The sequence below is a fragment of the Vulpes vulpes genome, unplaced genomic scaffold (assembly GCF_048418805.1).
Source record: "Vulpes vulpes isolate BD-2025 unplaced genomic scaffold, VulVul3 Bu000000665, whole genome shotgun sequence".
Lineage (NCBI taxonomy): Eukaryota > Metazoa > Chordata > Mammalia > Carnivora > Canidae > Vulpes > Vulpes vulpes.
Genome location: NW_027325672.1, coordinates 100,237 through 172,325, shown reverse-complemented (window position 1 = coordinate 172,325; position 72,089 = coordinate 100,237). Strand labels below are relative to the sequence as shown.

At 37.5% G+C, this 72,089-nt stretch overlaps 1 long non-coding RNA gene across 3 annotated transcripts; it reads right to left on the bottom strand.

Moving 5' to 3' along the window:
* Nucleotides 1-19,135: 19,135 nt before the first annotated feature.
* Nucleotides 19,136-68,146, bottom strand: LOC140596479 (uncharacterized). Of its 3 annotated transcripts, none has more exons than XR_011998449.1 (5): nt 68,039-68,140; nt 60,812-60,914; nt 40,261-40,472; nt 22,855-24,469; nt 19,136-22,323 (listed from the first exon to the last, which is right to left on the bottom strand). It is a non-coding gene; the product is annotated as an uncharacterized lncRNA (long non-coding RNA). The 3 variants fall into 3 exon arrangements; XR_011998450.1 differs by having other exon boundaries at nt 19,138-22,323; nt 22,855-23,016; XR_011998451.1 differs by lacking the exon at nt 60,812-60,914 and having other exon boundaries at nt 68,039-68,146.
* Nucleotides 68,147-72,089: the final 3,943 nt, after the last annotated feature.

Sequence of the window (72,089 nt, the reverse complement as noted above, 5' to 3'; positions counted from 1 at the left end):
ACGTAGACACATTTTTGTACCAGAAAAATCATCCTTTACTTCAAGCCACTCTGTCATGTTGGTTTGCCTAGTACTTCAAAGATAATTTGACTAGGAAACGTCTAAGCCTAGATACGAGCAGATGATTTTTCTGGATGAAACAAGCTATAGTAGAGCTTTAAAAGGAAAACTTCCATTTCTAAAGAGAATAGGAAACTCATTCATATTCTCCTCAGGAAATGACCTGAGATGAAAATAAATGTGACATGCAAAAGATATCCACTGGTGTTTCTGGTTGCATCTGCAGCTAATGTCTAAGACTTTCCATTTTTCTGTTCAACTTCAAAAATAAATAGAGGGCTCAAGAGTCATCTCCTGAGAATAGAGCAAGAGATCAGTTCAACTGAGAACATTAGGCAACAGCAAGGAGCTGGAAGAAATATATTGATCTTTTTCTTTTGGATGCCTACAATGTAATGCCAGGTTAAAAAAAATAGCTAGAGGCTGAACAAAAAAGATTATCACATCCAAATGTCAAAATATTTGGATGATACCGTCACTATTTTTTAAACTGGTCATTTATAGAAACAGTTTTGCTCACATTCAAACTGTCATCCCAAATTTTTCATCAAAATTTCTAGCATGGAAAGTGTACACCTATGACATGTTTTCAATTGATCTAATATTAACAAAATTATAATTTGAAAAGACTTATGGCTCCCTCCCAATAGAAGATTTATTTTCTTATGTGCAGGGGAATATTTTTAAGAAAGTTTGGTGCATATAAATAGTCTGCCCAATAACCAAAACTTGACATCAACTAAATATTTGCAAACATTCCAGAAATTCAGAGACATCATCATGTTTTGGTTTTTTTTTTTTTTCCTCCTATTTTTCCATCGGTTCCAGCACTTCCTGCCCCAAGTTGTGACAGGAAAAGAAACTATCAAAATACAACAGGAAAAGCAGTTACTATCCTATGATTTAATAATTCATCTAGAATATCAGGAGATATTAGCAACTTCATAGGCTCTCCTAATTGGAAAACATAAATGCTATCAAATGTTACACATGTAATAACCACCTCCCTTGAAGTTGGCTATAAGCAGTATTCAATCAAAAAGAAAAATAAACGTTTTAAAAGGGGTAATGAATTACAAGGACAGATGCTTATAGGGCAAGTTGATTTTGGTCACTATTAATTATAGAACCATGACAGTTATAATAGTTGGTTAGATTCTCCACCTCCATATGTAGATGGCCCACATAAGACATTAATCATGAATTAATAACTATAAATCAGGGTAGATTTTTCATTATTAACTTATAATTCATATTGAAGAATAATCTACTCTTTAAATAAATCTAGAGTACAGTAGTATGATTCATTCTTAAGGCTGAATTTAATCATCTAATTATTTGAACTTACACTATGTCAAAGACATTTCACCAATATGTCAATTTCCCTTAAAACTTTTAGGTATTTACTATTTTGTCTTTCCTTATTCTGCCATAACCTGAAGATATTCAAAAGAAACTCCTTCCAGAAAGACAAGCACATTTCCCAGGACTCACATATCTCTTCCAAGTTTGAATTTCCCCCTCTGATCTAAATGATGAAAACTGTATTAGAAAGGAAGCACTGTAGGCTCACACTTTAGAAATTAGGTTGTGCCATTATTAAGGTGTAAGCAGTAAGCCTTCTGTAAGCCAAATCACATCACCCTTTACTGCCTTTGGTCTCAAAGAAAATTTCAATAGATTTTTCAAAGGATGGAATATTTAAATTCACATGTTCATACTGCTCACAAAAGGAGACCATTTCAATTTTTCAACTAAAAAAAAAAAGCTTCCTATTAAGAAATGTCTGCATTAAACTAGAACTGAAAAAAAAATTACCTAACAGGAGATACATGATCATGTCACAAATGCTTTGAATCAAGCATTTTTTCCTGTTTCCTAAGTGACTCCTGATCATATTATTTTCTGACCTGTTCCCCTGAAATAATACTTCCATACCCATCTTACAGAACAAGCCATTGCTATGAGGGGTGATGGAGGATACATGTCAGAAAAAAAAAAAAAAAACTACTATAACTTCCCCACTCATCTACTAGAGTATCTGAAATACCACCAGTTCAAAACCATTTCTTTCCGTTTCTTCCTTTAATGATCCTTCAGCAATTCCAGCAAATTAAAGTGACTCACACAAGTCCAAATCACATCTATTTTCCTGCCAGGACAGATCCAGAATTCTCTCAGAGATTCAAAGAAACTAATCCTGAATGGAGCTGAAACGGTACAGAGAAAGAAGTAAGAGCTGCTACAGAGAAAATGGTTAATGTTTTAGGGCAGAGCCTCTCTGCAATGATAAATTATGTCTTCTGCTCCTTAAATTCTCTCTACATTTGGGATCCCTGGGTGGCGCAGCGGTTTGGCGCCTGCCTTTGGCCCAGGGCGCGATCCGGGAGACCCTGGATCGAATCCCACATCAGGCTCCCGGTGCATGGAGCCTGCTTCTCCCTCTGCCTGTGTCTCTGCCTCTCTCTCTCTCTCTCTCTGTAACTATCATAAAATAAATAAATAAAAAAAAAATTTCAGAAATAAATAATAAAACAATTAACAAAATTAATTCCAACTTTATCTTTCACTCTTCAATCTACTATAACGTCGTCCCTCACTGTAATCGTTATATTGTCTTATGATTATAGTAGAACTTCGTCTTTAATAATTCTACTGGAAAGAGAACACCTGATAAAGTGATATCTCAGTGAATTACTGTTTCTCTTCCCAGCATTCCTATCCATATTTGGACTCTGTAGTCATGGCAGAGCCATTTTTCTTATATTAAGAACACAGTAAAATCTTTCATGTAATACAATTATTCTATGGTTAAATCATTCCTTTCTTAGAAAAATGTCTGCTTAGAAAATGATATATTCGATATACTACTTTGGAAAATTTAGGGGCTGTGAGAGATGATTAGCAGGCTTTTCCCTAGCTCATCATGAAAGTGAAGGGGGGAGGGGGAGAAAGAAACCCAATGAAAAAAATGTGCTTGGATGAAGAATTTAACATCCCAGTGGAAATTCTGTAAATCTCAAGACATTCTGAATGATGTTTAACAGGCCCCTACCTACCTCTGCTAAGGAAAAGAAAAGAGCGGGGGTGGGGGGGGGGGAAGGAAGCATGCACTTGATCTGTGATGCAATGCTTAAAAGTCTTTAAAAAAAAGGTCTTTCAAACCCTTTCACCTACAGTAGTTGAGCTCAGAGAGACAGCGCCTTTGTATCCTGTTCTTGCCCACTAAGTACATCAGGGACTCCAGGAAGCAGGAACTGGGTTCTGAGTCTAAGAAACTTAAGGAATCCAGTATATTCTGAATTGTACTGATCTCTTCTCTTGGCTAGAGTAGAAATGTTCCATTGCACTTTACACACATGCTCCTTTATTTATGTGATTTTAGGGAGCACTTTGGCTCACCTTAGAATATTATTTATGTTTTGCGTTTGCTCTGAGGGCAAGAACACTTTCACTCCTCCCAAACATGCTGCACTCTTCTTTCTTGTAGTTTTAGCAGGACTGCTGCCCAACAACAACAACAAAAAATCATCAGGTTTCAAACAAACAAACAAAAAATACAAATAGTGGACAAATATTCTCACATTAGCGAAAAGGGGAACCAGGAAAGAGTCCCTGTGGTATGAGATTACACTAGCCCAAGAAAGCACTGGCAATCAGGGAAGATAGCCCCCAAGATCACAGAACACCAGGAGTGATGACATTTACACATGCACATGTGTTAACATGGTGAGAGGTAGGCGTGAAGCAATTTTACCATTTCCTGTTTCACTTGATAAGCATTACATTCATCACTGGAAGCTGCCCAACATCTTTGAAATATAATATCCTTATATGTTGGATATTATGAGTCCACGTTATGAGTCCCTCCATCCCAAGGAAAAAAAGAGAGAAAAAAAAAAGAAACCACCCTCACATCTTTGGGCTTCTTTGCTGCACAGAAACTAAGCCTTCCAGTCAGACTTACCTAAGTGATGCTTGGATTCCTGAGTGAGACAGTACACAGAGATATTGATCTTCCAACAAGCATCTTTGGAGATATCCAGTTCTTCAGGGTCTTTGAGGGCACGGCTTCTCGTATCTGGACCCAACTATCATGAATGTAGCAGTAGTGTTTTCATTTGAGAAGCCTCTACATCCCAGTTGGATGTAATTTTTGAATTATACTCAACCAGGCTCTCTGGTCATCCTGCCAATAACCTCTAATAGACTTTTTTTTTCTGCTTAGATTATTCAGGATGAATTCTGGTGTTTGTAATAAGGACATCAAGTGACACATCACCCAGGATTTTTCCATTCCCCTTTAGCTGATTATTATTTGATTTTGGTTCAGTATATAAGCTTGCCCTGTCTGCCCCACCCCAGTTATGCCTTTCAATGCTTCATATTTATGGTGATAATAGAAGAAATCGCAAACTTCCTCCTTTAATAGAATCAATAAAGTTGTGGTAAGAGCTGTGCAAAGTGAGCCAACAGACCCAATTATTTCTCTATTGAAGATTACACCAAGAGACATAATGACAAAAGAATGATGGCAATTATATAAGCACCACTGGGTATGTGGCGGCTGTAAATTAATTTATAGACAGGGACATTTATGGGAATAGGTCTCAGGATGGAGGGATCTTCTCAAATGGCTCCCAATGACTCTCATCTCTTAGTAGTCACATCCTTCTAGACTTCCCTCCATTTGTGTGTGGGGTGACATCTAAGGAATAGAATACAACAAATGTGATGAACTGTCACTCCTGAGATTAGATTATAAAAGTCTATGACTTCTGTCTTGGTTGCACTTTATCTGTTCTCCTGTCTTTGCTCTGAGGAAGTAAGCTGGAAGTACACTGCTCTGTCAACTGTCCCAAAGAGAAAACCACTTAACAAGGGGCTAAGGGATGCCTAAGGCCAAAACCCAATAGGAACTGGAGATGCTGACTCCAACTGCCCTCAGGTGCCAGTAACCACCTAAGCAGGAATGGAGGTGGATCCTTTCCCAGTCAAACCTTAAGACAATAGCACTTCTACCTACACCTTTACTTTGGCCCTGTGGACACCCTGGTCACAGGGACCAGCTAAGCTATGTCCAGATTCCTGACCCCCAGAAAGTCTGGGCTGCTAAATGTTATTTTGAGGCACTAGCTTTTGGTATAATTTGTTGTGTGAAAACAGATAACTAAACAAAAATGAAAGCTATATCTCTTAAAAATATAAATTTGGGGAATTAAGGCCTTCAATAACATTCTTAAAAATGAGAAGCCTTGTTTGACTTTTCTTTAACTGAGTAGTACAGTTGAGGTCAGAGACTTGAACAACAGCATGATACATTATGGCTGAAATGGTGCAAGAGGCTTGCGAGGAAGAGGAGTCCCTGGGGTGGGTGGGGTCCTCTCACTGGGAGAGAAACTTTGAGTGGAAATGTTTAAAGGTGATTTGGGAGAGGATGGTTTTATAGGCAGCATGAAAGGTAAACCTCCTTTCCTCCCCATGAAATGTTCAGTAAACTCTACATTATTCTTTAAAGCATTTCAAGTTAAACTTTAGGAGAAAGTGAGATAATAAGACCTCTTTAGGAGTTTCTCAGACTTGGAAACTCAGGCTAAAATAAACTGAGAGCCTCCCTTTCATTAGGGAGTGATATTTCCATAAACTCAATGTCTAAGAAGTGAAAATGGGAAAGAATAATTAAGATCATTCTTTGAAAAATAAAATATATGTATATGTCGGTCATTACAATGTAATCAAGAGCATTTTAGTGGCCAAATGAATGAGATACATTAGTTTGTGCTTTCAGAAGGAATTATGAGGAAGGACAGGAATACTTTGGAGGACAGCCTGCTACCAGTTTAAAAGGGTAGGTCATCATATAATTCATATAACTCATCCATTTATTTTCATGGTTGGCAATTACTTCACCTGGCAATGAGGCAGTCTCAATTTTCATGCTAGGAGATCAATGTTCTAAAGAGGTAATAAATCTGGGATTATCTGAGAAAAGTAAAAAAGAGGATAGCAAATACTCTTTGGAAAACACAGCATAATATATGAATTATAAACCCTGTGTTCATATATTTACTCACAATAAGATGCTAATGGACTCAAGAGAACATCTAGTTTATTTCTCACTGTCTTGGATGAGAACATCCAATTAACCTTGATAGTTATCTATTAAAACCTCACATATCTCCATGAAAGGTAATTCGACAATATTTTTATTAGCCCATTTCAGAGGCAAGTATATCTGACAAACGTCGTAAGTATTTTTTATCACATTTCACGTCAGTTATTGGACACCTTACCATCCCAGGCTCAAAACTGATCCTAGAACTGTTAACTTGCCAGAGAAACCTTTCTAAGCCCTTCTCCTACTTAGTAATTCTGTTAATCCTTCTAGAACTTAAACATTTCCTTTCATTCTAACCCTGCTCCTATTAATCTCTAGCTAATCCCATTTTCTGGACTCGTCAGTTGCCTTCATTTTCCCATCAACTACTTACTGACTGCTCACTTTGTTGCAAGGACCCTTGAAACTGTTATGAATTACAGAAGGGAATGAAGTACAAGACTTATATAAGCAGTAAAAGATCCAATGCAATCAAATGCCGAAACGTCTAACTATGTAACAGTTTGGGGAAGGGGAATGGTCAGTGATGATAGAGTCCATCAAGATTACTTATATATACTTATACATACATGTACACATATGCCCCCTCCCCAGCATGTGGCCTGCAACAAATTCCATCAAGAAGCATAAAACCTGATGGTGGAGGGGGGGAGGACATTCCCCAGAGTAACACTGAGATACCATACTCCATCATGAGAAAGAAACAATCAATCTGAAGACCAAAAGTCAATGAATCTTTTCCACTGCCTCTAACAAAAACAGCTCCCCTGCTGAGGCCCATGCTAGTTGGCCATTCTGTTGGCTATTCTTTCCTCTCATATTCTAAGTTTCTCTTTCACAAGGGACTTTGTCCCTGCCTCAAATTAAATTTTACCCCAATGAAAAAACTTCAGCATCCATCCATCACTCACTGAGCCATGCAGCTCTCCTGACTGCAACAACCTCTACTCCTACTTGAGAACACTCTCTGGAAGCTGTGCCTCGGGCATTACCATTATCAGGGGTACTCTGGCACCAAAGGTTTAAATCTTTCTATCTCAGAACAGCCACATGGAACATTCAGCTCAAAAATCACCTCTTCCTGGATGGCCTCCCTCAACCCTTAGACTGCACTGACTTCCCTCCTCTGAGATCCCACATCAACTATAGCCACACATTAATATAACCTGTGTCACCTGATAGTTATGCAGGATCTAGAACCTAGAGATGACTTGAGAAATATTTATTAAACTAAACCCATTTTTCTCTAACACTCCAGTGTTTTCATTACATGTACTCAACCTCCAAAATTTCTCATCAGACCTAAAGCTCTCTCCTAGCAATCTGTCCTTACTTCTCTCTCTTATTGTAAGGCGCATCACCCACTCTCTTTCTGTTCCCTCAATGATACTCCACACGCAGTTTGGTATAGAAATCTCAATTTCTGCTATGGTCCCGACATTAGCCAATGATCATTCCTAGCTATTAGTCATGTGCTCCTCTCTGCAAGAGGTTATTCCAACTCATTCTTACTTTCTTCGGTGCTTCTGTCCAAACTGAGTTCTATTACTTTCAGTGTATGCATAAACTTTTTCCTTCTTCTACAACACAAAGAAAAGAGAAACTCTTTCGATTTCCTGTATTTCAACCCTCCTTCTATAAATATTGCAACATTTAAGCTCATCCTTTACAAATGGTGTAGGTGTCTGTCTTTTCTGAGGCTATAAACCCTTAGTAATGGGGTGATAATAAGGGCAATGACTATGACTTATTCATAATTGTACATGAGTGTAAAACAGTGCTTGGGACATACTATTAATAAAGACTTCTAAAATCTTTTTTTTTTTTTTCATTTAGAGAAGGAAGTAAAGAGGAGAAAAACAACCAGGAAGACAGTTAAATTTGATTTAATATTAATATGAATTAGCTACTGATTTAAATGGTTTTCCTTTATAACATGTGGATACAATTAACTTCTCCTATTAACAAAGGAGACCATACGATTTGGGGGTGTTCTATAATCATTATCCAGCTCCCAAGCAGCAGGGCTGGGATTGATCTCAGGTACCTCGGTGGCAGGGACCTTATCAGCATTTATTGAATGCTTCCCAAGAAAGCATAGGATGCTAGCACTTCACATGTATGATATGAAAAGCTTCAAGCAGGAGTAGGAGGGGAGAACACAGGAACAATGAAACCAGCAGATTTTACTAATTGTAGCAAATCATCTCTGTTGAAGAGGAGAAAAAAGTTAAATGAAAGAGGTGATTTCAAATGGCTATGAAGAATGAAATACATTTCATTGGCAGTGGAGTACCACAGGGAAATATAAATTCAAAAACTCAATCAAACATATTTCATATCTGGAATATTCCAGGATTATGATAAAAATTATGGAAAGAGAGCTGATTGAAATACATAAAACCTTAAGAACTAGGACTCTGTAGGGAAGATATATCTGAATCAGAAGTATCTGTAATACAAGATAGAATATGATTAATGTAAAAACAAATTTATTTATTTATTCATTCGTTCATTCAAATTCATTAATTAATTCATTATACTAGATATTTTTCTTATCTCCATTCTACAGATAGGGAAATTGAGATAGAGAAAGGCAAATGATTTGCCCAAGGTCAGACAACCTAGCAAGTGGCAGAATGGGGATTTGGCCCTTTCTCCACATCTTACCAACACCTGTTGTTTCTTGTGTTGTTGACTTTAGCCATTCTGACAGTGCAAGATAATATCTTTGTTTTTTAAGATGTTATTTATTTATTCATGAGAGACACAGCAAGAGAGAGAGGCAGAGACACAGGCAGAGGGAGAAGCAGGCTCCATGCAGGGAGCCTGATGTGGGACTCGATCCCAGGTCTCCAGGATCACACCCTGGGCTGAAGGTGGCGCTAAGCCACTGAGCCACCCAGGCTGTCCTAGTGCGAGGTAGTATCGTAATATCTCATTGTATTTTTGGTTTGCATTTCCCTGATGATGAGCGACTTTGAGCATGGTCCCATGTATCTATCAGCCATCTATATGTGTTCATTGGAGAAATGTCTGTTTGTGTCTTCTGCCCATTTTTAATCAGATTATTTGTTTTTTTGGTGTTATCTAAGTTCTTTATATATTTTGGATACTAATCCTTTATCAGATATGTCATTTGCAAATATCTTCTCCAATTCCTTAGGTTGCTTTTTAGTTTTGTTTGTTATTCCTTTCACTGTACAGAAGTTTTTTATTTGTATGTAGTCCCAATAGTTAATTTGGGGAAAAAAAAGAAATTTTTAAAGATGATAGAGAGACACTTTATGAAAAGTAATGTTTTATAGACATTAGAAGAAAAAAGAAAAGACCTGGAGCTAGAAGAAAGTTAATTCCAGGTGGAAGACACAGCTCAGCAGAAGGGTTGAGGTGGGAAAGCATTGGCAAAAATAAAGAGTACGCAATCTATAAGGGCAGTAGTGAAGACACTTAAAAAGCTCTGGGCTCTCTCTCCTTTGCAAACGCCCTTTATGCATCAGATAACGGGATGCACTCCATGTTTGTTAGCTGGAAAATCATATTATCATAACTGTGATTGAAAAGACTAATCTGACAGTGCTGTGTGGTGTGAAATAGAAACATGATGACTTGATAGAAGGTGTTCATGAATAAAGTAAAATTGATGGAGCATAACACCTAACTGGATTTATCAGATAAAGGAGAGGAGAAAATAAAAGTCAAAAGATATTTCAACATTCCAGTAGTCTAGTAAAAGATCTTCTGTTTTAGGAAGATTAAATGGGAGGAAGGGTCAAAACAAAATGACCATAAGAGCCTAGCAAGGAAGATAGCAAAATGAATCAATAGAGAGATGCTAATGAATGCATGACTTGATAAAAATTCTGAATAAGTAAGTGGCAATAGGAAGAGAAACGAGGAGCTAGAATATATTGCCAAAGAAGAATTAATAGAAATTAGCATTATGATGAATACAATGAATAGAATTCACAGAATCAGGTCGAATCTAAGATTTTTAAGCTGGGGAAATTTGCAGTCCATTGACCGCAGTGAGGAATTTACTATAAGGAAAAGTTAGTTTGAAAATGGGGAGAGATAAATTTAAATGTGGGCATGTCGAGTTGTATAATGCAGTCACAATTAACCTCAATCAAGCATTCCTAAAGTTATTTACGCTCACTCATACACTTTCTTTTTCAAGACTGTACTATATAAGAAGACACATGGAGCTTTCTATTTCAGATTTTCAGCTTCTGGAAACTCTCCAGACATTTGATACCTCTAAATATGTTGAGTAACCATTAGCTTATGTTTTTAGTCTCATGACATACTACTATAGCAGAAGTAGAGAGAATGGAAAAAACTGTTGGTTTAATTTTTCTATGCTTTAACTCTGATTATGTAGGAACCAGAAAATGTAGTCACAAATGAAATGGATCCTCACATCTGTCCATGATGTCCTACTTATCCATTGGTATGAAGGCCCAGCAATAATGAATCTAAAAACATTTTTATGTATATAAAAGTTACTTACTTCAAGAAAAATTGTCAGATGACTTTCATCTTCCTGTTTGGGGATATGAAGCATACAGTCGTATAAAGGGCTGACCGATTAAGGTTGCTTAATTAATAAACCAAATAAAACTATCAAATCCCATTTTATTAGAAAAATGATCAGAAAGAGTGATAGAGTTAATATAAGTGGGAAAAAAATGTCCTGCACATTTTTAAAGTAGGTTCATTCAATTATTAAGCCATAGTTAAATGGCCCCCAAAATGTTTGAAACTATTATCTACTCTATATCCCACCCCAAAAAGGAAACCGTTTCTCAACACATGAAGACTGATGCTGTTCAACAGAATAACTTGCTCATAGAAATCGTAAAGTAGCAATATCCCGGTGATATGACCTGATGTAATAAAGAACGTGGATAAGCAGTCAGTGTTCAGAAGATCAAGAAATAAACATCCCCCTTACCTAGATATTCCCGCACACTATAGTCACTTGTCGGTGACCCCTGCCAATCATATCTCATGTTGAAAGACGTCTTCATCTAGACAAAATGTCTCACCCATAAATAAGGTTAGCAATGTTTCTTTCCTTAACAGAGACCCTAAAATTAAGATGTTTCAGTATTTTCAATGATATTTATATCCAGCTCACCTATTATAATCTTTATATTCAAAAATTTAAAGACAATTTGTTTTAAATTGGTGGGTTCTGCATTATGTATTTATCAACGATTAAAATGATAAATAACAGAACAGACATAAAGAGATTGGTTAATTTGCGTCAAAAATAGTTCATCAGAAATAATATTTTTTCAATAAATAAGAGTGCTTTGCCTGTGTCAACTCAATAAATCCCTATATTAAGGTTGTGTGTGTGTGTGTGTGTGTGTGTGTGTGTGTGCGTATGTGAATATGAGCCCTGAGCTAACTATTTGAAATCTCTTCACTAGGAGAGAGATTTAGCTTGAGATCGGTATAGCAATTCAAACTGTGGAGAAGAAACCAAGAAACTTAACCAGGGTTTCATTCATTTGAGAGATCTCTTCACAATCTGCCTACAGGGTTGAAACAGACTCTGCTGAATGTGGCAGAGGTCTCTGTCCCCAGACATCCCCTTCTCGAGTTACAGAGCAACTGCTGTAGCCTTCACCACAAAAACAGAGCACACCGAAATGCACTGTGAAGGACAACCTGCTCGCATTCCTTCTTGATTGAACAATATGTTTCTGCATCTGACCAAATGAATATTTCTGATAACATCAGCCCCCAAATTCAAAAACTTTCTGCAGCCAGACATTTAGTTCAAAATCTCCCCTAATTGTTGCCAACACGGCAGCTGCCAGCAGCTCAAACCTGACCAGCAGAGCATTTTCCATTCTCCTACCACTAAGAGGGTGAGGAAAGGAGATCTTCCCTGGCCATGACTATCTGATCTGGCACAGATTGGGGCAAAAGTTGGGGGAAGGGGAAAGGGAAAAGGTGAAAATAGTTGGCTCTGCTAGGATAATGAGAAAGTCCCAAAATAGCCTCTGAGCTCTAAGCGACTTTGCATCTTTGTTGGGGATAACAGAAATACCAGAATATGTGCAATCTTATTTTTAGTCTAATTCTTTGGAAATAGTTGTATTTCACCAACTTCAACAAGTTCAGTGAAAGGATAAAGAATAAATGTACAGCTCATGAGCATGCTGTTCTGCTTATTAGATGAAATGAATTGGATGAAACGGATGATTTATTTCCCACTTTTCTAAAAGGAAAGGGAAAATATGAAACATTGAAATCCATCTAGGCAAACAAACAGATTACATTTAAGCCGTGACTACCCAAATAATCCAGACTGGTGTGTGCCAGTGGGATTCCCCTTTTTATTCTCTTTTGATTTGTTGAATAAAGGAAAGGCAGGGATTATGGTGGTTAGAACATTTTCAGAAATATTCTAGTCAAAATCTCTAGCTCATGGGTGGCTGGATTAACACTGAGCAGTTCTAAAGGTCTGGGCCTCACAAAACTATAATAGCCTCTGTACAGAAGGACTTCGCGGAAATCCAAAAATCCTTCAGCTCTGCAGAGAGATTTTTGCCAGGACACAGGTCATTGCCAATAAGTCCCAGAGGAAAGAGAAATTCCACAGTAGAGACATGAACCTTACTTAGTAGCTGTTTAGCAACGAGGAGCTACCATTTGCTAAACAGTGTGGTAGGCCCTAGATAATCTCCATCTTCTGGGTAATTGTTGCCAAATTGGATCTTTAACGATGGAGTGTCATGTAATAAGCACTATAAGTGACAGATCCACAACATTTTGGGGGAATTGAAATGAAAACCAATTCATTCAGCCTGAAGAAGTCAAGTCTTGAATTATGAAAACAAGATTACATGGAGATTTACCCGGAAAGACTAAGGAGAGATAGTAATTTAGAAGTGAAAATACTCACACCAGTGAGAATGGGGAAAATTAACAAGGCAGGAAACAACAAATGTTGGAGATGATGCGGAGAAAAGGGAACCCTCTTACACTGTTGGTGGGAATGTGAACTGGTGCAGCCACTCTGGAAAACTGTGTGGAGGTTCCTCAAAGAGTTAAAAATAGACCTGCCCTACAACCAATGCAATGAAACGTCGGGACACCTGCACCCCGATGTTTCTATCAGCAATGGCCACAATAGCCAAACTGTGGAAGGAGCCTCGGTGTCCATCGAAAGATGAATGGATAAAGAAGATGTGGTTTATGTATACAATGGAATATTACTCAGCAATTAGAAACAACAAATACCCACCATTTGCTTCAACGTGGATGGAACTGGAGGGTATTATGCTGAGTGAAATAAGTCAATTGGAGAAGGACAAACAGTGTATGTTCTCATTCATTTGGGGAATATGAATAATAGTGAAAGGGAATATAAAGGAAGGGAAAAGAAATGCTGGGAAATATCAGGAAGGGAGACAGAACATAAAGACTCCTAACTCGGGGAAACGACCTAGGGGTGGTGGAAGGGGAGGAGGGCGGGTGTTGGAGGGGAATGGGTGATGGGCACTAAGGTGGACACTTGACGGGATGAGCACTGGGTGTTTTTCTGTATGTTGGTAAATTGAACACCAATCAAAGTTAATTAAAAAAAAAAAAAAAGAAGTGAAAATAGCAGGCTCAAAGGCATAGAAGCGTCAAAGGGAGTTTATTCAAAATTCTGGGAGTCAAATGAAATAAACCAAAAATGTTATAGGCTGGGAAGGGAGATTACAGAACAGGCTGCAACTTCTTCCATCATTGTCTGTGCACCCAACTGCAATGGGACTTGGCAAGAGGTAGATTCTCATTCTTCACTCATTGCATCCGGATTTAGCCGTGTGACTTGTTTTGGCCACCAGACCTCATCAAAGATGACACAGACAGAAGTTTGAAAAGCACTTACACTTTTTACAGGGGAACGAACCAAAAGGCCTACTATAAGCACATGCCTGCACCACACCCATCACTTGCCCACAGCGCTGCCAACCACTGATCATGTGACTAAGGCCCTCAGAAACCAGCAAGGCCGCAGGTGATCAGCCAAGTAACCCCACCCCCATAAATGAGTCCAGGTAAAATTAGAAAAAAATTTCTGACTCTGAGAGGACTGAGCTAAGAAATTATTACTCTCTTAAGACACAAGTTTTTGGTCTGGTGGGTCACATTGCTAAAGCTAACTGATGGTAGAAATGTTATAGAAGAGTATTATTAGGGCTCTTAAAAGTGAAAATGTAAAAAGTGCATAGCTGATTCAATCTAGTTTACCAAAGAAAAATCTCATTAAATAAAGAATTAAACAGTTCATAGACGCTCCAGAAGAACCAGATGATTAGACTGTGGAGCCAAAAGCAAAGTCCAAATTACCCTGCAGCAACTTTCTCCTGGATGCACCACTGCCTCCAATACAGGCTCCAGCCACACAAAATTGCACCTCTCGCTTTGGATGCTGAGCACTTGGTGCTCTTGGTAGCATCCCTCCAACTTTTGGAGACTCCATGATAACTGTCGCCCACCTCATCATGATAAATTTCATATGCCACCTTTTTATTTGCATTGTTCCCTTCCAAAGTAGAGTCTTCAGTAGGTCGCCATGATTCGCACAGTCAGGAAATATGCCCACCTCCAGTAATAGAGCAGAGTACTGGGAGAGTGGATCTGTGGTGTTGACTTTGTGGAAAAATTGGTTTATAAATTAAGAAATGCCCTAAAGGGCAGCCCAGGTGGCTCAGTGGTTTAGCCCTGCCTTTAGCCCAGGGCATGATCCTGGAGACCCGGGATCGAGTCCCATGTCGGGCTCCCTGCATGGAGCCGGCTTCTCCCTCTGCCTGTGTCTCTGCCTCTGTGTGTGTGTGTCTGTCATGAATAAATAAATAAAATCTTAAAAAAAAAAGAAATAAATGCCCTAAAATACAGTGTTCAAAGGTGCTAAGCAGCCAAAGATAACTTCTAAATGTCATTAGAGTCTACTTCTTCATCTATACACCTCTATTACTTAAACATACAAAAACAATAGGAACAGATATATTCCTCCTAATATAAGTCAACCATCACTCCACAAATAAAAATTTCCTCCTACTCCCCAAAGGGAGATGTCCCAAAGTTTCATCAATACAGCAAGTATTGCCAAATCTAGGATCTCCAAATGACATCATTATTCTCCTAGGGCTATCATGATCCTCTCTTGGTGCTCAATATTTTGGCCAGAATGTAATGTAATGTATACATAAAAGAGGAAAAGAACAAGAGGGGATATTTTTATTAGAATATTCAAATGTATACATGAGACATGACAGAAAAAAAAGATATTCGAAATGGTCAGGAAACTTCATTAGATAAAGCACTGCTCCCCCTTTATCTAGACCATATTCCCTTTGCCCTCAACCAGGTACTCAGTAGGTGAGGGTTCTCTACCTAATGAGATAACCCAAACCCCTATTCCTAAGAGATCTGAGTTCAGAGGTCCTATCTTTTGGTTCTAATCTTTAATTAATTTTTTACACTGGTCCTAACAATCCCATGGTACACCCTGTCCCCACTGTATACGAGCCACACTAACAGCAGGTGAAAAAAAGGTCCTTTTGCGAGACAAATTTAGCAGAAAGTAATTGGTAATATAGGACAAAGCCAGTCCACTATTCCTATCTCCATGAATTTGGAATTCCTTCCTTTAGAGCCTAGATGAAGGACCAGCAACCTTTCCCTTAAAGGGCAAGATGGTAAATATTTTAGACGAGTCGACACAATCAAGAGCATAATGTGGGTACTTGTATACTAATTTAAATTGATACTATTTAAAAATATAAAAACCAATCTAACTTGCCAGCCATTAAAAAATAAAAATAAAACACAAAAACAGGCCATGGACTAGATTTCACCACCCCCCCCCCCCCGGGCTATAATTTGCTGACCTTTAGTCTAGATTATACAGGTGTTTTGGGCATGTCAATTTATTTTGGCTTTAGTAACCAAGTCCAGATTCCAATCAATGAACAATGTAAGCAATCAGGACCACTCCCAGCTACTGGTGTGTGAACCTATATCAGGGAATTCAATCTAGTATAAGATTATCCACCGCTTTTCTTGATCTACTACCCACAGAATCTATTCTTGCACGTCGACTCCCAGTTCTTCTTATATAAAGTAGCAAAATTGTGCCATCCTTAACTGTAAACCTTATCCTTTTAGGTTTTATTTTACAACTACCTCTACCCTCACCCAAGGACACTGATTCTAGTTATAGATCTGGAGATGCTAGGGTGCTTTTAGGGAAAATGATGTTATTGGGAGAATTGCCTCTCCCCTTTCAAGTTTATTGCTTTAGGCAAAATCATTCTAGATTCATCAAGCAAGGCAGAAATAGTCTCATTAGACAAGAAAGAAATCTCAGCTTCTTGCAAAACCACAAGAAAATTAGCTATTTTAGGGAAATAAACCTATTTAGGGCTGTTAGTTAGCTTATCACTGTTCCAGGAATGCTTGAAATCTATACAGCAAACCATAAGACTCAAGGCTCAAAAGTCACTGGCAACACTGCTTCTCTTGAGACAACCCTATTGCCATGGGGCACACATATCACAAACGCCCAAGCTCTTATCCAAGTCAAACTATGGATGCTATTGCTAGAACCTCTGCCACAACATCTGGAACCTGGATGCTCCCAACTGCACCAGAACCAGATGCTCCTGCTTCTTTCTGTCACTAGCTTCCAAATCATAGGCCCAAATCAGTAGTCAGATTGGCAAACTCTGGGGTATATCTTGTACCCTCAGTTATAAAAAATATATGAATATTAGAAAAGCTATATTCCTGGCTTCTACCATGAGGAGGTACAGACCTAAGCTGCTTAGTTCCTGGGAAGGTAAATAAAATAACGAAGTTTCAAAGATGTAAGGTGACTTGCTCATGAGCATTTAGCTAAGAAAAGAAGCTGTCTATTCCCTGAGCTCCAGCTCCTCACCGCCACACAACGGCCACTCTGTATAAATGGTAATCACATATAAGGGTATACATAAAATTACTAAGACATTGTGTGAAAGTAAGACAAGAAGACGACTGACAATGAATCATTAGCAACTCCATATTATCACATGTGGAAGAAGAGACTCATCTGAAGGGGACTGAGAAGGGTCAGGGAGTTAAAAAAAAAATAGGACAGTATGGGTGTCAAGGATGTCGAATTTTCTTTTTGAAGAAGAAGATGAAGTGGCAGGGATGGAGTGGCTGGGGATGTTGAGAAATGACTGGAACATCGGCCACAGACACTCTAGGAAAAACCAAAAGGGCATTAGAGAGAGCCATGCCCAGGCTTTTTCTGCTTTCAGATTCCAGCTAAGGCTTACATCCATGAGTCTGAAGATGCTTTCAGAAGTCCTTCTATAAACCCAAAGGCAATGGCCATAACAATAAGGCAGTTGGGGTTACAATAGAATGTAGCATAAAAAAAAGGAAGCGAAGAACGTTAGAGGGGTCTTCTAAGTAACAGATCAAGAACCTATGCTGGATTTGTTAGAAAGTGATCTGAGAGAGTTGCTAAATAATATGGGGGTTTCAAGAGCCTGGAAGTTTCTATGCAAAAATGGTTTGTGTGTAAATGAAAGTTTTTCATCAAAATAGCAACTGAAGAAGACAGAGTGAAAAGCATGTGGGGAAAAGAAGAAAATGAGGGGGTAGAGAAGATGGAAAAAGGAGCCAATCAGACTGAAGCTGAGATTTGAAACGAGCTTATTTGAAACAGATGCTGGAAGCAAATAGCCCCATGATCCTTTCCCTAAGCAATGACATTTATTCCAGACTCTAAAATTACGCAAACACTTTCTTCAAGATCAATGACTTGATAAAGAAGAAAGAAATATTTTCTAACTTCTCAGAAAACAGAGCTAATTTTTTATTTATTTTTTTTATTTTTTGAAGACAGAGTTCAGAGAAACATCTACCCAGGTACTATGACTCTTGTAGAGAGCAAAATCGATTTGATGATGCCACATCCTAACACCCACATAGAAGAGGGACCATGTTATTATCATGTATCACAAAACATCTTTTATTATCTCTAAAGATATGTAAAATATTAAACTATGAAAGTAAAACATTCAAACTCTTTCATTCGGTCACTCAATTAGTATTTATTATTTTTCCTAAATACCAGGAACTATGCTAGGCATTTGGAATACAATTATGAACAAAAAATCTTTTGCCATTCCTGTGGAGCTTACAGACTAGTAGGGAGACCTTAGTGACTTAACAATGGCATAAATATGATTATAGAGTTTAGTAAGCATCACGATGTGCAAATAGAAAATGCTATAGGAGCGCATGCTAAAGGAGACTCTAAAGTAGTCTGGAGGGTCAGCTAAGTCTATAGTGGCAGTAATGCTTTATGAGTGCAAGGGAATGAAAATTTAGAGGTGTCAGGAAAAGAAGGTGTGGTCCAGGTTGAAAATCTGAGTGGGCACCTGGGTGGCTCAGGGGTTGAGCATCTGCCTTTGGCTCAGGTCATGATCCTGGGGTCCTGGGATCGAACCCTGTGTTGGGCTCCCCGCAAGAAGCCTACTTGTTCCTCTGCCTATGTCTCTGCTTCTTTCTGTGTGTCTCTCATGAACAAATAAAAATTAAAAATAAATAAAGAAAATCTGAGACAGAAAGGACTCTGGTGAATTCTAGGAACTGAAAGATGGCTAGAGGGTAAATTATTAAATGAAAAGCAGTCCGTGATAAACTAGTCAGAGGAAGGAAGCCCAGATCACATAGTTAGTAAATAGATATTATGGCCACAAAATCGTAAAAATGAATAAATAAATAAATAAATAAATAAATAAATAAATAAATAAATTTAATTAAATCTCCCTCAAAAGCTAGCTATCCATGAATAGTTTTGAGAAGGAAAGAGACATAATCAGATTTTTTGTATATTTTTATTGGAATTCGATTTATTAACATATAGTATAATACCCAGTGCTCATCCTGTCAAGTGCCCCCCTCAGTGCCCATCACCCATTCACCCCATCACCCCGCCCACCTCCCCTTCCACTACCCCTTGTTCATTTCCCAGAGTTAGGAGTCTCTCACGGTTTGTCTCTCTCTCTAATTTTTCCCACTCATTTTCCCTCCTTTCCTCTATAATCCCTTTCACTATTTCTTATATTCCCCGTATGCATGAAACCATATGATGATTGTCCTTCTCCGATTGACTTACTTCACTCAGCATACTACCCTCCAGTTCCATCCACGTCAAAGCAAATGGTGGGTATTCATTCTTTCTGATGACTGAGTAATATATTCCACTGTATACATAGACCACATCTTCTTTATCCATCATCTGTCGATGGACACCAAGGCTCCTTCCCCAGTTAGGCTATTGTGGACATTGCTGATCTAAACATCAGGGTGCAGGTGTCCTGCGTTTCACTGCATCTGTATCTTTGGGGTAAATCCCCAGCAGTGCTATTGCTGGGTCATAGGGCAGGTCTATTTTTAACTCTTTGAGGAACCTCCACACAGTTTTCCAGAGTGGCTGCACCAGTTCACATTCTCACCAACAGTGCAGGAGGGTTCCCCTTTCTCCACATCCTCTCCAATATTTGTGGTTTCCTGTCTTGTCAATGTTCCCCATTCTCAGTGGTGTGAGGTGGCATCTCATTGTGATTTTGATTTGTATTTCCCTGACGGCAAGTGATGTGGAGCATTTCCTCATGTGCTTGTTCGCCATGTGTATGTCTTCTTTGGCGAAATTTCTGTTCATGTCTTTTGCCCATTTCATGATTGGATTGCAAATGACATATCAGATAAAGAGCTAGTATCCAAGATATATAAAGAACTGGTTAAACTCAACAGCAAAGAAACATAATCAGATTTTTTTTTATTAATGAACCAGTATCTATTGAATGCATAGAAAAGGAAAAGAGTAGAGGTGGTTTCAAGAGTCGATTTTGTTGCTTTAACCAAAATGACAATATTGTAGTGGAGAGAAGTGGATGCTTTAAAGGATGTGTAAGCACATGGATTAGAAATTCCAGGGAAAGAGGGAGGAAATTACAATGGTAGTTTTTCCCCTATTTCTAGCTTGCACAAGTGGATAAATGTTAATAACAGCACTGAGACATGAAATCTTAAAGGACAACCAGCTTTTAGGTGAAAAAAATAATGAATTTTAGGTATATTGAGTTTGAGTGAAAAATGAGATACTTAGAAAGCAATTGACTTCAGTAGCCCACAGGAAGATTGACTGGAGGTACACATTTGGGACTCATTAGTTGTGCAAACTATACATGAAGCCATGAGCACGGATGTGATTTAAATCTGTGAAGAGAATGGAGAGAATATCTACAGAGTGACAAAAAGGAAATAGCTAGGAGGAAGTCTTAAAAACATCATATCTAAAGTCAGAGGACGAAGGAAGACACCTTTCTGAAAGAAACTGAAAGAGGTCACCCAGGGAGATAAGAGAAAGCAGAATTGCAGAATTATGTGTCCATGACAACAAGGAAAGAGGATTTCAAAGAGGAAGAGATGTTTGAGATTTTCAAATGCTACTTAGAGGTCAAGTAAGATACACTGAAAAATGTTCATTGTGTTTAGTGACATGGATCCTGAGGGTTCTTACAGACATTCTTTTCATGGGGTGATAGAGTAGAAGTCAGAATTGGAGTGTATGGTGTGAGGATGAGTACAGAGAAAAAAGAAGGATTGGAAGCAGACAATTTATTTCGAGAAGCTGAGCAGGGAGGGCCAGAGGGAAAAAGATGGACTTCGCTGGGCCTGTCCTAAAGAAGAACTCATCCAATTTGTTTTTAATCTATACAATTAAAAAAATAAAATTTAATAGAGCATTTAAAATTGGATGATTTCACATAAAAATCCAGCTGTCCTTGAAATGTCCACTAATCTGACTACACAGATTTATATTACTGCCTCTCATCTGCCAAAAGAGAAACAGTTTGGAGAATTTAAATAACTTGCCCAATATCCCAGCTAGGAGGGGTTGAGGCTCGGCTGAAACCATGTCTGAGGATTTCAAGTCCTGTGTCCTTTGTATAATTCCACCCCTGATTCCCATGAAGCTTTCAAGATCACAAAGTGTGCATTCCAGGGCAATTCTGGAGTGATCAGAGGCACCCATTTCAGACTTTTCTTTATTTGACCCTGACCTGGAACCAATCTGCACTCTTACATGTGCAGGGTGAAATCAGAGCCCTACTGTCTGGGGTTCTCTGCCCTGGCTTCTGCAATTTCTGGGACTGAAAGAAAGTTCCTGTTTGATATGGTCAAAAGAAAGCCGTGGAGATCCCTGGAGACATTTCTCTAAGGATCAATGACTGCAGATGTGCGTACACACTGTCAGTCATGACTCACTAAATGATGAGAGTCAGAAAGAGTCAAGAATCCAATAAGAAATAAAGTACTTGGCCAGCTTCACGTTTTATACTCACAATGGCTGCCTTCCAAATGTCTGGTCTCTGGGATGGAAAGATCTTTCCTTAATTCTGGTATGGCCCTCAGTTCAGGGGGAGCTACTGTTCCAGAGATCAATAAAACCCAACGTGAAGACTATACTTTCTGCATTTACTAGGGAAACTCTTAGCTACTCTTTTTTTTTTTTTTTTTTTTTTTTTGTGGGAGGGGTAGCTGTTGTTTTATTCAAAGAACCTACATTTTACTTTAATTCTGTGATTCTTACCTGCTACAGAGAAGACATAATTAATGTAATTGGTTATAAAATTAAATGTTTCCTTTCATAAGCATCAGAACTTATTTGTTTTTTAAGATTTTATTTATTTATTCATGAGAGACACAGAGAGAGAAAGAGAGAGAGAGGCAGAGACACAGGCAAAGGGACAAGCAGGCTCCATGGAGGGAGCCCGATGTGGGACTCGACACCGAGACTCCAGGATCATGCCCTTGGACCAAAGGCAGGCACTAAACTGCTGAGCCATCCAGGGATCCCAGAACTTATTTTTTAAAAACTTTGTTTTTCTATATTGTAAACTCTGGACACAAATGGAAGAATTATTAAATGCCTTTTGTTTTCAGGATTAGTTGGGTGTTTATTTTCCTTCTTCTTTCCCACCATCCCTTCACCTTTCTGCCACAAGCCTGGACAATGCAAGAGAAAAATTACTCAGCCTTCCATTTGCAGACCCTCAGGAAATGTCCTGAAAATGGCAAACATTTATTAAAAAGGCAATCAGTTTGAAATTTTCTGTCATCTTAATGAGAACTTAAATCAATAGTTTAGAATACTAGAAATATATTTAACAATAAATAAATAAATAAATAAATAAATAAATAAATCTACAAGATATAGAGAGAAATACATTATTTTATTTTGAAAGCAAGAGAGGATGTATTTTAGTTTTGTATCCTTCTGAGAAGATAGCGAAGCATTATCACCACAAGAAAATGTATCCTCCAAAATGAAAAACTGTATTTCAGAAATTTAAATTAGCACAAATTCATTGCTGATGAACTAATAAACTATAAGCAATTAAGTGTTTTCATTAGATTTATGTATTAGTATCTCAGGCAGTGAAAGTAAAAATGATTTTATTTCACATGACCCACTATTAAATTTTCTCTGAAATACTTCCACATAAATAATTTAGGCTAATGCAATAAGATGTATTTCTTCCATGAACCTAAAGGAATTGTATTTGAACACACTTAAGAAAATAAATGTGAGGTACCTGGGTAGTGCAGTTGGTTAAGTGCTCAATCCTTGGTTTCAGATCAGGTCATGATCTCAGGTTCCTAGGATCAAGGTCTGCATCAGGCTCCATGCTCAGTTGGGAGTCTGCTTGTCTCCCTCTGCCTCTGCTCCTCCTCCTGCATGTGCTCGCTCTCTCTCTCTCCAAAATAAATAAATCAATCTTTAAAAAATTAAAATAAATCTCATCCTTAAAAATTAGCCATCCCAAATTTTTATCTGACACATCAAAGAGTCAAATAACAGTACATACTTCTTGCTTATTTGTGAACTTCTTGAGCATAATGCAAAAACCATGAAGGTTACTATAATAGCCTGGCTTCCTGGAGACCCACTCTGAGGTGGAGGTCAGAGGTTAGCATGCAGAAAGTTTATCAGTGAGTGTCCTAAGAGTCAACACCTGAGAAAGGCAAGAGAAGGAAGGAAGAGTGGACAGAGGGAGGTGATGGTTGCCCTACAGTCTCAACAAAGGCCTCAGTCAGCCTAACACTGAATTCTAAAGCTGAGATGACCCTTCAGAGCTCTCCTGATTGACACAAGGGACCTAGATTTTTAGAGCCCATGTAAATCAATACTGGACATAGACCTCTCGGGGATGAGAATATGACCTTGCACCGTGATGATTCTGTTAGTAATCTTCAACCATCATTCCACAATGAGGCCATAAGAGTCCCATTTTAACAAACTGATCTATAACATTTGGTATTTAAAAAATAGATAAGGAAACCATACATATCAATCATCCAGGCTTTTACGAGACACGAATTATACATGTTCTAGCACTTATACAAGACTCTAAAAAGACCCTGACTTAAATCTCTCGTAGGTCATGTTCAGCTGGTATCTTTAGTGATACAGTCAAACCTCACTTGACAAATTTAGGTGACTGAAGTAACTTACAGAGCTTGCTTGTCAAATCAGAGTCAGAGAAATCAGAGATTTTATCTGGTATCCAATTTTACTAAACGATTATAAGGATGCAACAAGCACAAGGCTCAGTCAAAACAGCCATCTGAGACATCCATGGCAGCTCCCCAGATTCTGGCTCAGAATAAATTAATCCTCTAAGTGAGTTTTATGGGGTACCTCATACAGCTGGAACATTTAAATATGAAACAACTCCAAGGAGTGGTATTGCCTGCATTATCCAGGAATCCATGTCTTTTGGATCCTTGGTTCTATTTTTCCAGGAAATCCTTAGCTAGAGGCATCCTGCTAAAGGCATGTTCAAAGTTAAGGGCTTTTTTTCATAACAAAGAACATTAGCCAAAGGTCAAGTTGACAAGGAGATGAGATTGGGTCACTTACTTTCTTTTCTTTCTGCCAGGAACATTCCCACCATCCATAAAAGGGGGTGAGAGGATCTCTGAGCATCTGCTTTAACTCCTTCTCACAGTCACTTAATGTTAAAATGCACAAATGGGACAAAAAGAGAGTTCATTTACCTCTAGGATATAATTTATAAACCAGAGTGGTACAAGTAAAACAGAGATTCATGGGGTTATGCAAATGTAAATAATGGCATAAATATAAGGGAGAGTACATCACCTTGGGTAAAAATGGTGAGAGGCCATCATCCAAGATGAAATGGGGCACTATGGCAACAAAGAGATGGAAAGAGGGGTTGAGATCTCAAGACAGTAGATGCTCACCACATCCTCAGAAAAGAATTGGAAGGTCAAAGTAGGTCAAGGTTAAGACTAACAGGTTTTTAAATTATACTGTGGGTTGTCTATCCACCGCAGAGCCTACCACTTACTGAGTTTCTGAGAAGAGAAAAAAAATGCTGATGAGTCAAAAAAACAAAAACAAACAAACAAACAAAAAACCTTGAAAAAGTCTCTTGGGCAATTTGGAATGAAAGGTAAAAGGAATAAAAAGAAACAACCTGGAAACCGCATAATTCTGAGGCTATACCTCAAACTTCCTTTAACATGCTTCCAAAATACTACTTCTACTTCCTTTTTCTATCTCTTTCTACTCCTCCATCTACTCCTCACTATGTCTGAAGACCCTATCCACAACCAAGAAATGACCCATAGGCTTTTCAAGAAAATCTTTAAAATAATTATATGAATGTGCATAAAAACATCTGTCAGATCTTAGATCTGTGCACTTTCTCTCACCTATTTCTGAATATTTTTAAAGAGTGTAAGAATCAGTTATGGTCTGCCTTTCATTTTCCCTCTTTTTTTTTTCTTCGATGCAATCACAGACACAGTTCCTAGAAATATTAATAATATTCTCTTAAGGGAATTTTCCAACACAAGGTCAAAGATAGATATTTAAAAGATAAAAAACTGCTTCAGGATAAAATTATACTCCAAGTAAGTTCTGTGAAAATACTTAATGGAAAAGTCAAGTAATTTATTCTCTAAAAGATTTGTTTCCTGCTGTATAATCCATGAAGAAGTTACAAAAAAAGAAAGAAAGAAAGAAGAAAGAAAGAAAGAAAGAAAGAAAGAAAGGAAGGAAGAAAGAGAAAGAAAGAAGAAAGAAAGAAAGAAAAAGGGAAAAAAATGTGAACCAGCAGAAAATTACCAGAGAGGAAAGGTAGCAAATATATTTCAGGAGAAGCAAACTGAACTTAGATCGTTCATACGTCAGATACTTTTCAAACATCAGAAAGCACATGACCTGCTAGGGGGTATCAGCCGAGAAGACCCGCTGATTGGCATTTATTTGGCAAATAACTAAGAACCCAGGGTCGGAGCTTCAGGGGGGCTGACAAAATTGGAAAGCAGATGTGAACTCAGAAAATGGAGCTCACAAAATACTGATGACTGTGGCTCAGGAGCACTATCGCCACAGGCAGCCCGTAACCTAAGCCCATGCCAACCTTGCCACACCCCTCAGCATGACTTCGATTTCGCTTTAAGGATCTCCTTGTATGGAATCCTGCGTTACAGAAGTAGGTGTTAGGGAAGGTTTTGGAGGAGAGAGGGAAGAGGAGGCTTTACTTTGCACACCTACAATAATGTGTGCAAAACCTCTCCAGCAAACATACAATTCCTCTCCAATTTCTCTTTAGCACAACTAGCCGAGGAGCCTTCCCTCCCCTCTCACTCCTCCCTGGTATAAGGCCTAAAATTCAGGCTCAAGATTGTATGTTGCCTTGACAACTATTGAAATCCAGAGCGCATGGACTGGCCTTCCTCTGCTGTGGCAGCCTGGATCCCTGAGCCAAACAGCCCTCCGTGTCAAAGAGACCAGGTGTGGTCTCTGCTCGTCCCTGAATAGCAGGTTGCAGTTCCCTGCCAACCAGCAGAAGAATTCAAATGACCTAATGACACCCTCCCACCAGACCCAAGGGGCACCCATTCTGTAGGTACTCTGAAGCCTGCCTTCCACAGCCCCTGGGCTGTTCTGAATGCAACCCGGAGTAGCCTACATGACGTGCGGTGGCCTCTTCCCTGAGCTGTGAGCCTATGTGACTGATAAACTGCTCTTGTGATTTGTCCAGTAATCCCCATAATCTGGGGGCAGGAATCCCTCCACCACCAATGGGGTAAAGAGGAGGTAAATAAAGCCCTGTGCCTTCACCACATCAGCCTCAAGAATTGGCACTTCCAGTCTCCTTCCTTTCTTTCTTTCTTTCTTTCTTTCTTTCTTTCTTTCTTTCTTTCTTTCTTTCTTTCTTTCTTTCTTTCTTTCTTTCTTTCTTTCTTTCTTTCTTTCTTTCTTCTTTCTTTCAGATTTTATTTATTTATTCATGAGAGACAGAAAGAGAGAGAGGCAGAGACACAGGCCCAGGGAGAAGCAGGCTCCATGCAGGGAGCCTGATGCGAGACTCAATCCCAAGATCCCGGGATCATGACCTGAGCTGAAGGCAGACACTCAAACACTGAGCCACCCAGGTGCTCCTTCTTTGTGGTCTTATCACCTAAATGTGCATACCTCCACACTATAGTTTAGTCTCGGCATCCCCCTCCTCTCATTTTTACATTTTATCCTTTATTTTATTTTTTAAATTCTTAAAAAGATTTTATTTATTTATTTGAGAGAGGGAGAGAGAGAGAGAGAGAGAGATGAGCAGAGTGAGAGGCAAAGGGAGAAGTAGTGCCAGATGCAAGGCTCCATCCCAGGACCCCAGGGTTACCACCCAACCCAAAGGCAGACACTCAACCACTGTGCCACCCAGGTGTCCTTCCAGTCTTTCTTAAGGATGTAAATCTTTAGAAAGAGCTCTGTTCCCTCTAACCTTCAAATGTTCATTGCACCGTGTACCACTTGAAGAACAGGGTAGGCCAGTCGGGAGGCAGACTTCTTGAGCACAAGAGAAAGATCCTCCAGTCACCTGACTCCACCCTGCCTTACACTGCAGTAAAGATGTTAAACGACATTTTGTTGTTATTTTGCTTAAGGACTATAAAACTGAAGTTGGATTTACAATGTGAAATATAACTGCCAAGAGACTAAGCCACTAGTATGCTTTCACTAATGCTTTTTCTTCCTCTGTGCAGATCTAAATGAAAAGTCAAATTATATTTAGGATTCTTCGTGCATTCAGAAAAACGGAGATTATTTGTATGAATCGAATATCCAGTAGAAATAAATATAAACTTCCTAACAGTCTTCGATGTATTTTTTAATGTATTGCCTCACTTAGCCTTCGAAAAAAACAAATGAGCCGTTACACAGAGTTATGATCTCCGTGGCCCAGATGAGAACACTGACGCACAGAGATTGGGTAATTTGCCCAGGGTCACAGGGTGATGAATGATGGAGCAGAATCGGAAACCAAGACAACACTTAGAGGTTATTCTCTGCTTTGCTGTCTCTTCAATCATAGGTGCCAAGAAGCAGGTAAAGCCTGGGAGATCCCATAACACTCATCCTTATTTATTATAAATTCTCTAATTCTGTCTCTCCCAACATATTGTAATTTCTTTGATTCCAATCTCTTTGACTCCCTAATGTCTCACTCAGAATATGTCACGTAGTGTCTACGCATATGCCATAGAACATACAGATGACTAAGTGAACAAATATTTTAAAATGTCCATTCATCTCTACAATCATGCTGCAAACTGTCTGAATTCAGTTTATCAGGCTTGTATATCGGTGTGTTTCCTCAAGACTCTCACTCTATTTTCCTGAGATCTAGGTGTAACCAACGAGATATCAAGATCTCTGGTGTGGGAGGCACGTTAGTGGCTCAATTGGTTAAGCCGCCAACTCTTGACTTCAGCTCAGGTCATGATCTCAGGGTCATGAGATGGAGCCCCAAGACCGGCTCCCTGATTAGCAGAGAGTCTGCTTGAGATTCTTTCTCTCCACCCTTCCCCCCTGCTCATGCTTTCTCTCTCTCAAATAAATTAATGAAAAAAAAAAAAAAAGGGATCTCTGGTGTGGGATTCAGCCAAAATTATCTTTTGTGGGACATGAGTCGACAGCACACCTTTACATGATCTCCTCACTTCTCTACTCCCTTAATATTTTCAAGGATTTTTTCCTAATAAGTAACATGCCTATGAATCCTCATCTCAGGGTATGCTTTGGGAAACCCGCCCTAAAACACCATCTACAGAGTATGTTCTCTTTTTCAACATTGTAAAGTTAACTACTCTTGACCAGCTTTAAACACACTAACTTGGCCAGGCTTGTCTTGCTCTTCTTGTTTCTGGCACTAGAAATATTGCATGTTTATGTCACCTTTTGCACATGCCTAATTTTATCAGTTATGTGTTAGCTTTATAATCCAACTTGGAATTTTGGTGTTATCTTGATCCTGCTCCCATACTGTCTGCAACGGATGCTCATTTTATCCATGTAAAAGTGTAGAAACTCTTAGCATTTTCCAACTGTTATTACACTTTCTAATATTCCCAATAACTTGTATTTAAGCAAGACCATGATTATCCTCTCCATCTTGAAAATGAGAAATATTTGGCTCAAAGCAGAGGCCACTCGGCCACGTCCTTAGAGATAATGGAGCTGAGCCCCAGAATTCAGGTTTTCAGATTCCTAGACCAGTGCTCATTCACATATTTATCAGTCACTTCTTGAAACTATGTTTCGCCTACTGGAAGTCACTAGGATTGTTCTTACATGTTCTTAAAATCTCTTAACTCTGCCACTCTCTATCATCAAGTACCAAGTAAAACAACATGGAACATCAGAGCAGCCTGAGACATTTAATTCTATGCATATGTGTCAAATCATTACATACGCATACTAAATTTCCCAGCTGTCATTTGTATGCGGGATGAAGTCATGGGTAACTTGCCCAACAATGGTTACATCAGTCTGCAACAAAATCCAAAATATCCCATGGCGTGCATGTGAAGGTGTCTGAAAAGGAAAGAATCTTTCTGATCTGAAAACAGAATTTGGATCTTCAAATAAAAGTCTTGTATTGGATTGCACATCCTCTGCATTAAATCAGGTTACTGTGACCTCACACTTCAGAGTTATTTCATTTCTGGATTTTTCTCAGAAATTGCCAATGGCAGAGAAATGAGAAAAAAAATCCATATATTTTGGTAAAAAATTAAAATACAGTTATCTCGGCCCTTATAATATTATTTGATATGTTTATTCCTCTTTCTCATTCATTCTATGGGTGTTTCTTTACAATCTTAAAGTAAGATAATGTATTTGATAAAATAATCATAAACTACCTTATATTAATTAGAAACCAACCCATGAACATGTAGGAATTTATTGAATCTTCTCACTATTTTAAAACATTTTATGTCAATTTTCCACTGAAGATTTTAATTCAATTGCATTATTCTAAAATGTGATATATATATACATCTACATGTACCTATATATTGGTATTCATATATGCATATATGTAGTATTCAGGGGAAGATGGAGGAATTTTTTTAGAGTCATGATGCCTTTTCCTTCTATACAGAAAGTTCTTCTTTGCAAACAAGAAAGGTTGATCAGAATAAGAACACTATTGTCTTTATGGGGGGGGAAAGTCCGCTTGCATTCCACTCCAAAAGAGAAGTTGAAAAAGCTATTTATTTCTTCTTATTCTAATATCAATCTTTTTAATTCTAGCAATCTTTTTAATACATTTAGTTTTCAATGAGACTTTACAAATGACGCCAAATCAATATATTCAATCAAGTCAAAAATCTTTATTGAGTGCCTATCACATGCCATGCACTCTCCTAGCGTCTGAAGTTATATTAGAGAACAAAACAAAACCAGACTCGTGGAACTTTTACTTTGGTGAAAAAGTACAGACTATATAATACCAGATGGTGATAAAAAAAAAAAAAAGATGTCATAAAAAGATTAAATTCAGGTAAGAGGATAGTGTGTGATAGCGGAGATGAGGATAATTTAGGTAGAATGGCCAGAGCAAACCTTGCCTTGTGGAAGCCCAAAGGAATGAGTAAGTCAGTCATGCATACATCTATTCATGACTGGAGTAAAGACTATTCCAGGCAGGAGAGCAAATGAAAAGACTGTAAGGCAGAAATATGCCCAGCATGTTTGAGGAATAGGAAGAAGTCAGTGTGGCAAGAGAAGCTTTAAAAGATGAGTTTTGAGAAGAATAAAGGATGAGGTCATGTAGGAACTAGGAGTTCTCAGTAAGGACATCACTTTTACTCAAGATGAAATAGGAAGTTATTATAAGGTTTAAAGCTGAGGAGTGACACAAGCTGACTCAAGTTTTTTCAAACTTTTCTAACATCTGACTGCTGCGTTGAGACTCTACCTTAGGGGGATAAAAAGAGAAAGCTCATGTGGGAAGCTACTGAAATCATTCTGGGGAGAGAGAATAGTGGTAGGATGCATGAGCTGGGAAATTAGTTGATGCTGAATATACAGTTTGATGGAAAAGCTAACAATGTTCGCTGGTGGACTGAATGGGAGGTATGCAATTAAAAAAGAAATAAAGAGTAACTCACATCATTTTGCCTAAGCAACCAGTAGAATAAAGTTATTTTTTTTCTTTTTTGGGTAAGAAAGACCACAGGAATGGTAGGATAAATGAAGAAATGAACAGTTAGATTAGATACCCAAGGGGGTGAGGACATCTCCTAAGCTATTGGACCAGCGAGTCTGGAGTTGAAAGGAAAATCTGGGCTGGAGATAGGAAAATCTGGGCTGAGTCATCAGTGTATATAGACAGCGTTTAAAGCCATGAAATTGGAGATCACTAAAAGGACAGTGGCGACACAGAGACAACAAGAGGTAACTTTGAACTGCATGGTCTTTATTGATGTGTGTGTTCCCAACCGAAAGTCAACAGTATGACTTTCATGTGGGCTCCAAGACTCTATTCTTGTAGAATTGATACAAAACAAATTAAAACTGGCAGTACCCAGTCATCAAGGTTTCTCACTTTCTTGTGTGAGACTAATGTGCAGGTTGCAAAATACTCTAAGTTCTAGGGATCTCTACTAATAATGATTTGCTCACAAATTACTGATTGATTTTGATGCCAAAGAGTGATAAACGGCGAAAAGAAGAATCATACAGTGCCAAATCACATAACTACCGCCAACAATCTTTCCCTGTTTGATAATTACCCCCAAATATTTTTACATCTTTGCAATTTTCTTCCCCATAACTAATCATTTCCTTTTACTTAAGATGCCTTCTTTGTTTCTAACCATAGTGAACACATACATATACTGACAAACCCTGTGGGTGTGTGTGTGTGTTTAATACATTTCCATTTTAATGTGAAATCCTCCAACATTCTTTTTAGTTTGTTCAAAGCATTGATTTTGTAGAAACAAAACTTTGATGAAACACACAGAACCACAGGAGATTTAACATGCTATGGTGGTACTTTAGGAGAAGTGGCATTTGGTCTAACACAGAGAGAGACAGAGAGAAGGTGGGAGAGAGGAAGAGAGAGATCTTTAATAGAGAGACAGATAATATTAAAGCAATGTTAAACCTATTACATAATACTAAAATTTAACCAATGTACTCAGTTCATTATCTTGTATATTTTAATGTATTACATTATATATAATAAATATATATATATAATAGTTGTATGTGTATATATATATTAAGTTTAGATTGTGATATATTTCAAGTAGGCACTATACACAAAAGCTCTTCTTCCAACAAAACTTTTTTTTTCCTGGCACTGATTTGTCACACCAGCAACATTTCAGCATTCTTAAACACTTGGATAATTAGATGAGAAATAATTTGTTGTTCATATGGTATCCAAATTCTTAGCATCACAATACTAGAAAGAAAACAGAGTATGTTGATAAGAAACAGTGTCAAATCCAATAAACCCTGCTTTATATACTTTGTGCAATGAACATTTATATTCCATTCATCCCCAAGATAGTTGAAATGATCTGCCAACAACAGCTGTTACGAAAAAATGACTGTGTACCACTTGACATCAATATGGCAGATGTGTGTACTCGCTGCAGCTGTCAGGCTACAAAAGAAGGAGCAGCAAAAACCTACCAAACTGTGCCCACAAACAAACAAAAATATTTCACATTATATGCAGATTAGAAAAAAGAAATCCCAAACACAAGGGACAGAAATGAGGTAAGATGGCTGTTTTGCAACATGTGGACTAAACTAATAAATAGTTCATGTGCTCCTCAAGATTGTTTTGGCATCATGAAAAAGAGACATATATCTGCTTCATATGTCTATCCGTTGCTTTTGCGGGATACTAGGTTCCGGGGTTCACAGCACGACAGATCATTTGCTTTTGCAAAGACCATCACCACGGATCCACCATTCACTTGTCCTGAACCTTACACACAAGCACACACCTGTAAGCATACACGCAATAGCACTTTACAGCAAAAGACAGCAAGACACATTTAACCGTATTATTGATAAATCCCCCAGAAAGCTTTCCCTGGAGCACATTGCAGCCAGCAGATCTGACTGTAAATGATAAGTCAACCCCTTAGCAATTACGGTGTCGGTTCTTGCTGTCCATTTAGGATTGCTTGGGTTTACCATTTAGGGTTTTTTTTTTAATCCTTTTATGGGTATCTCTGTTCAAAAGAACAAAATGGAATGCATGCGTGGTTGTTCTAGTGATGGGTTTGGTGATGGATTCCATCAAGGTAAACATTATTCTCTATGGACTCCAAATTCATCTTTCTTGTCTTAATGTGGTTAAGGAAGTGGCCAAAAAATGCAAGGAAAGCAATTGAGACTATTTGGTGACTCCTATTTCACCAGGGAAAGGCAGAAGGCAGTCAGGAAGCACATCATACTTGGGAAGAAGGAACTAAGCGAAAACCCCCGCAAAGCATCTTCCTATAGCAGAAATCAACGCTACACTCTAAGTGACAAAAGCTTTCCAAGCCCAGGACAGTATGATTCCAATAAATGTATACAAATAATAATAAACAAAGATTACTGGTCCGGGAGAAAATACAGAAATTAACATTTTAAGTCTGCACATTAGAGTTGGGAGGTATTTAACGAAAATCCAGTTTTTCCAATAGATTTTAGTCTATACTAATGTAAAAAAGTGAAAAACTTTAGAAGTGTCTCCAGTCATTCCAGACATTTTTCACTGATAAAAAATCAAAAAGGACAACTTCCAAGTTTGTAGAAATTGGCTGGGACTCGGCAACTGGCAATTGGCGGCAGATATTCATTCCCTCCCCCGTACTGAGCCTGGTTTTTGAGCCATAAACCCTTTGAAGTCCATGGGAGTTCTACATGCAGAGGTTGTGTCTGGTGAATCTGGCCTTTGTGTTTTTGCTCCCCACCCCGACACACATTTAATAAATGTTTAGTGCTGAACTAATATATATCCATGTAGCATCTTCTGCTTTTCTTCATAATATATGAAAGTTGTATTTAAATTATATAATCCAGAGAAAATATTAACCTGTATGACTTTCATAAGCAGAAATAATTCAACTAAAATTACAAATACGTACTATGCATTAAGCAAATAGTGCTTAAATATGTACTATAAGTACTACATAGAATGGGAAAGTAAAATTTTAAAATTTTCATTTTAAAATGAGTAAAAAATGTATGTATAAAAACATTTATATATGTGTATATATGTATATATATGAATGATCCAGAAAAGTATTCCAATTAATTTATAAATTAGCTTTCGCTCTCTCTGTCTCACTCCTCCTCCTTCCTTCTCTCTTACCCTCTAACTCAATCTCTCTGCTCCGTGTCTCTGTCTCTCTCTGTCTCTCTCTGTCTCTCTCTCTTTCTGTCACTCTTTCTCCTAGTTAGAAGACTTTAAAAGTTGAATCATTTGGCCTCAAATTTTCCACATTAGTGTCTAGGCTAAAATGGAATTTCTTTTGAAGGCTTAAGCAAAATCCACCTAGTTATTTGTGAGTTATGTGAAAAATAGAAGAAATATGTTTCTCCAGTTATAAAAAAAAATATTAAGATTTTTCTTTTTGCTCATGTAAGTCAATTGGAGCCAGAGGTACAAACTTCAACTTGGAAAGATTTGAATCCTATTAAGGAAAGGAAACATCTGAATTCAGTGAAAATCTTCTAAGTATTTTTATTCTTTATTTATGGAATTTAAAAGAAAGCTGGTTTGAGTAAACCAAGTAAAACATGTCTATCTAAAAAGTCACAGAATCATTTCTTAGGGTAGTCATGGTGCATATCTGCATGCATGAGCTTGTGAACTCTCTCTCTCTCTCTTTCTCTCTCTCACTCTCTGCTTCTCTGTCTCTATCTCTGTCTCTCTCTCTACCTTCTAAAGCTGAGAGAAATTAAGTGAAAAAAAAACATATTGCAAAATTAGAGGTAAAAATATTAAGAACTTCAAGCCAGGAAATGACTAAATGAATTATTCGTGAATAATGGTAGACATAAGTGAGGGTTGTATATATGTGTAAAACATTATTAACAAAACACTAGGATTATGTTGGGATTGCACTTCGAGTTTTTCACTTCTTAATTCATAGGTATCACATGCAATCCTGTGCCCTGCTCTCATTCCAGATTAATCCAGCCCTGCTCCACCCTCTCCCTCAGCCCTGTTTCCATTTCCAGATGCTTTTAGGTGGCCTCTCCGGCCGCTCCAATCCTATGGTTTCAAGAAACCCTGTGTACTACAGTTTATAAGCATCTTCTACTTTATTTCTTTACATGGTTCAAGAAAGACCAGTTTTCCCAGATTTTTTACATGGAAACCCCATCTTCTCTCACTGTCTTCTCTCTGAGACATAAGTGAAAGGGTCAACACTTAGTCTCCATTTCCTCTTTCTAGCTCAAGGCACTGGCTTTGACTCCTCACCATCCTCCTCCATCCTTTGCATTCTTTGGACTGTAGATCACTCCTTTATATTAGTAACATGTTTGCAATGAGACTGAAAGTCTCTTACAGACTTTCCCCATCCCTTCCCCCCTCTATTTCCCTCACATCAGAACTGCATCATCATTTCTATGGATGACCGTCTCCATGTCCTGGTTTTCCAGCTCCCATACTTTAGTAAAATGTTGGCCTCGGCCTTTTGATTCCCATGACACTACCACAGACCAAGCTCTCTTCATTTGCAACCTATAGTATTGCCATGGCCCCCAAACTAACTTCTGGGCTCGGGATTCCTCTGCCTTTCTTCAATTCATTCACCATCTTGATTTCTAGATGCAACTTTAACTATCTACAAGCACTTTAATGCATGGTTTCTCAGGGCATGACTTCCAAATAACCACATAATCAGATTTCACCACTCGAGCTTAGTCTGTAAACTGCGAAGTTTATCTGACTTACTGCTATGGAAGGTAAAAATCAAGGAGCACCTGGGTGGCTCAGTGGTTGAGTGTCTGCCTTTGGCTCAGGTCATGATCCCGGGGTCCTGGGATCAAGTGCCGCAGCAGACTCCCCACAGGGAGCCTGCTTCTCCCTCTGCCTGTGTCTCTGCCTCTGTGTCTCTCATGAGTAAATGGATAAAATCTTTAAAAAAGAAAAAATAAAGGTAAAAATCAGACACTTTTCTCCCCCCACTCTTCTTTATTATTCATGTTATTATTTTTTCTTACTTTTTAACTTCATATACAGTACTTATATACAGGAGCTTTACAGAGTATTTCTTAAACAGTTATTCCAGAAGAAGAGAGATGTGAAATTATTACTTCTGGAGAGTGGAACAGCTTATAAGGCTTTTGCTCTTTATTCTGTACCTCCCAGTCTAGTTACATGTCCTTGAATTGCTTGCGAAATAAAAATAAATAAAACGGATGTTCGATCATGACATTCACTTTCAATGACTGTTGATTTTCTCAAAAAGATTAGCCTTTCTATAACTCATCCTGTTGAAATTCAAGTGTACCTCTCCCGTGTAACCCCCAGACCTCAGGACCTAATCTGTTTTTCTGCTTTACAATGTTATTCCCTACTTGTCTTAACAGTTTGTCCCCAAACTGTGCAACTTGCCCAGAACTATGCCCTCACACTGAGGGCGGGCTTTATTCACCAACAGGCCACACACATCCAGCATGTCATGATGCTGTGCCCCCTATACAATTCTTGATTATTCATCATAGCAAATCTGTCCAGAGGAAGATCAGGTGTGTCGCATCCTCTAGCTAAGGCACAGTGAACAAAAGCCCTCCATACGGCCAGAATTGTTTCTTGCACCCTAGCCTTGTCCCTGCCAACCATACCCTCTTCCAAAGAATTCCCTCCTACCAGCAGCAGCAGCCACATAGGTAAAGCACAGACTTACACAGGGACAAACTCACACAGATAAGGACTTGATGTTCAATTTCTCTGTTCCCTCCAGCTCTTCTTGGCAAGATTGTAAGTAGCTGCAAGACAAGAATTTTTTTTTCTTCATGAAGAAATGATTTAAGCTGAAGGAGTCAAGAAGAATTTTGACAACTAACAATATGATGGACTCAAAAACCTGCAACATACCTCATTTTAGCACCACTCCCTACTTTCGTAAGTAAATGTATACATTTGTTTTTTTTTCCCCCTAATTCAGCAGAGTTCTCATTTGAGGGAATATCTTTTCTTGCATGCTTTATTCTCATGTTTAAATAAAAAGAATGTTTTCTTTCACCGTGTGTGTTTTTCAAAAGTGAACTTTCCATTTCATGTTATGGATAACAGTGGCCAGCCCAAGTTCCACGATTCCCTAGCAAGGGTCCGGTCCCCAAATCAGATGAGATGTACTCATCACTCAGTCTAGGCAGCCATCCGCCAGGTGGAAAGTCCTCAGGCTGCATGAGAGAAACAGCCAGAGAAAGAACCTCACAGCCAAGGAAAGAGAATATAATATTTTGAAATATTTCAAAAATGTCTTATGGAGAAAGGACAGTCTCTAAATTTGGACAGAAGAAAAAAGATGAAGAAAGCCACATTTTCCATTTTAGCAGCCTAAAATATGTGTCCCTAAGGGTGTTCTCCATCAAATAAGAATATCAAATTATTCCAGGAAAGTTTGTCAAATCTGCAACTTCAACACAGAATTTCTTTACAAGCACAATATTCTTTTTTGTAGCTGTCAGTCATTTGATAATCCTGATGCACCTTCTGTTCTCATCAAAGAGTCTGAAATAGCCATGAATCCTGTCTTTGATGATTGTGGTAGAACCAGAAAGGAAAACAAAACATCACCTAGTTCTGCTTTCCTCTGCTTTCTGTACTCCATCCACATCAAATCTTTTATTCCTTTCAGTTCACCCTACCTCTTCTATCTCTGAGCCAATGAACTTGCTGGTCCCTCTTCCTGGAACAAGCAACCATCCTCACTTATCTAAAGCCAACTTACCAAGTACATCTTATGTATTATCCGTTCACTCTGCAAATATTTAGGGCAGGCCGACTAAATACCCAGCACTATTGGAGACACAGGTATTACATCAGTGAGCTCCTGGGCTCCACATTCCAGGAAGGGGACAGAGGCAATAAATAAACAAATAATATGAAGCATCTCAGATGGCAATCAGTGCTACACCGGCAGCAATAAATCAGGATGAGAAGAAATGGGGTTCTGAAATAGTGGTGGTGGCTCATGGAGTGTGGCCAAAGTATAGCTCTTCAATGACATTTAAGAAAACATCTGAAGAAGATGAAGAATGAATCCGATGTGTATCTGGGGCAAGACTATTCCAGACAGAATGATCAGAAAGATTCTGAGGGGCACCTGTGTGGCTCTGTTGGTTAAGCAGCTGACTTGATTTTGGCTCAGGTCATGATCTCAGGGTTGTGAGAGCAAGTCCCAGGTCAACTCTGTGCTCAGTGGGGAGTCTGCTTAAGACTCTTTCTCTCTCTGTCCTTCTGCCCACCTCTCAAATAAATAAGTAAATCTAAGAAAGAAAAAGAGAAGGAAAGAAAGAAAGAAGAAAGAAAAAGAAAGAAAGAAAGAAAGAAAGAAAGAAAGAAAAAGAAAGAAAGAAAGAAAAAGAAAAAGAAAGAAGGAAAGAAAGAAAGAGAAGAAAGAAAGAAAGAAAGAAAGAAGAAAGAAAGAAAGAAAGAAAGAAGAAAGAAAGAGAAGAAAGAAAGAAAGAAGAAAGAAAGAAAGAAAAAGAAGAAGAAGAAGAAGAAGAAAGAAAGAAAGAAAGAAAGAAAGAAAGAAAGAAAGAAAGAAAGAAATACACACACGATGTTGGGTATGTTTGAGGAGTAGCACAGACACCAGAATGGCTGGAGCAAGGGGTCAAGGAGATAGGAGTCATCAGAGGATTTTGAGCTAAGCAATGGCAAACTGAGTCCACATTGGAGTTGTGGAGCTGTGTTGGGAACAGGTAGTGGGTGGAAGGGGACAAACAAGGACAGTCAGGAGACTTGCAATGATCCATGCAAGAGATGATGGACACCTGCAGCAGGTGGTGATAGTGCTGGTAGTGAGACATCGCAAGATTCGGGATATTTTGAAAGTACAGCCTGACAAGATTGACTGAGGAACCGGATGTGAGCCTCATGTTAAATGTGACGTCCTCAAGGAAACCTGATGTCAGGCCAGGTTAGGACGTCCTGCTATGCACTTTTAGGCAACTTGATATCTGTCCTTGTGAACACAGTGCGCCCTCTCAGTGTTTATCTTTATACTGGTTGTTGTTTTTTCCCTGTAATCCCAGCTGCTTTCATGTACTAGATGCCAAATAAATACCCTATGAAATTATTCAGGGAATGAAAAATTATAGCATTTGTACATTCCTTTACCACCACTTTTAATGATTTCTTGAAACTTGGTGACCAAGAAACTCCCATTCGCCCATCAAAACCCAATTCACATATCACCTGAATCCTTCCACTTCTCCTTTCCCAAAACAGAATTAATCACTTCCTCCTCTCTGGTTTTGTATCTTATAAGATCGCACTTATTGCCATGGATCACAATTTACTTTGGCAGTGTGGTGAAAAAAATTTTTCAGTAGATATGCTCTTAGCAAACTAGGCTGTCTAATGGACAAGGATTTCTATTTCTGCAATGTAATAAACTCTCCTAATGTACTCTGGCTTCCAGAGTAAGTGCTATGCACACAAATGCTAGTGTAAGTGACTGTTAAAGACGACAGCAAACAATATATTGAGCATTTATGACGTCACACTCTATGATCATTATCTGCCTAAATGATCACATGTGCTTTTCACAAAACACTATGAATTAAAACAATCATTACTTCATCTTACAAATGGGAAAACTGAGTCTGAGGTGCTTGGCTGATCTCCATAGGCAATAACTATTATAGCCAGACTTCAAGATTGTTACCGAACAACCTCTGTGCTCTGCTGTCTCTACAAGGAAAAGGCTTGAGTTCCATGTCCACCCCAGACACAGTAGATTAAAATTAAGGTAAATCAAGTGTTCAAAAAAAAAAAAAAATCAAGTGTTCAATAGGAATAGGAACTCGGACCCCAAAGCTGAAGCCAAAACTGGCCATGTTGATATATCTCCCAGAAATTTCCAGAAATATGAGAGGCAATCAATTTCCCTTGAGTTATGTAGTGAAAGCACTGACTCTACCAAATTTCAGTTCCAAAAGATACACTATTCCTCAAGAGGCACTCGTGCTACATTTATTTCTTATGCTTACCTCTTTTAGAGCCTCCAGTTTCCCTGAAGGAAGGGCTCCCCCTATCCATTTTGATGATCTGCTACTCAGCAAGGTCTTATTTAGCTTAGTAGGAAAGATTCATTTGAATCTTCCTTCTTTTGTGGGGGGAGTCAACTCAAAGCTAAAGCACCTGAATGACTGGACCACAATCATGCAGGTCATTTTGTTTTTCCGTAATAAAACTTTACTCTTACACAAATCTACACCTTTTAAACAATAAAAAGGAAGGCCCACTGATGCCTAGGAAGAGGGCATGCAGGTCATTTTTATCAGGTCCCTTGATTCCTGGTCTAGTGCCTGATATCAATCACCACGTTGAGAATCATAAAACAGAGTCATGAACAAGAGAATTCAGACACAGGAAAGAAGAAAGTGAGGGAGCATTTGTTTTCTTAAAACTTACAACAAACTCGAGATGCAGGTTCGGTTACATTTCCCATTTAGCAGAGAAGCACCTTCTTACGGATACTGCAACGTATATAGCTCCTGGGTGGACATTATCTTCATTTAGTAATACTTTTTAATATGATTTCTGCTCCATCCGTAAATTCTCCCATTCAAGTCCGGTGGCATTGGGACAGTATGGTCATTTGTATTCCACTGAATGTCTATTTCCTAGAGTGTGACAGAAATAATCTTCAATATAAATGACTCGATAACTCATTATCAGATACTTTGCCAGCACCCTACCTGAGGCTGACACCTTAAAAAAGCAGAACGGAAACATTTTATAGCCAAGAATGAAATCGAGAACCAGTAAAGTATGTACATATTATTAAAAAATAATAATAATAAAGTAAAGCAATAAGCAGATAAACTGCAATGGATTTTCAAACATGATTTTTTTAAAATGCAGAGCTTCGAGGGATGCTTGGGTGGCTCAGTGGTTGAGTGTCTGCCTTCAGCTCCCCACGGGGAGCCTCCTTCTCCCTCTGCCTGTGTCCCTGCCTCACTGTGTGTCTCTCATGAATAAATAAATAAAAATCTTTATAAATAAATAAATAAATAAATAAATAAATAAATAAATAGCTTCAAGTTCTGGCAAATTCTTGTAATAGAATGTATCTTACAATTTATGGACACTTTCTTTCAACATCTACTCCTGCCACAAGCGCAAAGCTCTCTTGATATCTTTCTTATGCCCCTTCCCTTCCCACATGTCCACACATATTTGGTAAAATTCCTTCACATGTGTTTTTTAATTAATAAACTTGCAGTTATATTTTCCTTAACACCAAGTCTTTGCCTGAAACAGGCTAGACATTCCCTACAAATGGTTATAAGTTGAATTAAATTTAAGCATTAAATTAGTTCAATGCACTAACACTTCCATGAGGACTTCTTGTTTTATATGTCTGGTCTGGAGGTACAGCATTGAATAATGAATTTCTTTATGTCCTCAGCTAACCTCTGAGATTGCTTTTTGGCTGCAACCCCGGCTGTTAATCTCAATCATATATTCTTTAGTTGGATATAGCACTTTTGTGTCTTCTGGTAGACTATTTAGGGAACAATCCTGAACATCTATCATCTTAAACTCTGTTTCTATGTTGTCTGGGGCTTCCTAATTATGTAGATCAGCCTGTGCTATACTTGCCACCAATTTATCCCTGAGAGAAAAAAAGCTCTAAAGCACTTCTGAGAAATGACTATGGGCATAGTCACTGGTGTCCTTTTTGGGCTAGTGCCTCATAGGTTCGCCCTGCTACCCCAGAAGAAAGCCAGAGCTATACCATTCAAGAACATGTCTGAACAAGTGACTGAACCATGGCTCTTTTAGGCCAGCTGCACTCTAAATGACTCCTTCCTCATCTCAAAGAGGTGGAAATTCTAGAAGAGGTGGGGGGAAATAGGTGATGGGGATGAAGGAGAGCACTTGTGATGAGCACCGAGTAAGTGTATGTGAGTGTACATAAGCAAGTGAATCTAAGCTTACGGAACTGTTGAATCACTATAATGTACACCTGAAACTAATAGTACACTGTATTTTAACTAACTGGAATTTAAATAAAAACTTTAAAAAAAAGACGTGGTAATTCCAACCAAACTTGATAACTTTATTCGCCAAACACACCGGTAGCTCTTAAACCTTAAGAGCAATCAGAATCACATGGGGAAACCCTATTAAATACAGATTCCTGGCACCAACCACTAGAGGCATCAAATCAAATGGTTCAAAATGATGACAAGAAATCTAAATTTTTAACAAGTACCCCATATTTTATTGAGACAGGTGGTCTTTGGGTTATAATGTGGTGAAAACTACTGGCCTTCCATCTGTGTTGCATGCCATCATGTTTCTATTATCTCAAGTTTATTATTTCTGTGAATTAAGGAGATGAACAGAGACTCCACCAGCAGAGACTCAGTAAAGCTTTTGGTCTCCACTCGCTAGAAAAGAACACTGTGGAGAATTCATTTCTGAGGGTACCTTTCTCTGCTGTGAGCCACATCAGCATATATACTGGCAATAACTTGTTTACTGGTATTTACTTTCTAAATTCTATAGCTATTGTGATTTTATGATATCTAATCATGCCCATAATTAAGTCATATCCCAGCAGGTAAATTTTTTCAAGAGCACTAATTTGCATAGTAAAGTCCAACGTAATCACAATATAGGATAAGCCACAAATACAGAAGAGAAATAATATTTGGTAGGAAAAAAATATGACTAAAATCATAAGACATTGAGGAAAAATGATATAACAATTTGGCTTTTCCCTTAGATGTTAACCTGATCTCAGTCTTACTCTGTTTCACTAAAAGTAAGTGGCTTCTCAAAAGCTTATTTTCTGCTTTCATATTATATCCAAGTTACTAGGTCAAGAGATACACAGTGAGTTAGAGAGGAAGGGCCCCAATACTGAGACACACACAACGGCAAATCTTCCAAGAACCTCCAGAATTTACCGAGTCTGCAGGATAGCTTTTGTGATCTTTTTGTGTGAAATCCAGTACTGTGTCAGCCTCCTAGGGTCTCAAGTGCGCCTTTCTTAAAAGACCTCAAGATTTATTCACCCTAGCTTTGAATGAGTGAAAATGTGTTTTGTTGAAACTTCCCAAGAAATAACTGCATTTACTATGGAATCTTGTATTGTTTATGGGCCTGATGAAAGCATTTGGCATTTAATGATTCCCAGACTATTTCAACTTAAAAAAAAAAAAAAAAGGAGAAAGAGAAAGAAAAAGAAAGAAAGAAAGAAAGAAAGAAAGAAAGAAAGAAAGAGAAAAGAAGAAAGAAAGGAAGAAAGAAAGAAAAGGAGAAAAGGAAGAAAAAGAAAACAGAAGAAAAGAAAAGGATGGTGGAAGCCAAATGTTTTCAATGCTAAAAGCAAAATATGTGGTTTCTGAACACCTTACAAATGAATTAATGCAATGATTTGCCTCAGATGTTGTGAAAAATTTTAATGACGGTTGACTTGTTCAAATGAGGAAAATGAAACATGAGAAGAAGTGACTGAGAACAAGCTATCCAGGTGGCCCTCTGAAATTCAAGTCTGTTGCTATTAGCTCTGGTTTAATTATCTTCCACTCCCTCACAGTTTTCCCACAAATGCTAATACTCCCTTTGAAATCTCAGCCCCTGCTTCAATCTGCCCATTTATCGACACCCTAAGAAGTGATGTACTGTGCTTATTGTCCAGCCAATTAGAGGCACCACACGTAGTGTAGAGTAACAAAAACTAGATATTGAATGGCTACACATACTTTTTGGAATTTCTTATAATTAAAGAAAAAAAATTACCTTTCTGGTTTTCACCAGCTTATATACGGGGAAAGAAACCAATGTGAGTTTGGCTTCAGAATATTGATAAGATAAAGGTAACAACTTACATGAGAGAAACACCTAAATCTCATTACTGAAATTAAGTTATCTCAGAACTGTGGAGACACAAGACCTTCCACCGAAGGACTTTCTCATCTAAATATGTCTTCAGATGTAAGAAATCTGTCAGTATTGATTGCAATACCAAAGGTTTCGTTTTATTGAGTGGGAAAGCCAACAGAATTTATGCACTTGCTTTGCCAAAATTGCTTAAGTTTCGAGGAAGTTAAAACAACAAAAAAAATTCTGGAGCACAGCGTCACAGTGGACATTCTTTTCATTCCTGATTTTACTATTTTCAAGTCAGAGAAATATTGAACTCTAAATGCACAAGCTATGAAGGCTCATTTATGGCTTGAAAGTATCTAAAATGCAGTGATAGCAAAACATAAAATTTCCCTGGAGCTCTTTCTAGCAACATGTTGGTTATAGCAAAGTTAGATTTTCACACCTCTCACCCCTCGTTGCTGCATGTCTTCTCTTCCTCCTGGCACCCCAAATCCAAGGAGTGTCTCCATATCCTAGCCTAATGTCTTCAGGGTTCCCAATGCAATGGCCTCTCCAGAAACGCCCTCCCTGACAATAATGTATGCTCCAATTAACCTCTCCCTCCAACTCTTCCAGTCTTTCCAATCATGGAAACTCTTTGGATCTGAGCCAGCATTTAGCTAACTTTTGGGGATTAAATACCTATAGTAGTAAGAACTCTTTTCTTTTCAAATAGTGAATTCCCTGATCAACTAGTTTAAGCAAAAAGATAATTTATTGGCTGCTTTCACTTAGAAAACTAAGTGGTTATAAACTAGTCTTTAGACACAACTGGATGTAGGATTTCAAATGACGTCATTAGGAATCTCACACCTATTTTTCATATGTATCATTTATTTTTAGGTGGGTTTTGTCCATGAAGAGCAAAAATGGATCCGGAAAGCTATAACTGTATATACTTCATACCTACAATCACAGGAAGATAAGGACCCTTTTTCTTAAAGCATGCATATCTTTCCCCTCAAAGGGGGCCTTGATTGAGTCGGCTTGGATTATCTCACCAGACTAAACAGTCCCCAGGTTCAGTAGAATGGGCCTATGATGAATCGGTAAAGACCAAGTCCCCACTCTGTGGCATGGAAGAGGTGTCCCGATTGATAGCCCACCCTCCGAGTGAGCGAGGTTCACAAAAGGAAAAGAAAGGCCATTCTTTTTCATGCCACTGAGGATTGAATTCATCGCTAGAGGTGTTTTTATTCTTAAAAGATTCTTAATACTAAAACTATTTTCTAATTGGTGGGATTGCTGGTAGGGTGATCAGGATGTTGGAAGCATTATTTTACTAAAGAAGCCTTCCAGGGTCCCCTTGAGGATGTCCTATCTTAATTTGCTTTTTATTTCGCGATCAGGATGACCTAATTCCCCAGGTGTACTGGTCCTTGAAAATATATGGGCATTTATCCCTTTCTAAAAGACATTTGAGGAGTGAATCAGGGGTCAAGGTACAAAGATACACACGTACTTCTAATCTACTCTGTAATCCACACAAACAAATTTACTGAGGACTTTGTCTCCAGTTCCATTCTGAAGCATTGTTATAAACAAAATCATCCTCAGTAAATGGAGAATCATATTATTGTTGAAGCAATCAAGTAAAAAGGAAAGGAACTGTGGAGGATAGATTTTTCTTCTCAAAATATAATTCTTCAACTTCAACCTTGATAGCTCTGATGAAAGATCATCTTTACTTACTTTGTTATAAATTAGACAGAATCTTGGAATTACCTCTTAACAAAACTATCCTCGAGGCCTCTTTGAACCTGATATAATTTAGATTGTATTTATTTATTTGGATACCTATCCCGTCATTAAAGATAATGAATTCTTGACAAAGAATCATAGCTCGCAGGCATAGATCATTAGGTAAAATCCTGTCCAATTTTTTTTTTCCTAAAAGACTATGAAATCTGGCATGGAACACCTATGGAGGTGCTATGTTTACAGCTTACAGCTGCAGCATTACAGAGAAAGGCTGGAAATGATGCGCTGCCATTACACGATAAAAAGTAGTAAGAATTTATTGTAAGATAATAGAGTTAAAACATTTCAATAAATAGATTATGATATTTATAACTTGAATTAATATGGAATGCTAAAACTCAGTACTCTGCAGATTCTATGAAATCACAAATTGTCCATTAGTTATTTCAAAAACTAATCTTTTTAAAATGCCCGGGTAGTGTTGAAATATGCCCAATTCATCTAGAGACTCTCATTCATTTCTCACTCTCTCTTTTTCTTTTTTTTGTCTCTCAATCTCCATGTATGTGTACACACACATACACAGATGGATTTCCATTGTATTTAATGGAAATTGTCTTCATCACAAAGGGACTTGAGACAATCCCTTGCACAACTGAATGAGACCTGGGCCTTGATGTCGCATGGGTCTAAAACTCAGTGTGAAGCTTCCCAAAGTATTGTTGCTCTTTAATAATCCATTCTCCACATAGTTGTCAAAGAGCCCAGGTAAAAGAATGCTGTGGCAGTGCTTGGCCTTGGATTGTCCATAAAATATTTGACCATATGCATAACATAGATGAAAGCAAGAAGCCCTGGCAGCTATTGTAAAGCAAGTTGAAATGAGGCAGATCATAACTTTTAAAGAGTCACTGCTAGATAGCCTCAAACAATGAGGCATAAAAGTGGGTGGTTGGAAACCACAGCAACTGCCAGATCTTCACATAGCTTTAAAAGAACTAGTTTGGGGGGGTGGGAGGTGGGGGGCTGAGCAGACTTCAGGCTGTCTGGAAATCCTAAAAAGAAAAAAAGTAAAACTTCAGGTGATAGGGGAAAATACTAAGTAAAGAGCATATTATATGTGCTCTCATTTCATTATTGGGCAGTGGTGTTATGTTTTTATCTCTATGTATAAGATCTTAATTACCAGTCATAGTTCCTCCAAAACTAAAATGTGACAACAAATAGTCAAAGGCAAGTACGTATACATGCATGTATATGCACAGAAAATGCATGATAATATCTAATGTAATGAAAAATATTGAGGAACTGGTTATTCTACTCGAGTGAATAGACAATAAAATTGAGTCTCTTCAAGTATCAATAATTTTTTAAATAAGTTTTCCTTTTTATAACCAAAATATTATGTACATCACATAACCAAATTTGAAACAATTTTTAATGTAATTTAATATATTCTTAATGGCAGATTGATTTTAAAATCCTTATTGAAGTCTAAAAATATTTTTCAATGTACTTTTGTGTTCCCACTGTTATTCATAATTATCTTGCCATAGTGTCAAAACTTTCACGTGTCTGTTTCTGGCAACAGTCCCCACTTGCTTCTACTTAGCCCTTCTACCTGTATGGGATGATAAACAAGCTCATCAAGCTGTTTTAAAGTGTCATTTGAGAAGAGTTTCAAATAAAAAACAAATACAGGCTGGTCACCCTGAAGGCAGCTTCTCCCAACTTCCCAAAACACTGCCTATGAAGACTTAGAAAAATGCAAAACCCCAAATGAAAATTAGGACAGTCAATCCACAATCCAGAATAGTTTCTATACAACATGAACCAGATGGATTAAACTTCAAGGAAGGTGGGAAGAACATTTAGCTACCTTGTAACTCTGCCCTCTGAATCAGGCTACACAAGATACATATCGACAAGGAAACAGCACTTGCCCCACTACTAAATAGATGTCACATTTTGATTACTCTAGAGTGCCATCCTCACTCAGCCTCAATCCAACCCTTTTACCACAATAACCTAACCCATGCGTACACACACACACACAACACACACACACACACACACACACACACACGCTACTTTCTTCATCCTTTTAGAAATTAAAGCTTAAAGGAATGAGAGGCATGTAGGGATGAGAGTGCTTGATCCCATTTTGGAAAATGGAACCCCTGAGTAAAATATTGTAGAGGGCAGGAAAAGCATTAATAAATCCAAAAACATAGTGATTATAATATATTCCATTGATTTTTTAAAATTTTTTATTTATGATAGTCACACACAGAGAGAGGCGCAGAGACACAAGCAGAGGGAGAAGCAGGCTCCATGCACCGGGAGCCCGACGCCCTGGGCCAAAGGCAGGCGCCAAACCGCTGAGCCACCCAGGGATCCCTCCATTGCTTTTCAATGTAATGGTTATAGCCAGATAAGATATTAAGAGTCTGAAGAGAGGGCTGGGGACTGTGCACAATAACGCAATGATGGTGTTGGAATAAATGCCTAGGACATACGTGAAGAACAGGAGCAGTCAATACAGCCTGTCTGTGGAAAACACTAGTTCTGGAGAGATCTCCACTCATTCAGGTAACAGTGAGAAAAAGAAAACCATATGGGTCTTGGAAAATATTGCAAGAACAAGAAAAAAAGTACCTCTTTCTAAAGAGTAACTAGCTGAGCAACCAGGGAAACAGAAAATAAGGCATTCTCAAAAAACACAAAAACATGAAGATGAGGCCCATGGAAAACAGGGGCAAAAAAACCTCAAAATGCTGTTTTTAAAAATATGACATTTTAGGGTGCATGGGTGGCTCAGTGGTAGAGTGTCTGTCTTTGGCTCAGGTTGTGATCATGGGATCTCGGGATCAATTCCCACATGGGCCTCCTCGCAGTGAGCCTGCTTCTCCCTCTGCCTGTGTCTCTGCCTCTTTCTCTCTCTCTCTGTCTCTCATAAATAAATACATAAAATATTTTTTAAAAAATTTTAAAAATCTGACATTTTAAAAGATCTGCAATCTATTAAAGAAAGTAAAATAAGATTATAAAGGTAGTAATAAAGTACATATTGAAGGTAACAAAAAAACAAAATTGACAAAAAATATAAATAAAACCCTAACATGTAGAGCAAGCTAGATACACTTCTCAATAAGCCAAAGGAAAAATAACACAAGGAAAGTAAGCAATAAGTAAAAATTCATAATTATGAAAGACAGAAAAATGACAATGCAACCAGAAATTAATAAAGTTACTGTGAATGAATGCACAATGTCTAAAGCAGAAGCAATAATGAAAGATTTAATGAAATACAATTTCCTATGCTAAATAAATGACCGACATAAAGATCAGAAAGTCTCAGTAACCTTTGAACCCAGAAAAAATCCTATAGACTCATGTTGTGGTATATCCAGAAAAAATGGAGTTTGGATGGTAAAGAAAAAATAACAAAAGCATCTGAATATTTCTTAATTTCATAAAAATCAGTTTAGTCCTTCTTTAAAAAGATGAGTGGCAGAAAAATAACAGATCAATTTCTAGAGCTTTAAGACAATAAAAAAATTATCCCCAAATGGCATTCTTCACTAAAGTTGTCTTTTATAAGTGCAAGCCGCAAGAAAGCAGATATTTACAATATAGATATCACAAGATATTTACAAGTAAGCAAGAACTCAGAAGACATAACGCTAACATGCATGTAGCTTGAAAAAAAAAACAGTATTTTAACAGCTGCAGATTAACCAAACATAACTTTAAAATAGGTCATAAAAATGCTGATAGTGAATATTAAATATGGTTTACTGGCATATGTGTAAATTTGAAATATTTAAACTTTTTTTAAAAACACCTTATGTAAAATAAATATTTTAATAATAATCCAGGTGGAAATCTCTAGATTAGTGATCATAATTTTAAGTGACCACAGGGCTTGGGGACCAAGGCCGATAAACAGAGGTCCAACCTTCGCGAATAGGTGTGGTGTGGACCACGCTATCCCAAAACAGCAGAAGCTCCTCTTCATTATCAGGCAATATGAGCCAGATCAACAAATTTCAAGAGAAGCCAGAAATCTATACATAACGTTGCAATTTCTTTTAATACACCCGGAATCCAACTATCAAAAAAAGCACTGAAGAGTGCCAAACGAAACATGTGTTTGAGATTTGAGCCATCGCTAACCAAGTTTTAACCTAGACACTGAAAAAAAAAAATTGGAAAGTTTTAGAAATACAAAGATAAATAAAAGACCAGGGATCATATGTGGGAAGTTTGGGGGATAGAAATGTCTTGCCTTTCTGGGGATAAAAGAAGTTTAAAAGAAAGATTGGATTGGAAAATTAGAAATACATAGGGTATCAGTGTTTAGGAAAAAGTATACTAGCAATATTTTATACTTGATCAAAGAAGATAAAGCAAACAAAGCATTGCAGCATAGTGATGTCCTGCTGTGCAAATGACTGTGCATTGCAAAACCAAAGGACCCTTAAGTGTCAAAAATAAAATGGTGCTCAATGATTTACTATACAAATACTAAAAAGGAAACAGAGGGAACAAACTTATTATGAGACCTACTGAAACTGCAGGTAAAATGCAGTAAATAAATCAAAGTAGGTTACTCTCTTTTGAAATATGATTTAATGAACCGTAAATACAGAAAAATGTACTGTTACAAAATAGAAAGTAAATTTAAAAAAAAAAGAATAAATTAGGGGCACCTGGGTGGCTCAGTGGTTGAGGGTCTGCCTTCAGCTCATGTCCTGATCCCGGGGTCCTGGGATCAAGTCCCACATCGGCTCCCTGCAGAGAGCCTGCTTCTCCCTCTGCCTGTGACTCTGCCTCTCTCTCTCTCTCTTTGTCTCTCATGAATAAATAAATAAAATCTTTTTTTTAAAAGGATAAATTAATAAAGGTACAAATTTTGTAAGTAATTTTAGCTTACTTTTATTTATTTTTCATTTTTATTTTTTAGTAATCTTAACTTATTTTTAAAACATCATATATTTAAATAAATATAATAATAATATAAATACAAGTGTCTGACACATGTTTAAACATATGCAATGTAACCAAAGTTGTAACCAGGGGCAAACGTATACCCTTAAATGCTTCTTAATATTAACAGAAGAATAAGAATAAATGAAATAAACATTCAAAGAAGGGGGAAAAAACTAAAGTAGACAAAATGATGAAGACAGAAGAGGGAAGAAATATGGCAAGGATGTTAAACTAGATTTTTAGAGCTGATTATAAAAAACAGACTTAAAACCTAGGGCCAATCAAATCATAAGACATGATGAGTAGTATATTCCAAATTTAAAATGAGATAATTAACAATGAGCTCATTATATTTAAAAGATGAAAATATGTGCATTTCTATGCTAATTAACTTGAAATTCTTAATGAAATGGATGCTTCTCTAAGAAAACCTAGATTATCTAATGGTTGAGTTTCCCAGAAGTTGAGCCTCAGAATAAACAATGATAGGTAAAAATTTTGCAGACAGAACACAAGAGTCCACACACCCGCACTCCAGCTCTGCCACTGTCTGCTGGGTGACCTTAGACAAATCAACTCACTTCCTTGACCATCCCTTCTCTATCACTAAGAACTTTGAAACGGGTGATCATTGGAGTCTCAAATGTCTCAGCATCAAAATTCCTTTATTTTCCTACACAATAGTTACACACAGGCATGCGTGAGGAGAAGGATAGTAAAACATAAGAGAAAGTAAAACCACAAAGAATAATCATATTTTAGATCTACTCTCCTTGCTTCTTCCCTCATTTGTGTATCTGCCCATATCCATTTATATTAATTCAAATGGCATAGCTAAGGAAATAGTAGCCAAAAAAAGTTTATTCGATATTCTATTCATTCATTGGCTTGCCCTGAAATTCTTTCTTTTCTTCCCGTGTCTTAGGAATATGTATTTTTTTTCTTCCAAGTATCAAGAAGTCATATGTGGTCTTTTGTCCTTGAACTCCTGGGGGTGGCTTCCAACACCTAAGTCTCCCTCCAAATCACACTTCAGTTTTGCGGCCTCTTTTTATATCGTGTCATGGAAAATAGCCAAAGTGAGCATCTGCGTTCCTATTCTTCCAAAACCTCCACATCTCACCCTTTCTGTGTGATTTCTCTTTGGAGTTTCATATCATTTGGCATCTCTCTTTTTTAGTGAGGGTGACACTCTAAATCTTTTGTGATAGCTCCAGGATTCAGATATATTGACTCCACTCCCGCTGCCAATGCATCAAGTTGATCAGATTTTGAAATTCCATCTGGTTATGATTTGAGTGTAATAGGCCCTATAAGTAAATCTGTTCATCGGATTTATTTCAAAATTATCTTCCTAACTAATTGCAGGTTATTAGAATAGCCATGAAGTGAACCAGAACAAATAGATTTCCTTGTCTCTGGAGCCTGAGGAGGATGGGGAAGGAAGAGAGGGAACAGAGGAGGGTTAACTCAAATATATCAAAAGCTTACATGGAACTACTCCACAGTTCTCACTCATCATTTCCCCCCGTTTCTGATGGTTAATCGTATTACCAATCCTGAGCTGCTAGGGCTCTCCTTTGTATCTTTTGAGATTAAATTTTCCTTTATCTTTTACATTTGTTTGTATTCTCAGAGAAGCAATTATATGACAACATTGTGCTGTTAGATGTGCATGCAGTTATCTATGTGTGTGAAGGCCTAAGGTACTTACCATGGGTAATATTTACTAGACACTTACGATATACTATTTTCTCTGATAGGTAATTTCATGCACTCTGCTTGAAGCTCAGAGAAGAGAGGGTCCAACACTACACCCATGAGCCAGGAAGGGCATCCACCAACACAAGGTGGGCTCTCAATAAATAATATTGCGTGAATAAATGAAGGCATCATTCATTTACTCTTTACAACACAAAACGGTAAGTGCTGTAATCCTCCTTCTTACACATAAAGAAACTAAGGCTTGGTGAGGAGGGTTACTTGCTCACAGTCACATTGCTCGTAAGTAGCTGAATTAAAATGTAAACCCAGTTTGGACTGAGTCCCGAGCCTTTGCCATGTTACTACCCTAAATCGATCACAGGTATACTAAAAGTCTGCATTTGCTTCTGTTAAGGTGGGGTAGATTGTACTTGAGAAGTATCTCATTGTATATTCAGAGCATGTCCCAAAATTTCTGGAACAATCTTAGATGTGTTTGAGCCAGAGAGCTTTTTGGGTCTAAGAAATCCTAGAAGAGAGTCACAAAGGCTTTGCATAGTTTAGACAATGGCTTCTGATCGTTATTTAACATTCATGAGTAGTGACAAATTCCCTGGACATTCTAAGGAATGTAGGCCATCCCCTATGCCCTAGCTAGAAAACTTTTATCTTTTTGACTAAGAAAACAAAACAAAACAAAAAAGCCAATCTAAACACAGATGAGGTTGATATTGTTATGGAAAATCTTTACCTATTAATAATTATAAGCAAAAATTCAAATGGATTGAAAAATAGTTTTAAATGATTTAAAAATCAATCAGAGGCTTGTATGTTTCAGAGCACACACACATGCGTAGAAAGGACAGAAAGGAAAAACCAGAAGCGAAAGGTAAAATATGACTCAGCTGATAGTATTACGTCCTGGGAGATCACACTACAGCAAATAAAGTCTTTGTAAATATTCTTCCCTCTTAAAAGTTACTAGATGCTATGTAATAAAATAATTAAAATGTATTCTAATGCTAAGTATTGCCTTTCTTCAAGGTAGATATTATGCATTTTTTCCATAGGCAGAAGCCAATTATGTCTTAATTACTCTCCATGTTATTAAGGATTTTTAAAAATCCCCCTTGGGAAATGAACAAGGGGTGGTGGAAAGTGAGGTGGGCGGGCAGTGGGGGTGACTGGGTGACGGGCACTGAGGGGGACACTTGATGGGATGAGCACTGGGTGTTATGCTATATGTTGGCAAATTGAACTCCATTTAAAAAAATATGTAAATAAAAAAAGAAAAAGAAAAAGAAAAAAAATCCCCTTTGGTCTGATATAAGAGTTATTGGTCATTCATCGTGACTTCATAGTATATCCGAGAATAGTTCTGTGAAGAAGAGTTGTTATGTTGTTATTGACATTACAAATGTATGGATATCTTTTCTTCTAGAAAGATCAGAACAACAACAAAAAAAAAGATCAGAATATGCTACGTTCACATATGATTTCACAGTTTATGGTACTGAATCATCCCAATAGTTTTGCCATCACGCATTAGTCAGTTTTTTTTTAGTATGACAGTGGAATAGACATTTTGTCTTCCATTAAGTAAATTGGATTGCTGCAATAAAAATCTAAGTACACATTAGAAATGAAAGTAAAGATCTCTAAGTTACAATCAAGGTCTAAAACCAGGCAATTCACAATCCTACTTGGATTTGCTGTTTTATAATTAATTTCACTGCTTCAGTTTCTTGGTTTATAACCTTGATAATGACCAAATTAATGAGTTATTAACAAATTTGCTCCTCACTTGTCCAGGTAAAGATTGATAAAGTCTAGGAGTAACTGCATTTGATGGACAAATCAAAATTGAAATTAAGAATTATTTTCTCTAATTTTGCTTGCCCTAAAAGCTATGCTACCCATAACATAAACTGACCAAAGATTAGCACTCAGCGCTTCCCTAGATCACATATAAATCTGAGCCTTTCATTTTTGGCTCTCTTTACTAACCATTCAACATAACTGTGAAAGTTAAAAAAAAAAAAAAAAAGAATCATTCTTAGCCTATTACTGGAGAGAATTTGATGTCAGTCCACACAAGCAGAACTCTGAGAAAAGGACTCTGGAGTGACTCTAGTACCAGTCACCAGCCTGTATTTCTCTTGATCTTGGTCTTTGAAAGAGTAGATCCTGGCCAAGCCAAGACAATTGATGACAACCTCCCAGCTCTGTGGGTGTTCCCCAAGTAGAATTTCCAACATTCCATACTCAGACCTAGCAAACAAAAGCCAAAAGTATAAATCTATTGTCATGGAATGCCCATTTTCCACTGAGAAATTTGTTAAATTGCTAAAATTGCTCATTAGAATTTGGAAGTCCTCTAAGACCAGTTAGAATTGTCATTTATCTGTTTAAATTCAAGCACCGGAGAGAATGAAATATTACCTAAAGGAGGGTACTTCATGGTGAAAAAGAGAAACTCTGGCATTAGACAAACTTCTAATTCTGATTCTGCTTCTCACTGGCCATTCAATCCTCACTTCAACTCATTGAACCTCAGTCTTCTCATCTCTAAAAGGAGGGCAATCGCGGTCTCTCAATGTCTACATGAGGTTATCTGTGAGAGTTAAATGAGAGAATAGACCTAGAGCAAGGACTCAGTATAGTACCTGGCACATAGGAATGACTCAATAAATACTATTTATCTCTCTCAACACAAATATAAAAATCACTTTGATTTCAACAGTATTAATTGAGCATCGCTATGTACTAAACATCAATCTAAGCACGAGCTACATCAGTGAACACAAGAAAGATCACTACCCCATCGAGTAGGGGGAGATGGGAAATAAACAATGAACATTATAAATTAACTACTATAGAGTTTTAGAAGGGGGATAAACAATGAAGAAGAAAAAAAAAGTAAAAAGAGCAAGGATGACTCAGAGTTGAGTGCTAAGAGCGATAATAGGGTGGTTGTGGTGAACCTGTAAGGTAAGATTTGGTTTACTGAGTTCCTCAGAGTTTAATAATTGTTAAAATTTTATTATTTTTTCCTTTGTAAACAGCACGCAATAAAATAAAAATTCCTTTGTCAGTGTTATTTGGCAGTATGCATTTTTCAAAATCAGAAGTTTCACCCTATGTCATCATCCTTCCTCCTTAAAAATTGCTAGGTTGACAATTGCAGAATCAATTGTTGACAACAGATTATATAATCATCTCTAAAGTTCTGTATAAATCAGCGCTGTCACAGAAAGCCCCTCTCTGTGATTTCATCATAACCTCTCACACGGACTGCTCCCATCCAAATCTAAAGCTGTTTTCTATCAGCGCTGTGAGAGCTCTGAAATATTCACCTGGCAAACAAAACCCTCCTGCTTTCAAAAAAAAAAAAAATGTGCCCTCACTGTGTTCCAAAAAGTCTATGGAAATCTACATGTTAAACCAATAAAAACCAGGCGGTAGCATATGGAACATTTTTCCAATTATTTCCTCCCTAAGAAAACTACTTTCTGCAGGTTGAATCTCAGGTGTTTTGGATATTGCAGATTCAATAGCTCTTTAAACTTTTAATTGGTTCATGGGCCAGTTCTGGAATAAATAACAAACCTGAGGAAGACTTACTGACAGTTTTTAAAATAAGTTTTCTGTGGGGAGAAAGAGGATTCCTTAGGTAATAGGACTTACTCCTTTGGATTCTGAAATCAAAAAAATCACAAAGGGTCTAAGAGGATGGTATTTTGAAAATGGATATCTGTTCCAGCTGAGTGTGGAGAAATGCTGGTAAAAATATCTTTTTAGAAAAATAAAATGCATGTATCTACTGTATTTTTCTTCTTCTTCTTTTTATTTTGTTTAATCATTCACTTCTTACTATACCTTCTACTGAAAGGGTTCATGATTCTGAGAAATAAAACGCAGACAAGTTTCCACTAGAAACATTAGCTTCTCTTATCAAAGCAAATATTTTGGAAGTCCAATCCTAACATTTACTTTCAAAGAATACCTTCTAGAAATTACTTCACTTTTTAACTGTTTTTAATTAAATGTCTCATTCATAATTTTTATTTTGTTTATTTATAATATGAATACAAATATTTTCTGTGGAATTACAGAAGAGTAAATGAAAATATGGCTACCTCAACACTCAATGATTTTCCAATGAAGTGCTTCCCTCCGAATATGATGTTTGATCCAGAAATAATAAAGGTTTTATTTGCATAAGCTCTGACACTTGGAATTTTCACAACTTGTATTTACTAAGAATGACTATTCTGGAAAAATGGTTCTTCAAAATTTATATCAGCAACTTTTCCAATTACTCTAATCCATTTCCTGCTTGCATTCTCCTCTTGCCCTCAACCAAACACAAAGCACTACTTAGAAGCAATATAAACACATATGTGTACACGCACACATACGCACACACATGCACACAAGCCGCTTGGTTTCCTGACTGACAACCTTTGGAAAATGATGTGTTTTTGGCCTGAAAATATGCATTAGCAATAAGGTTGGTTACATGTTAGCCAAAAGGGGGGAAAAAAGCGCAAATGTAATGGTAGGAGGTTTTGCTAATGGATCTGAGTGCCACCAAAGAGTTCTTGAAGTTTCCATAGCTTTGGTTTCTGTAATCTTTTTGGAATTTGCTCAGATTCTCTAGAGACCTACAAATACCAATTTAAGAATCATTGTTCCTAAACATTCCATGTAGTCAATAGGGTCAGAAACGTCAGCTTAAGTTTCTAGAAACTAAGTTCCCAATCCAAATTCCACTAATCTCAAAAGAGATCATTGGTTAAATTTTAGCCCTGGGGCTTATGAATAGATTATATTTCTTTTTGAAAATGTACACTTCTGCAGTAATCTATAGTCTGCCATCATGAATGACTCTTTTCAAAACGATGCATTATTTAGAAAAGTCAGATGGATGGCTAGAAGTTTCATCGGAAAGCAGCTGATCACGCGCAACAATTTCTGTTAATCTGACACACATATAAATGCAAGTCCTTCAAGTGTGCGGAGGGTTCAAATCATTAGAGTAGAGAGTAGGAGTGAAAGAATATGTTCGCTTTCCTTGTCTCATACAGGCAGATATGCTGTTATTCATCCTTCAAAACCAGTATTATTCCCTTAAATAAGGATTCCCAAGGAATTTATTAGTGAATTCCTCCAATGAGAAGCCAACATATCTCTATTTTTTACCACAAATCCCTAGCCTATACAAAAATCCTCATGAAGTTATATGGGATAAAACCATAGCATTTCTTATGAGTATGTTCTCACATTCACACATAAAGCTGTCCAAAAGCCTAATATGGTTTAGTTTCCACAGTGCAGGATCTGCTAATTGGATCTGCCTATGTTTTCCAACTCACAGCATCCTGCAGTGCTAAGTATCTAATATAAACACTCCCCACTGAGACTCCTCATAAACCCAGAATTTTTTTTCCCTCCTTGAAGTAAGCTAGTGAATTTAGATGGCCTAAATACTAAAAATAAACTTGTGTTTTAATTCCTTACCCACATAATCCAATCCTGCACGTAGAGTTTAATAACGATTATCCATTTTTTAATCTTCCCCAAAAGACTAATGCAATGTTGCTGCAAAAAGTACAAAGAGAGAAGGGCAGGACAATGTTTTGGCAATCTCAGACATTACCTTCAAGAAATGAGGCCATTTTCTCTTCACAATTTCTTGTGGCTGTTGGTTTACCTTTAATGCTTATTGAAATAAGAATACATACAGGAGAGAATGCAAATTTTTTTAAGATTTTATTTACTTATTTATTTATTGGGGAGAGAGAGAACAAGAGAAAGAAGGCATGAGCTGGGGGAGGGGCAGAGGGAGAGAGAATCTGAAGCAGACTTTGCGCTGAGTACAGAGTCGCATGGTGGTGGGGCAGGGGGCTCACTCCCATGACCCTGGGATCATGACCTGAGCTAAGAACAAGAGTCAGATACTTAACTGACTGAACCACCCAGGTGCCCCAAGAATACAAATCTTAAATGTGTACTGTGATGAAATTTTATAAGGTTATCACACACATTAACCACCTAGATAAAGGTAAAGAACATTACCACCTCCCGGAAACCTTCCTTATGGCCCCCCCCCATCTAATCTTCCTCCATACACAAAAGTAACCACCACATTTACTTCTATCACCATAGATTAGTTTTGTCAGGTTTTTAACTTTATAGGGTGTCATACATTTCGTATGGCTAGGCATTTATCTTTTTTTCCTTGTCATTATGTAATTATGAAATTTACCCATGTTGGGATACCTGGGGGGGCTCGGTGGGTTAAGCATTCAGCTCAGATCATGATCCCAGGGTCCTGGGATTGAGCCAGATCATCAGGCTTCCTGTTCAGCAGGGAGCCTGCTTCTCCCTCTCCCTCTGCTCCTCACCCTCCCGTGCCCCAATCATGCTCTCTCCGTCTCAAATAAATAAAATATTTAAAATATAAAAGAAATGTATCCATGTTATATACAGCATTTCACTCTTTCATTCTTGTATAGCATTGCATTATATGAGTAGCTTCAATTATGAACTCAATTTCTTTAATAAACAGGAGCTTTGAGATTTTATGTTTCATCTTATGTCAATGTTTTTAAGTTTGTATTTCAAGATTTGTCCATTTTAACTTAAATGGCATTTGCTTATCTTTTCATATCTGTGAATCTATAGTAATATCATCTATATATTCTTTATAGTAGTAAAGGATGTTTGTTTTCTGCTCTCCTTTTCATAATTTGTATTTCTAAAGTGTTCATCAATTCTATAAATCTTTTCAAATAATGACATTTTAATTTGCTGTTTGTTTCTATTTGTTTGATTTCAGGATTTTATTGATTTATGTTCCTAATTACTTATTTTTTCTCTTAGGATTTTTAGCTTTAATTTGCTACGGCTTCTGTTGGACCTTGAGAGGGATGCCTAAATAATTATTTTCTTAGAATTTCTTTGTAGTTAATTTATGCTGTGGTTTTCCTCTCAGCTCTTGTTTAGTTGTATTCCACAAGTTTTAATATTTTTAGCTAAATGAAAATAACATTTTCTAACTGCTGTTATGATTCATCTTTGACTTACATACAATTTAGAAGAGCACACTTTAATTTTCAAACATTTGGAAGATTATCTATTTTTACTCTTGTTATTGATTTCTAGATTAATTCCTTTGTGACCAGACAATAGCCTATGAATATTTTCAAACTTTTGAATTTTGTTATGATTTACTTGATAGCACAGCATATGGTCTAAGTTAGCTAATATCGTTGGGAGATGATTTTCTATGGGTCTCTTGTGTTTCTGTACATCTTTAGAGCAGAGGCCCTGACTCCCCTTATCCTGAATTATATTTTGAAGGATGTTTGTATAACAATCATCTTTGGAAGACAGAGATAGTGTCTCCCCCAGAACAAAAGGCAAGTTTTCTTACAGACTTTGAAGACTGTGTCCCTCTGGACCAGCCAGCAGGCCTGCTTTCTATTCAGTGTGAGAGATAAAGTTTCTAAGCTCATTTGTCTTCTTCTGCAACACAACTCAGTGCATGTACAGATATTACATGACCTTCTTCAAGTCATCCTGTATGAACTGCAGCTTGGAGAACTAACACCAAATATGTCGTTGCTTGTGCAGCTTACTATAAGGTGGGTAATAAAAACTAGTGTCTCTGATTCAGGACCCTCATTTCTTCTGCCAGCCTCCATGAAATCATAGCACACTGACATTTTAGATTAAAAATAAGGTGAAATTGGGATGAAGTCAGCAAGGTGGCAGATCAAGAAGCCCTAGAAATTCCTCTCCGCCCCGCCCCCCCCCGCCTTGAAGACACTGACTCAAAATTATTACATGAACCAATTTCCCTTGTAGGAGATCCAGAAACCAGTTAAGAGGCTCCTAGACCCCAGGTAAGTGCAAAACCAGTCACATCAAAGCTGGTAAGAAAATTCATAGTATTCATTCACCATAGTCCTGCCCGCCAGCTCAGTGTGGCATTGTGGGAGGAAACAAACAAAAAAAAAAAATCCCAGCTTCCAGATTCTCCCTAGGGAGAGGAAAAAAAGATAGAAACATAGATCTAACATTCCAACTTTCTGGTGGGCAGGAGCTGTGCAGTACACTGGTTTGTGTCTTCCCTGTCTCAAAGTGTTGAGCTCTGGACGCTTGGAAAAGTAAGAACCCAGGAGAGTTGAGTGGCATGCCCTTGGTCCAGAGGACCTGCAGTATAGCAGATAGAGGCCAGTGCCATTAGGGAGCCTCTCCCTCAGGCAAACATAAGTCCTTCACTATCAAAAACTATTTTAAGTGTAAATTGATTAAACCCCAATCAGAAGACATAAAGTGACTGAATACATTTTAAAACAAGATGGAAAGAACTATGTGTTGTCTACAAAAGATCCACTTTAGATCGAGGGAGAAACACAGCCTGAAAGTGAAAGGATGGAAAAAGATGTTCCATGCAAATGCTACATGGTAACAACCAAAAAAGAGCATAAATGGCTGTAATTATGTCAGATGAAGTAGATTTTGAGCCAAAATATTACAAGAGAAAATTTATATAATAGACATTATATAATTATAAAAGTATCAGTTGATCATGAAGCTGTATCATTTATAAATATATATTCACCCAACATAAGAGTATCAATATATGAAGCAAACATTGACAGACCTGAAAAGATCATCTGTCTGGATTTTCTGTCTGCTATTGAAAGTGAAGTATTGAAATACTGTTCTCTTATTATTTTATTGTCTGTACACCAAGAGCAACCAACCTAAAAAAGAATATCAAGAAAAAATAACATTTACAAGAGCATCAAAAAGAATAAAATATTTAAAATTAAAATTAAAGAGAAAGATCTATACACTGAAAACTACAAAATATTGCAGAAAGAAATGAAAGAAGACACACTTAAATGAAAGCTATCTTGTGTTTGCTGATTGGAAGACTTATTGTTAAAATGTCTACATATATTCAAAGTGATCTTCAAATTAATGTAATCTGTATCAAAATCCTAATGCATTTTTTGCAGAAATAGAAAAACTACATGGAACTTCAAAACCAAACAATCTTCTGAAATACGAGCAAAGCTGGAAGCCCCATCAAGTACTTCCTGATTTTGCAACATACCCCATAGCTACATTAGTTAAAACGGTATGGTACTTGCATAAAAACAGACTTATCAAACAATAGAACAGAACAGAGAGCCCCCAAATAAATGCATGCATACATAATCAAGTAATCTTCAACAGGGTATCAAACTACGAAATAAAGAAAGGATAATCTCTTCAACAAATGGTTTGGGAAAACTGGATAGTGATATGAAAAAGAATAAAACTTGATCCTTACATCATGCATGAAAACTAATTCAAAACAAACTAAAGAATTAAAATGTAAGGCCTGAAATTCTAAAACTCCTAGAAGAAAACATAGGAAAAATGCTTTATGTTAGTCTTGGCAATGATTTCTTTGATATGACGCCAAAAGCACAGGCAACTGAAGCAAAAATTTACAAATGGGACTCTATTACACTAGGAATCTTTTGTATAGCAGAGGAAACAACATAGGGAAAGGTGACCAGTGGAATGGGAGAAAATATTTGCAAATCATGTATCTGATAAGAGGTTAATCTCCAAAATATATAAGGAACACCTACAACTGAAGAGCAAAAAATACAACACAATTTAAAAATGAGCAAGAGATTTATATTGACTTTTCTTCAAAAACATACAAACAACCAAGGGGCATGTGATAAGATGCTCAACACCACTAACCATTAGTGAATTATAAATCAAAGCCATAATGAGATGTCACCACACACCTGTAAGGATGTCCATTATTAAAAAGGAAACAACAGAAAAGAACAAATGTTTATGAGGAGTCAGAGCAATTGATGGTACTGTTGGTGGCAATGTAATATTTTGAAGTCCCCATGGAAAATGGTATGGATGTTCCTCAAAAAAACTACAAATAAACTGATTCTTCATGATCCAGCAATCCTACTTTTTGGTATTTGTTGAAAAGAATTGAATACAAGATCTCAAAGAGATGCTTGCATTCCCATGTTCATTGCCGCACCAAACCCATAGATTCAGAAACAAATATCAATCAGTGGACAAAAAAATAATGAAAATGTGTATATACACATAATGAAATATTATTCAGTCTTTAAAAAGAAGGAAATACTGTCATGAACAACCATATGGATGAGCCTCAACAACATAATACTCTAAGTCAGTCACAGAAGAATAAATTTTGCATGATTCCACTCATATGAGGTGTCTAAAGCAGACAAATGCATGGATGCAGAAAGTAGAATGGTGCTTGCCAGAGGTTGGGGAGATGGAAAAATTGGGAGCTACTGATCAGTGCATATAAAGTTCCAGTTACACAAGATGAAAAAGTTCTAGAGATCTGCTGTACAACAATGTCCCTATAGTTAATATCGTACTATACACTTAAAAAATTGCAAAAAAAAAAAATGCTAAGAGGGTAGATTTCATGTTGTGTGAATTTTATAACAATGATCAATTAATTAATTAATCATGAGAGAAGTTATTGATACAGACAACAATTCAGATGAATCTCTAGGAATGTATTCTGAATAAAAAAATCCTATTCCAAAAGGTGCATACTGTACAATGCTGTTATTTTTTTTAAGATTTTATTTATTTATTCATGAGAGACACAGAGAGAGAGAGACAGAGACACAGGCAGAGGGAGAAGCAAGCTCCCCGTAGGGAGCCCGACGTGAGACTCGATCCCCAGACCTCGGATCACACCTTGAGCCAAAGGCAGACGCTCAACTACTGAGCTACCCAGGCATCCATACAAAGCTGTTTTTATATATTGTTTTTCAAATGACAAAATTTTAGAAATAAAGGAGAGATTGTCAAGGAGTGGTTGTCAAGGTTAGAGACAAAGGGAAGAGAAGGTGGACGTGGTTATAAGAGTACAACAGGAGGCACCTGGATGGTTCAGTGGTTGAGCATCTGCCTTTGGCTCAGGTAGTGATCCCAGGGTCCTGGGATCGAGTCCTGAATCCAGCTCCCCACAGGGAGCCTGCTTCTCCCTCTGCATATATCTCTGCGTCTCTCTGTGTGTCTTTCATGAATGAATAAATATAATCTTAAAAAAAACAACAACAAAAAAGAGTACAACAGAAGGCAGTCCTGGGCTGATGGACTGCCCAGTATCCACATTTGTCATAAAGTAGCATAGACCAAAATACATAAACACATACACATGAGTGCAAATAAAACTGGGAAAATCCAAATAATATCAATGAATTGTATTAATTTAAATACCTTGGCTGTAACATTATCCTATAATTTTATAAAATATTATCATTAAATTGGGAAGAATGTAAAAGGAATCTCTGTGTTATTTCTTCCAATTACATGTGACTCTACAATTATTGCAACCAAAAACTCCCGAAAGAAAAAAATGTCAAGTAAAATCTCAGACCCTTTACAATTATTGACAATGTTCAACATACTTTTATACAACGTGTATTACACAGTTTTGGGATTCGATATTTATAAATGTTTTTTAGATCAAGTATGTTAATGGTTCTGTCTCCTAGATCTCTACTGACCTTTTATTTGTCTTTTGTTCTAACAGTTATTAAGACGATTTGCCTGTGATGTAGATTTTTTTTATGTTTCTTTTAGCTCAGTCAGGTTTTCCATTTTATATTTTGAGGCAACATTAATAGTTATATGCATTCTTAATATTACTATATCTTCCTATTAAATTAACCTTCTATTATTATAAAATGTTGCCCTTTATATTTTACAATAGTTGCATCATTGGATTTTTTATTATTTTTATATTAATGTAGTTACACTAATTTTCCTATAGACCAACAACCAGCAAAGCAGAGCCGAAGGTCAAATCTGGCACACAGCCTGGTTTTGTATAGCCTGTGACTAAAAAAATGGTTTTATATTTGCAAAGAGCTGCAGCAACAACAACAAAAGAATAATATGCAACAGAGACCATACGTGTTTCACAAAGTTAAAAATATTTACAATATGGGCCATTACAAAAAGCTTCCTAACCACCGCTTTAGATAGTGTTTGCATGATATATCTTGTTCTATCACTTTAGTTTTAGTTTTTCTGTGTCCTTATGCCTAAGGTATGCATCTTACTTTTAATCCAATCTGATATGCATCGTCTTTAATTGATGAATTCAAATTATTTACTTTTAATATAAATATTGATATATTTGAGTTGAAATATATCATCTCGGTATCTTTCAAATCATTCCATCTATTCTTTGATCCATTTTTCCACTTTTTTGCCCTCTATGAGAGCAACCAAGTTTTAGTATTATTTAATATTTCTCCTTCCATTAACATCATTATATTTATATATTTATGTGTTTGTGTATTTATGTATGTATATATGTATTGGTTTGTTTATTTTAGTTGTTAGCTTGGATATTATAATTTGCATTATGAATCTATTGAAGTCTATTTTTTTAAAGTCTATTTTAATTTAGTACTTCTATCCAGTCTCAGACAATACACAAACTATGTTAGCTATATTAGTCTGCTCAGGCTGCCATAATGGACTATCACAGACTAGATGGCTTCAACAACAGAAAAGTATTTTCCCACAGTTTTAGATCTAGAAGTCAAGGGTCAAGATGCCAGCAGTGTTGGTTTCTGACTATGCTTCTCTCCTTGAGTTGCAAAGAGTTGCCTTTTGTGTGTCCTCTCATGGCCTTTGCTCTGTGAGTGCATAGTAAGAAAGAACGTACTAGTGTCCCTCCTCTTCTCATAAGGACACCTGTCCTGTTGGATCAGGTCCCCACCCTTATAATTTTATTCAACTTTAATTATCTCATTAAAGGCTTTATTTCCAAATCCTGCCACATTTCTGTATAGGGCTTCAACATATGAATTCAGAAGGGATACCACTGAGTCTATAACAGACTCTATAATATTTTAACTGCAATTACCCTTCCTCTCAAATTTATGCTACTTTGTCATATATTCTAGTATTAAGCCCCACGTGACATTAGTATTTATTTTTTAATGGACAGTATCCACTTATGGTTATTCCCTTATATTTATCCTTTCTTTTGTTTTCATTTCTTCTCATGATTCAGGTGGGCTTCCATCTGCAGTCATCCTTCTGTCAGAAAAATATCTTTAATATTTCTTCTAATGAATGCTGGTAAACACAAAGTATGGGATATTATTCATATAGCCAAGATTTGGAAACAATCTAAATGCTTACTCATGGATGAATGGATAAAGAAAATGTGGCACATACATACAATGAAATAGTATTGAGCCTTCAAAAAAAAATCCTGCCATTTGTGACACAGATGAAGCTAGAAGACATTATGCTAAATGAAATAAGCTAGTCACAAAAGGACAAATACGGCATGATTCCACTTACATAAGATATTTAAAATTGTCAAACTCATAGATGCAGAGGACAGTGGTGGCTGTCAGGGGATGAAGAATGGGACATGGGAAGTTATTTTTCAACCAGGACAAAGTTTCAGTTACACAGACGAATAAACACTTATTCTTCTGCATAACATAGTACCTATAGTTAACAATACCGTATTGTCAACCTCAAAATTTGTTAAGAGGCTAGATCTCATGTTAAGTGTTCTAACATAGATAGATAGATAGATAGATAGATAGATAGATAGATAGATGATACAATTTTAAAATTCTCTCATAAATAAAAATGTAATTTTACTTCTTTTGGAAGTTGGGTGGGTAACACAAGCAGAAAGAATAGAGAAGGAGCTCTGCCTTATAGAATTGTTTAAAAATCCAACACATTTTAATCTTTGAGTCTCACTGAATAAAGGAATGGTGTGCTTTAGAATTTATCTTTTATTTTGAAAAATAGGGGCGCCTAGGTGGCTCAGCCAGTTTAGCCTCCAACTCTTTATTTCAACTCAGGTCATGATCCCAGGGTTATAAGATTGAGTCCTGCCTTGGGCTCCATGCTGAGCATGGAGTCTCTTAAGATTATTTCTCTCCCTGCCCCTCCCTCAATCTCTACCTCTAATTTTGAAAAAACATTTTTTTCTGAAAATAGAAATAATAGAATAAACAAGGGGTTTTTGTCCCCAAAACTTTGTTTACATTGTTATTCTATAGTGTTTATTTCAAATATTTTTCAGTTGTTCAAAAATTAGTACCATCCTATCCCTGGTTTTTTAATGAAATTTCTATGGCAAGTCTTTAATAAAAATACAGCAGAGAACTCATGGGAGGCATGATAGCATCGCCAGGATGAAGCATCCTATTTCATTTATAAAGATGTGTCTACTATGAAAGTCTCTAGGCACATAGAAAGCACATAATGATTAATAAGTCAAAAGAAAAGCAAAGTCACATTCCTTTTCCATCCCCTGCCATTCTAGAAAGGCCAACAATTCTGCATTTTGCCTATTCCATTTCCATATGTTTTTTCATTCCCTAGAAGTGTATGTTAATCACTAGGGAAAGGGGGTAAAAATAAGCACTAGGAACACTATTTCTGTTTTAATTTAAATACTAAAATTCAACAGTAGCTACTTAAACCGGGGTCATATATCACCAGGATATATTACTGTAAATACTTGTGATTACAAGTACATACTGTCAGAGGATCATACAAAAAGAAGACAGAGGAGATTCCCAGTTAACTAGGGGTTTACACTAAAAAGTTGACAAAGTTACAATTAAACTCTTAGAATCTTTCTGAATCAGAAAATAAAAGGCTCATTTGAAATGTTAAGGAGCCAATTACTTTCGTGTTCATCAACACGTGTCTTCCCTTACAAGCGTCTTCTTAAAATTTCCAGTGCAGTCTCAGTAGGCGAGCTCTATTATTCCAAATAAGGAATAATTGATTCCAATTTGATTGGTCACCTTGCTTTCTAATCTTTACCTTCTATCAAAGAGTTTCTCTTATTAGCAACCTGATAATTTGGTGAATCTAGAAGTCTATTAGATCAGGTGTTTAGAATAATTTGCACTGAAGAAATGGTTTTTAAGTTAAACACTTGAAACTCCTCTTTCAATAAGTTGTGTGTGTGTGTGTGCAGAAGGGGAGAGTGTTGCACAGAAAAAGAAAACATAAGAACAACACTACAAGTGACCATAACCTTAGACTCTCTTTGACTAAGGCCCCTCGAGGTTCAATCGCTTTAGGCTGGATATGAGTGCAACCCTGAGACCAGAAGTTTGCTACTGCTCCTGGCATTTCAAGACCTCGGAGGAATAACATCCTGCAGAGCTGAGACTCGAACCTCTATGGAGGGAGCATCGGTCAGCTGGCCCTGACACCCCTGAGCCAGCAGGATCGAACTCATCCTTGGAGGGCAGAAAAGGCTGGAAACTGGTAGCAACCATTACTGAAACCAAATGCTGAGGGTCCCGGGAGTGGCTCAGTGGTTGAGCATCTGCCTTCAGCTCAGGTTGTGATCCTGGGGTCCTGGGATCGAGTCCCAGATCAGGCTCCCCGCAGGGAGCTTATTTCCTCCTCTGCTATGTCTCTGCCTCTCTCTGTGGGTCTTTCATGAATAAATAAATAAATAAAATTATTTTTAAAAATGCTGGGATGAAGGGCCACTATGAGAGAGAGCAGTCAGGAAGGAGTCTCCTCGATTCCTCCAGACTGCAGGTTAGTGCACCCTTGGGAGAACTTACCCCCGGAGTCCTCTAGGAAAGATAAACTCTAACCTCTAGGCTTAGCAGAATCCCAGTCGCAGGAATCCCAGAGCAAAGAATAGATAGAATCCAGGGATGGGTTTGGAGCTGCAAGACAATGCTTACCAACCAGCACTCTTAGGGAGGTGCTTAATTTCCTAGAGGGCACTGCCATTTGAGATCTAATTAACATATGCATTGAAAAAGTGAATGGGAAGGGGTACCTGGGTGCTCAGTGGTTCAGCTTCTGCCTTTGGCTCAGGTCATGATCTCCAGGTCCTGGGATCGAGTCCTGAAGGGAGCCAGCTTCTCCCTCTGCCTATATCTCTGCGTCTCTCTCTGTGTGTCTCACATGAATAAATAAATAAAATCTTTAAAGAAAAAAAAAAAAAAAGCCAGCCAGCCAGAGTGCCTGCAGTAAACACAAAATGTAGAGATCAATGCAGTTCAGTCACAGAGCTGGCTGGGACACAAGCAAATCACAGCTCAAGAGCCAAAAGTGATCAAAGAGGAATTTCATTCTCTGACCTCTTAGATGACATGAAAGTGACTGAAATAAATACTCTTTAGAAACACCCATTAAAGTGCCTTTTGTTCCCAGTCCACTTTTCTCATAGGTTTCTTTCTTAACCCTGCACCCACCCCATCCAAAAGGGAAAAGAAATCTTCCTCTATTCCCAGTCCCTGAGGTTTCTTTCCTCCTCCTTCCCACTGTGTCATTAATTATAATTATATAATTTGGGCATTCATTATAATTAATTATCAACTCGATTCTTTCCCTCTAACACATTACTATTCCCCTTGTGATCAATTGATTGCACTAATGATCTCAGTTCTTCACCCTTTCTGTATTTATGGTCTTTGGCACAAAACTCTATAGCCCCCACTACCTGCACACAGGTCGTGGCCATGGGATTTGTTTTGGCTACTGAAATTTTGGAAAGTGGGACCCAAGGGCTTGCCAAAGCATTTGCCCAACTGGATTTGCTCTCATTCTTTCTCTTTGACACCACCATAGGACTATGCCTGGGCTAGCCTGCTGGAGGGTGAGAAATACTTGGTCAAGAGATTTCTGCTATCCTAACTGGTTGCCAGTCTACATCAGACTTGTACATAAACCCACTCAAGATCAAAAATAGCCCCACCAAGCCCAGATGAAATCTCTGATCCTTTATTGGTGGGTTAAATAAACTATTATTACACTAAGTTCCTGAGATTTGAGGTGATTTGTTACACAGCATTATCATGGCAGCAGGTAATCATTATACACTTTAACAGGAGCAAAATAGGGTTGGCAATTCTACTATTCACTTTGATTGTTTGAGGAAAGAAGAAATTGGGTGAAAATTTATTCATTAGTAGCATCCTCTGGTGCATTTCAATGAAATTAAAACACACAGACAAAGACAAGGACTAATTCCAAAGTAAAACAGAAGATGAGTAGCCTGTTTACAAGAAAAATAAGATTACTATCAATACTTAGAGCTGATTCAGAGTTACTCCATTTTTAAAAAACTTCAAATAATATAGTCAAACTTTTCATTACAATTTCCTAAAAATCTTCTTTTTTTTAAATTAATTTTTATTGGTGTTCAATTTACCAACATACAGAAAAACACACAGTGCTCATCCCATCAAGTGTCCACCTCAGTGCCCGTCACCCATTCCCCTCCAACACCCGCCCTCCTCCCCTTCCACCACCCCTAGTTCGTTTCCCCGAGTTAGGAGTCTTTATGTTCTGTCTCCCTTCCTGATATTTCCCAACATTTCTTTTCCCTTCCTTTATATTCCCTTTCACTATTATTCATATTCCCCAAATGAATGAGAACATACACGTTTGTCCTCTCCGAAAATCTTCTAAATCTAACAGAAAATGATAAAAAAGCAAAGATGTACTCCAGAATTTCCTTTTTAAAATTTTGACCAGATTTTGAAATACTTTTTGTTCATTCATTCCCTTATTCAGAATTATCCATTGCTCTCAAAGACCTTTTCATGCCCTTCTAAAGAGATTGAATGAATGAAAGATGTAAATCATATTAATAAAAAAAAACCCTATATTTTTACTCTGATCAGTCTCCAAGAAAAGCTTTGGATAAGTTAAAGAAAAAAAATCACTATGGTCTGTCTGGAATCTTTCTCAATCAAATTTTGTTGCTTTGTTTTGTATTACTATATTGGGTCATTCCAGGGAGGAAGAGAATGGGTAACCAGCCACTTCCCACTCCAAACTGAAGAGAACTGAAGTTTTCAGCAGATTATTCAAGATGAATACCAAGAAGGGAAAGAAGTAAAAAGATGTAGACACCCATCAATATGCCTACCTGCCCTGTACTCATAACCTCATATCCACAGCCCAACGTATAAAAAAAGAAGAAAGAAATGACTAATTCAGACCATGGTACATAGAAAGTTCAATGATTCTGAGAGGGCTTTCCTTTCTATGCTACTGCCTCCTTCCTTTGCAGACCTACTCTTATTTTCTTCACCTGCCACACTTGGCCAGGACCTCCATCTTGTGTTAAGCATCAGTGAGAATGAACATCTCTGGACAAGGGGAAGCTACCGAAGTAATGAATAGAGAATCCATACAAGAGAAACTGAAGAATAAATGACACTGGCACACAATTAGGGAGAGCGATCAAAGAGGTAAAATAACAAGTCTAGAAATAGACCCAAGAATATCTGGGAAAGTAGACATGATAAAGATCCCACTTCAAATCATTGAGGAAAATGTTTAATAACATTGAGGCAACCAGAAAGGTATCTGGAAAAAACTGAAGTTGGACCCATACCTCAAAACTTACTTCAAGTATATCAATGTTTTAAATATACAGACATGAAATAATAAAAATTAGAGAAGACATTTGTTTAAAAAAATTAAATAATTTCAATGACATCTTTCCAAACTTTATATCTAAATTCAATTTTGCTTTAACAAAATGACTGTTTAATTATGAAAGCATCTCTCAAAAGTTAAATGACAGAGTGAGAAAAAGCACTTGCACTTATATTCTAGACAAAAGATAAATTTCTCTAATACATAAAATGTCCTATAAATCAAAAGCGAAGTGCAAAATAACATATAGTACGCTTTCATTTATGTAAAAAGACTTTAATATATGAATTTGTTATATGTAAGTGAAATATTTCTGTAAATATGAAAAATTACTAATTATTGGTTGTTCCCAGGAAGGGGAAATGAGTGATCGTGGTTCAGAAGAGAAAGATTTTCACTCTATAGTCCAATGAAATTTTATTTTTTTTTAAAGATTTTACTTATTTATTCATGAAAGACACAGGGAGAGCCAGAGACACAGGCAGAGGGAGAAGCAGGCTCCCTGTAGGGAGCTGGATGCAGGACTTTATCCCAGGACCCCAGGATCACGACCTGTGTCAAAGGCAGATGCTCATCCACTAAGCCACACAGGTGCCCCAGTCCAATGAAATTTTAAATTATAAACTCTATGAATGTATTATTCAAAATAAATAAGCAAAAATTGAATTAAATTTTTAAATTTCTAAATAAAAAATAACTGGTATCCTCATATTTGAATCAGGATTATTTTCCTATACAAAAAAAAAATTCTAAATCATAAAGCTTCACACACATGAGGTTTATTTCTCACTCCCTAACGTTTGACACATGTTGGATGGCCCTGTATACCTAATACCCACAATAGCTGAAATTTGAGGCCTTCAAGGTTGGCTGCATTGGGAGATAGGTATGAAAAGATACATTGGCTCTAAACTGCCCAAGACCAGAACTAACACACATCATCTCTACAGTCATTGGCCACAACCAGTCCTATGGTCCCCAACTGACTACAGGAAAGGTCTTAAAAGGAAGAGCATGTGTGGAAAACCTGGAGGTCATCCCTGCACTTTCCTCCTTCAGTAAATTAGTTTTCAAACAAAGGTCTTATGGGGTGCCTGGGTGGCTCAATAGATTGAGTGCCCAGTTTGAGATTTCTGCCCAGGTGTCAAAATCTCAGGGTCGTGAGACCAAACCCCACCTCTGGCTCTGCTCTGAGCATGGAGCCTGCTTGGGATTCTCTCTTCCCCTCTGCCCTGGCCCCCGGCTAGCTCGGGCTCTCTCTCTCTCTATCTCTCTCTCTCTCTCTCTCTCTCAAAACAAACAAGCAAACACCAATAGAGTTCTTAGCAGTTGTAAACCTCATACTTGATGTAACCTCTGTTTTATGTGGTTTGGTTTTACCGTATTAAAAAGTCATATTAATATTGCAAATAAAGACACATAGATGAGACCCCTAG